This window comes from Crocodylus siamensis, chromosome 1, assembly GCF_052110815.1.
Source record: "Crocodylus siamensis isolate JL-2025a chromosome 1, ASM5211081v1, whole genome shotgun sequence".
Taxonomy (NCBI): Eukaryota; Metazoa; Chordata; order Crocodylia; family Crocodylidae; genus Crocodylus; species Crocodylus siamensis.
In genome coordinates this window covers 149,485,036-149,557,124 of record NC_143395.1, presented here as the reverse complement: position 1 = coordinate 149,557,124, position 72,089 = coordinate 149,485,036, and positions in this window count along the sequence as shown.

The following is a 72,089-nucleotide window of genomic DNA, read 5'->3' as shown; positions in this document are numbered from 1 at the left end:
AGGATGCAACCCATTTTTTCAGATTCTGACCGGACCACCATCATCCATGACTTTGTAACTTCAAGGTTGGGTTACTATAATGTGCTTTACATAGGGCTGTCCTTGGAAATTATCCAGAAACTGCAGAGAATGCCTTCTGATGGGGTGGTCTGGTTCTTCACCATCTGTACTAGCTCACAGTAGCTTTTTGGGTGCAATTCAAGGTGCTAATTTAACCTATACAGCCCTAAATGGCTTGGAACCTATATATGGATGCCTTTCTCCCTATGCCCCATTATGAACCTTAAGGTCAGCCAAGAGCAGTCTCCTACCAGTATCATCAGTATGCCAAGTCCACTTGGTGAAAATTGTGGAGAGAAGTTCACAGCAGTATCTCTCCAGCTCTGGAACTAGCTAACTCTTGAGGCCTGCCAGAGGTCATGCCTGGACATCTTTTGGAAGCACTGCAAGACCTTTCTATTTGGGTGGGCAAGTAGCAACAAAAACTAGGCGTTGTTGTTTTGTACATCTTTGCTTTATTTTGTTATTTTATTTCCTTTGTTCTAGTTGCCCCTTTAAGTTTCTGTTTATCTTTCTATAAGTCTCTCTGAATTTCTTGGGAATGGTGGCATATAAATCACCTAAATCTATCTATCTATCTATCTATCTATCTATCTATCTATCTATCTATCTATCTATCTATCTATCTATCTATCTATCAAACAAATACATTTGTGCCTCTTTCCTCTCTCACGTCTTCATGCAAATATACCAACGTGCCATCTCCTTAGATGCCCATTCTCCAAAAAAATTCCAAATTTTTTGTAGCAGGACAAAAGATATAAACAGAAAAATCTTAGACAAAAATGCTTCAAAAATTTCAAAGTGGAAATATCAAAGCATTGAATTTTTTGTTGATGTTAATTTGCATCTGGCTAAGAGACTGTGGTGCCTGTTGAGCATTGTAGCTCCCCATGTTTCTGTTTTCAACTGTGTTTACTTTCTCAACTGGAAGATGACAGGACTGGTATGATGCACTGTTGAAGCTCAGCACTGAGGAGTGTATCATGGAAAGCAGTTCTGATGAGGAGGCAAGCACAGAGGAGAATAAGAAATGAGGGACCTGGAACTTACAACTCCAATGGAGCATTGTAGAGGCTCAGGTAGATGCAGAAAGTAATGTCAACCAGGAATGAAAGGTCCTGTTTAAATTTTCCAAATGGAATATTCCAGGAAAAAAATGGCCTTTTTGTTTCAGAAAATATTCATTTCAAATAAGTCCTGTTTTCCAGCACAGTTTATTTGTAAGCTGAGCAGTAAGCAAAGATCAGATGCGCTGGGATAAACACCTCAGGTGTGGGACTGCCTTGAAACTGCTTTCTCTGTGCTAGTGACTTAGGTTAACTGGTTGGCGCTAGAGTGTTTGCTTAGTGCCTGGTGTGTGTGTTTTGGCCTTTCTGCCCCCCCCTAATGTGTGTTTGACTCCCCCATCCCCTTTAATTTCTCTCTCTTTTTTCTTTGCTTTGCTTTTCTTTCCTTCTCTGGAGTAACTGAGTGACAGGGATTACTCTAGGTAGGGCTGGTTTAGGTAAATGAGGAGTGGAACTAGGCTAGGCAGACTTCATAGATTTAGATTTCATAGGTTTTCAGGGTCAGAAGGGATCTCAGCAGATCATCAAGTCTGACCCCCTGCCTTGGTCAGGAAAGAGTCCTTATAAAAAGGCAGCCCCCTTTAAACCATGCATCAATGAACAAAGGGAAGCAAACAGAGGGAATTTGCTCACGGAGGGAGTCAGGAAGCAGGCGACTCTCTGATATGTATGTGCAAGCATGTGCAAGAGCTCTAGTGTGGGTGTTTGGTGTGCAGGCTCTTGTGATGTGTCTTTTTTCTCTCCTCTCCTATCCCCGTCTTTTATTTCTGTTTACAGCATAAATATTCTCCAGGGAGCAGAGGAGATATAAATGGAGTCTAGATCAGCTGATGTGACATGTGTGGGATATTCCATGTTTGTGTTTCTCCCAGAGGGTCAGAAGAACTTTATCTGCACCAAGTGTAAGTTGGTGTCTGCCTGGGAAGAGACAATTCAAAGAATGGAAGCATGGGTATCCACACCGCATTGCATCAGGGACCCAGAAGATTACTTGGACAAGAGTTATGACAAGCTGGTACGGGAGGGACCAAAAGGCAATGAGGAGAAATGGCAGCATGTGACTACTCAAAGAAAAAGGCATCCCAAAATTGAAGAGCAGTGGAGTGAAGGAAGAAATTGCTTTCAACACTCTGCAGTGGAACTACTGAGAGAAAGGCATGAGGCAAAGGTTTCAGCAGCCAAGAGAGCAGGAAGTGCAAGGCTCCAAGAAGAGGGACTCCAGGACAACTGTACCAAGAAGGAAGAGGAGTGTGGTGGTAGTTGGTAACGCCTTTCTGTGGGGGACAAATGTTGTCCAGATGTGGGGGCCATGGAGGTGTGCTGCCTGCCTGGAGTCTGAATTCAGGATGTCACAGAGAGACTACCAAACCTCATTCATCTTTTGGATCATTACCTCATCCGTCTTGTCCATGTAGGCATCAACAATACTGCCAGGAAGGACATTGAGCAGATCAGAGGTGACTATGGGGCTCTTGGCAGGAGGATTAAGGAGCTTGGAGCACAAGTCATGTTCTCATCAATTCATCCCATGGAAGGCAAGAGTCCAGGCAGAAATCATTGTATCCTGAAAATGGATGTGTAGCTGAGATGGTGGTGCTGATGTTGAAGACTTTAACTTCTTTTGACAATGGGTGGATGTTCTTAGTGGGGGGATTGCTATCAAGAGATGGGATCCATCTAATGAGAACTGGGAAGAGCATCTTTGGGCATTGTCTGGCTAACCTAGTAAGAAAACTTTTAAACTAGGTTCTATGGGGATGGAGGTCAAACCCCTCCAGCAACAGAGCACACAGTTTAGAGAGGAAGGAACTCGAAGGAGCAACTCTACTCTGGTAAAGGCCCAGAGAGCTAAAGAATTGCTGTAAGTGGCTCAAAAGGGAAGTGAGCAGGTCAAAATGCTAAATGCACCCGATGCATGTATACAAATGTGAGAAGTACAGGAAATAGGCAAGAAGACCTGCAAGCTGCAGCCTGTGAAATGAACGAGGATCTGATTGGCATCACAGAGACCTTATGGCATAGCTCTTATGACTGGAAAGTCAACATTTAAGGTTATACTCTGTTTTGGAAGGAAAGGATTAGGAGAAAAGGTGGTGGTGCCTTGTATGTCAAAATACATACACCTGTTCTCTGGTTCAGGAGGAACAAGACAACAAAGCAAAATGCATTTTGGTGAAGAGTAAAGGTGATAGATGCAGCACCAATATGATGGTCGAGATTTATATAGGCCACCTAATCAGGAAAAGGAGGTGAATGAGGCACTCATAAAGCAGGTTACACATTGATTTAAAAGCTAGGGGATGGCACTAATGGGAAACTTCAGATTTATGGACATCTGCTGGAGAAACAATGCAGCCAGACATAAAATGTCAAGCCAGTTCCTAACCCTTGTGGAGGACAACTTTTTGTTCCAGAAAGTGGAGGATACAACTAGGGGATCATCTACCTTGAATCTTGTGCTGACCAACCGAAAATAACTGGTGGAGGATGCGAGGGTGATGGGTAACTTGGGAGGAAGTGATATAATCATGATACAATAGAATTCCAGATCCTGAGATAGGAAAAGCACAAAGTCAACAAAGTTAGGATTCAAGAAGTGAAATTTCATCTGACTCAAGGAGTTAAAGACATTGTTTCATGGAAGGATAGAATGAAGGATAAAGGTACCCAGGAGAGCTGAGAGCTGCTAAAGGGCACAGTATTTGAAGCCCAACAAGAAACTGTCCCAACACAGTGGAAACAAAAGAAGAATGGCAAGAAACAAGTGTGGCTGCATAAGGAGCTGCTAAAATGCCTCAAATGCGAAAAAGAAAAGCATACAGGAAATGGAAGAATGAGCAGTCACCAAGGAAATAACAAGAGCCTTCAAGAACAAAATCAGGAAGGCAAAGATAAACAACAAGCTGCACCTGGCAAAGGAGGTAAAAGAAAATATGAAGAGGTTCTATAGGAATGTTGACCAGAAAAAGACCAAGGAAGCTGTGGGTCCTCTGCTAATAAACCAGGGGGAATTCCTAATTAAAGATTCAAATAAAAAAAAAATCCACCGTTAAGTCACTCACCTAATAGGGGTTATCTGGGTAAGGAAGGAGGCAAGCCAAGGGAGGAGATAATAAAAGAAATGGTCAGAGAGCTTTTGTTTGGTCTGAATGAATTCAGTCATTGGGGCTGGATGAATTTCGTCTCAAGGTCCTGCAAGAACTGGCAGAGGAGCCCTTGGAGCCCTTTGCAATTATCTACATGGAATTGTGGGAGACCAGTCAAGTACCAGAGGACTAGAGAACCAGAGGACCAATGTAGTGCCTAAAGTTGGACTAGAGCTAAAAGACTGAAATTCAATTTAGACAAATGTAAGGTTTAGACAATGCTATACCTTATGAGAAATAATTAAAACACAAATACAAAATGCGGGACACCCGGCTGGATGGCAGCTCTATGGAAAAGGACTTGGGAGTCTTGGTAGATCACAAACTCAGTGTTAGTCTGCAGTGTGATGCAGCCGGAAAAAAGGCCAATGTGGTTTTGGGATGCATCAGTAGAAGCACTGGGTACAAGACATGGGACGTAATAGTGTCTCTACTCTCAACACTGGATAAGCCTCATATGGAGTTCTGTGAGGATTCCAGGCTCTACATTTTAAAAAGGATGTGGAGAAGTTAGAGAGGGTCCAAAGGTGGGCAAGAAAGATGATAAAGCCTTGGAAAGCAGATCGTATGAGGCATATTCAACTTGAGGAAAAGGCACTGAAGAGTGGAAATGATAGCAGTCTTCAAGTACTTGAAGGGCTCCCATAAAGAGGATGAAAAACACCTTGTTCTCTTTTGCTGCAGAGGAGGATGCAGATCAATGGCTTGAAGCTGCAAGAAAGTAAGTTTAGACTGGTTATCTGGAAAAACTTCTTCACTGTTAGAATAGTGAGGTAGTGGAATAGACTGCCTAGGGAAGTAGTGGATTATCACTAACACTGGAGGTGTTCAAGAAGAGGATGGACAGCCACTAGTAGCTGATGATGTAGGGATGGCATTAGGCTATGGTATTTTCCATTTTTCTTGGCTTTGCTGGCTGCCCTTGCTTTCCCTGCCTCCCCATCCTGCTTTCTACCATGTGTCAGGGTGTTTTTAAGCCTCCTTCACAGGCTTTGGGTGTTGGCTATAGCCAAGGCTGGGGGCTTTGCCTTGGGTATGCCAGAGTTCCTGCTGGGACCAAAGATAAAGGTTCCTGGCTAGAGGTCTTGCCCCTTCATATAGGCTCAGACTGATCATCATGTTTGAGGTCAGGAAGGAATTTTACCTGATAGTTAGATTGGTACTGACTGTGGGTTTTTGCCTTCCTCTGCAATGGGGTATATGGCTTTCCAGCTGGAATCTCTTGGGCTTATGTTAACAATATTTCATAGAAGCAGGACACTGGCTTCCATGCTTCCCTTGCTTTACCTGTAGCAAGTTAGGGTGTTAGGTCTGTGTTGTGTCAGGTTTGATGGTAGTCTTATGTAGAGTTAGATTATGGAGCGTTAAAGGATGGTTTAGGTAGGTGTGATCCTACCTCAGGCAGGGGTTTGGCGTAGATTACCCATGGACATCCATTCCAGCCCTACTTCTGGAAGATTATATAATTTCAATGAATTCTATTTATGCCTTGTACAGTGAGCGGTTATTTCAAATCCAACTCTTTTATTTCTGTTTAAGGCAAAACTAAGCATTGAAAAGATTTAAAGGGCAGACCTCTTATGCCAATGTAAATCACGCCTGAATCCACTGAAAGTATGGAGCTAGCCTGCCTTCCCTGAGAGTGACACTTAGTTCTGGAGACAGAGCTAGCATTCAGCAAATTATTATGTGTATTCTAGTGGTACCTAGGGAACCCAGGTGGTAGCAATCCTCCATTTTTGCTAAGAATACATATATCCTGTAGAAATATATAGAGATGCAATCCCTGTCCTGACAGGCAATAGACACTAAAGATATTTCTATACAGGGCAAGACAGGACCTTGCAGAAATATGTTGTGCTAGCATTGGAAATGAAAGCAGTACAGTCACATGAACATGTCACTCTGGTGGGCTAATCTGCTCTGCTGAACAGCAGGGCTTGTAGAAGTGGTATACATATTTCTGAAAGGCAATACCACATTCTATATAGAAATACCCTAAGAACTGAATTTGCCAGATTAGCAGTAAAGATGGGACTAGTAAGCAAGGGCATGTTTACAAGTGCTTCGGGAAGCAGCACCGGGTACTTTAATTAGTGAGCCACACTAATTAATATTGCCCATGCATCAGAAATATTAGCAACCCTGCGCTGAACAAATGGTGGCAGGGTGCTTTGAACTGAAGCTCATTGAATGTGGTTTATTTCAAAGTGCCCACCACCATTTTTTCAGTGCAGGGGCACACAAGGATGCTACTACACATGATGTGGAAGGCTGCCAGAGCACATCAGTTTCTGTACTCCAGCAGACTCAATTAATCAAGTGCTCTCCAATGCACTAGATTTACAGCACATTGGAGCAGGATCCCTGCACATCTGTAGGAGTCCCAAGACTTATGCCAATACACTTTCTACAAGACCTCCCAGCAGCTGCTGATATCCTATGCCTTGACTACCTGAGGGGGGCTTCTAAGGAGGATGGAGCTAGACTGTTCTCAGTGATAGCAGATGATAGATTCATAGATTCATAGATTCATAGATTCATAGATGCTAGGGTCGGAAGGGACCTCAATAGATCATCGAGTCCGACCCCCTGCATAAGCAGGAAAGAGTGCTGGGCCTACATTACCCCAGCTAGATACACATCCAACCTTCTCTTGAATACCCCCAGGGTAGGGGAGAGCACCACCTCCCTTGGGAGCCCGTTCCAGAGCTTGGCCACTCGAACTGTGAAGAAGTTCCTCCTAATATCTAATCTAAATCTGCTCTCCTCCAGCTTGTGGCCATTATTTCTTGTAACCCCCGGGGGCGCCTTGGTGAATAAATACTCACCAATTCCCTTCTGTGCCCCCCTGACGAACTTATAGGCAGCCACCAGGTCGCCTCTCAACCTTCTCTTGCGGAGGCTGAAAAGGTCCAGTTTCTCTAATCTCTCCTCATAGGGCTTGGCCTGCAGGCCCTTAACCATACGAGTGGCCCTTCTCTGGACCCTCTCCAGGTTATCCGCATCTTTCTTGAAGTGCGGCGCCCAGAATTGCACGCAGTACTCCAGCTGCGGTCTGACCAGCGCCCGATAGAGGGGAAGTATCACCTCCTTGGACTTATTTGTCATGCATCTGCTGATGCACGATAAAGTGCCATTGGCTTTTCTGATGGTTTCATCACACTGCCGACTCATGTTCATCTTGGAGTCTACTAGGACTCCAAGATCCCTTTCCACTTCCGTGCCACCCAGCAGGTCATTTCCTAGGCTGTAGGTGTGCTGGACATTTTTCCTCCCTAGATGCACCACTTTGCATTTCTCCTTGTTGAACTGCATTCTGTTGTTTTCTGCCCACTTGTCTAACCTGTCCAGGTCTGCTTGCAGCTGTTCCCTGCCCTCCGGCGTGTCCACTTCGCCCCATAGCTTAGTGTCATCTGCAAACTTGGACAGAGTACATTTCACCCCCTCGTCCAAGTCGCTGATGAAGACATTAAAGAGTATCGGTCCAAGCACCGAGCCCTGCGGGACCCCACTGCCCACACTCTTCCAGGTCGAAACCGACCCATCCACCACAACTCTCTGGGTGCGACCCTCCAGCCAATTCTCCACCCACCGGACTGTGCAGTCATCCAAGTCACAGCCCCTTAACTTATTCACCAGTATGGGGTGGGATACCGTGTCAAAGGCCTTCCTGAAGTCCAAGTATACGACATCCACCCCTCCTCCTGCGTCGAGGCGTTTTGTGACCTGGTCATAAAAAGAGACTAGATTGGTCAGGCACGATCTACCTGCCACGAACCCGTGCTGGTTTCCCCTCAGCATAATTTGTCCTGCCAGGCTCTCACAAATGTGAGCCTTGATGATTTTCTCAAAGATTTTGCCAAGGATGGAGGTGAGACTGACTGGCCTATAGTTACCCGGGTCCTCCTTCCTCCCCTTCTTGAAAATGGGAACCACATTGGCCCTTTTCCAGTCCTCCGGGACTTGACCCGTGCGCCACGAGCGTTCAAATATTCCCGCCAGTGGCTCTGCAATGATGTCGGCCAGTGCCTTCAGTACCCTCGGATGGAGCTCATCCGGGCCTGCCGACTTAAAGGCATCCAGTTCCTCCAAGTGACCCTGCACCACCTCAGGGTCCACGCATGGAAGTCTGGTGCCTTGCTGCTGCCTCCCTACACTCCCAGTGAGAGACTTGTCATGCCTCTCACTTAGGAACACTGAGGCGAAGAACTCGTTGAGGAGTTCAGCCTTGTCCCCTCTGTCCGTCACCAATTGTTTCTGCCCATTTAGCAGGGGTCCTATTCCTCCCTGGGCCTTCCTTTTACTCCCTATATATCTAAAAAACAATTTCTTATTGTCTTTTACTTGGGTTGCCATCCTCAGCTCCATGGTAGCTTTGGCCTGTCTAACTGCCTCCCTACAAGCACGAGCAGAAGAGGTATATTCCTCTTTGGTGATCTCTCCCTGTTTCCACTTTTTATGTGCTCCCCTTTTGGCCCTTAGTCTCCCCAGGATTTCTCTGGTCAGCCAGGGAAGCCTCCTGGCCCCTTTCCCTCTTTTACCTCGCACGGGGATCGTCTCGCTTTGTGCGAGAAGGATAGCTTCCTTAAGGCACAGCCACCCTTCTTGGGCTCCCATCGTTTCAAAACTACTACTCTGCAGTGCATCCTTCACTAATCGCCTGAGTTTGCTGAAATCAGCTTTCCTAAAGTCCAGCACGTTCACCCTACTGGTTACCTTACCCACTCGACGCCTTATGTTGAATTGTACTTTTAGGTGATCACTGTCCCCCAGATGGCTACCGATCTGTAGGTCCCCTACTATGTCATCCCCCGTTGCCAATACCAGATCCAGTAAGGCATTCCCCCTAGTGGGACCATGTACCTCCTGCGTCAGGTGGAGGTCCTGTACACAGGTTAGAAACCTGCGTGAGCGGTGGGACTTTGCTGTCTGTGTCTCCCAGCAGATGTCCGGGTAGTTTAGGTCCCCCATGACCACCGCCTCTTTAGCTTTTATGGTCTCTGAGAGTTGCCTCAGGAGCCCCAAATCTATTTCTTCCCCTTGATGTGGGGGTCTGTAGCAGACCCCTACCACCAAATCCTTTTCTCCTTGCCCCCCATGTAGCCTAACCCACAGTCCTTCTACTTCCTCATCCTTTGATTCTGTCTTGATGAGGGTTGATGTATATTGCTCCTTAACATAGAGCGCAACCCCTCCCCCCCTTTTCCCCACTCTGTCCTTTCTGTACAATCTATAGCCCTCAATATGTACCGCCCAGTCGTGGGATGGATCCCACCAGGTTTCCGTCAGCCCCACTAAGTCATAGTCGTTTAGTGCAACCAGGAGCGCTAGTTCATCCTGCTTGTTCCCCATGCTCCTAGCATTAGTATATAGGCACTTGAGCCCTGTGACTGGTGCTTTTGCTACCCCCTCGCTCCAAGTCCTAAAGGGCTTTTTGTCCCTAACCTTCCCGTTCCTTACCTGTGCCGTATTACTGTCCACCCCCTGCCTTTCACGTTCCCAAAGCTCTCTTTCTTCAGGCTGGGCTGTCCTTGTGGGTGCCACCTGGTTTGGTGGTCCACAGCCTCCCCCACCCTCATCTTCCCCTCCCCCCGACGAGCCTAGTTTAAAGCCCGCCGGAGGAGATCCAAGAGATAGAACAAGGAGCAATGGTCTCAAGTTGCAGCAAGGGAAGTTTAGGTTAGATATTAGGAAGAATTTTCTCAGTGAGAGGTTAGTAAAACACTGGAACAGGTTACCCAGAGAGGTGGTGAAAGCTCTATCCTTGCTGGTTAGACAAAGCTTTGGTTGGGATGAGCTAATTGGGTCTGGTGCTGCTTTGAGCAGGGGGTTGGACTACATGACCTCCTGAAATCTCTTCTAACCCTAACTTTCTATGATTATATGACTTCCTGGCAAACTTTATAGATACCCTGCAGTGTGGGAATGGCCTTCTAGAGGAAATGCAGAGGAAAAGGAACAAATGGATTATTTTCATTTTTTCTCTTCAAATCAAGAAACAGAACCATCCAAAATGAATATCCTAATTCCTAGCAGCTTCCTCACTCTGGAATGTGTTATTAAGGTATAATGGCCAGGATTGGAAAGTCAGTGCGTCACTGTAGTTGAAGGTACTGTAGCTGTCAGGAAGGTCATCTGGCAGATGGTTGTACTTTTGTTCTTCAGCTGCCTTTTGAGATTCACCAGCTGCCATAACATTTTCACGTAATTCATCTACAGGCCAATAAAAATCATAACCATTTTCATTTTCAGTAATTACATTGTCATCAGCTTCATTTTAGTGCCTTTTAACCTTTTTGAACCTTTTTCTTCTTGTAACAGATGGTCAATATGTTTCTTCATTATCTCCTCTGGTACTGCTACGAAGTACATAACTGGTTCCAGTACCTTTTTGACCATATATTTTTCTCCTGTTTCCTTCCTCTTCTATAATTTGCTTTCCACACCCTGTGGTCTAGGCATAAAATCCAATGAAAGGAAATGTCTCTTCCTTTCTAGCCACAACTCTAGATTTCTTTATCAAACTTCAATTTGATCTAAAACATAACAAATGTCTAAATGAAATTTATAATGGCTCAGGAGGAAGGACAAAACATGTTTTATAGCACTGTATAGCCACCCTTGATACACAGCTCTTAGTTTTGAACCTTCCTCTGCACCACTGAAATGAACAGGGTAATACGATGTTAAACCAATGTAATGGAATGGTGAATTAGTTGCAAGGTGCATTTAATATACTGAGATTCAACTATTGCTTCTGGTAGCAACTGGAAATCCTTCAAAGGAAAAAAAGTAGAACTATAGTGCTTCTGGACTGTATTTTGAGCATTTGCCACTCAGATCTATCAGTCCTTTGCAGGCATGCCATGGACAAATTATGCATTTGTTTTAAAACAGGCAACAATTCTCCCTGAAGCCCTTCCAAGCTCTAACACATGAGCACACTAATTCTTCCGTCACAGTCACAGACCTTGAAGACTGTCCTTTCTCCTCTTTACTGCCTGAATACTCTATAGAATATTCCTTTGGCTCTCATGTTCCATTTTTGAAATACCTGCTGAGATTTCAGGCATAAATGGTATTCCTACCTGTCTGTCTGTCAGTTCGTTTGCCTATATTTTAAATGATTAAAAAATGTTTGTTCAAAGCTGATTTAGAAAACTGGCAAGATGTAATTCTGTCATACATGTTGACAAAACCAAATCCTGGGATGAAGTTTAAAAAAATCTGAGGAAAATAAATGAATGTTTTCATTAATATTTTCAAACATCAGGGGTCAGGAGTTGTGATGCATCTCGAGAGACCCATTCTTAGCCTCACTTCCTTTTCTGGATGGTGGAGAATATGATTCCCTACATTTAAATACACAATCTGTTTATCATTAAATACATTCACAATCTCTCTTATTAATAGCAAACAATTCCTTTTCTGAGTTATGTGATGAATTTGAACTTCTAAAAACAGTTGAATAGCAATATATGCATTTGTATCAAGTATTTGAAAATCTATTTGTCCACAGTCTTTAGGTGTAGCAAATACTCCAGATATATATGCCTATTATGTGATATTGTATCTTCATAGAGCAATGGCACAAAATGGGAAAGAGAAGCAGATTTCAAGTGTGTATATATATATATATATATATATAGAGTATGACTAAGTATATATACACACTTGAAATCTCCTTCTCTTCTCCATTTTGTGCCATCACTCTATGAATATACAATGTCACATAGTAAACCTGATATAGGCTATTTACAACTGATGTGGAATGAAGACCTAGATATTCACATGACAGAATCCCAACGGAAATCAGCATTTCACAACACTGAAACATCAACAATTGATCTTAGATCCCATCTTATGCATCAGTTTTCATCTGAAGTTAAAGAATTAAATATGCTGATAGTAGGTACATGTTAGAAATGTGATACATTGCAGGCAACTTTTTATCATGTTTTGGTCATGCTTGATTATCATTTATTCATGGAAAGAAATTATAGCTAGGGTTTAACATGGTTCTAAACACAGCACTGATACCTTTGACAAATATCTGCATTCTTGGGTATAACCCTAAGTAATTCAAGCTGAATCCTTCCCAGGCTACATTCAAACAGTATTAGGGCATGCAGGTGTATATTACCATACAGAAAGAGTAGGGCATCTCCAAAGGTCAAATTTGGTATGATGGGATAGTATGATTAGAGGGTTGAATCTGTGGAAAGAATCAGGTTTAGAGGGTTTAATTGCTTTGAAAAGTTTAGTGTCATTTGGAAAGATTTCTTAGATTATGTTGGTAATTAATACTGTGTTTACTAAAATCTAAGATGCAGTTCCCCTGATCAGCAAGGGGGAAAAGGTCCTCACCTTAGATTCACATACAAAGTAGGAGGAAGGGGGTGGCTAGGTGGCTGCTGTGGTTCTGACTGGCCTTAAGCCTGGATCAGAGGCAGAGGCAGACTCACAGCAGCTGCTTGCCACCTCCCCCCCACTTACCCTTTGCAGCATCCTTCCTGGTCCCTTCCCCAACATTACTAGTAGACATTGCTCAGCTCCAGCTCAGGCTGTACTCCTTCCTGGACACAGAGCACATTGGAACGCCATCCCCTGCCTGGCCAATCAGCAGTGCCAATGCTGATGCATGGTTTTGTAGGGGCCATGCTTCACATGCTGTGCTCTGGGATGGGATCAGAATCTGAGCAGGATCCGACAGTAAGAGGCAGGGGGCCAGGGGGAAGGGGAGAAGAGACAGAGACTATGGGGAAAAGAAGGGGCAGAGATTGTGAGGGGTGGGTGTGAGCAAGGGGCAGGTACTATGGGGAGCAGGGGGACAGATATAGGGGTGGCGGTGAAAAGGCAGAGACTGGAGAGCCGGGGGAAGGGGCAGGGGCTGTAGAGAGTGGGTGGGAGGAGGGAGCAGAGACTATGGGGACAGGGGGAAGGGGCAGAGATTGTGATGGGGAGGGGCAGAAACTGTGGAGAGCTCAGGGTGCAGGTGGCAGGGGGTCAGGAAGGCTGCAGGGGGAAGAAGTGGAAAGGACAGAGGACAAGGAGGCCCCCTGAACTTTGGTCCCCACCACCTGGCTACCTGACTCCCCCCACCACTGCTTTCCATGCTATACAGCAGAAAGGGGGAAAATTTAAGACAGCCCTCCAATAATTCAGATTCTATACCTAGAAAATGATAACAAAATTTATAAATTTTCCATATATAGAATCAAATTATAGGGGTTTATCTTAAATTCAGGGTAATCTCAGATTTGAGGAAATATGCTATTATTTGTTTCACACTTCTCCTTTCTTCTTCTCTTTCCTCCTCCTTCCTCCTCCTATTTTCTTTTTTTTTTCTGTTTCCGGCTTGTTACTTGTTGTGACAGATATATACATTGTTCGTAGGCCGTTTCTACATTTATATAGTTGATATATATTCTCATTTTATATTACATTGAAAAAATAACATCAAAAACCTTGAGCTGACAGGCCTGAGTATATGCACTTTCAAGCATATGCACTTTCAGGCAGGTTAACCTGATTACATCTCCTTGAAGAGTAGCAAAGAGCTGCATGCTTAGTATTGGCTTTGATTTGCAGCATTTTCTGTGTGACCTCTGACATGCAGAAAAGAGCACTTCAGAATACAAGGCCTGTCCTTCAGGAAATAATTTCACCCAATGACTTCTCACGCAGCTGATTACTTCCTTTCCAGGCTTGGAAGTTCCATTGGTGAGGACAGAGTCGCTTTTCCCAGCAAGACATCAGTGTTGCTCTCACAGTGTGTCAGCTGCAAAGTTTTTAGGATGGTGGAATATTTTTGAGAGTTTTACCATGCTTGAGAACAGTGCTGTTTTGCCTCAGTGACAATGACAGGCCCATTGGTGTGTTCATACAGAAGCACTACTAAACCATTCAGTTTCCTTCAGGCAAGTATTCAGCAGTTGGTGATGACAAGCCAAAAAAAAAAAATCCTTTCTCTGACTGCAACGTAAACATTCCACATTTCCCAGGCAGTTTCCTTTGCCTCCTGTTGCCCTGTGGGGTCAGGCCAATCTCAGGATCTCAATATTGCGCTGTTAGACAGGAGGGTGTAATACAATTGCACATATACAAACACACAAATCAATCAGGTGCATACACATGACACTACCAGCTCAGGCACATACACATTTAAACCAGCCTAGGCACATGCATACCTATTACCAATTCAAGCACATACACTATACACCCCAGAAGTTAGACACAGATCACTAATTCATATATCATGCACACAATGCCATATATACACACACATATACATACACACACACACACACTCACACTAGCAACTCAGATACACACATGTTCAAAATAACTAGTCTAGGTTCATGCACACCTATCACCAGTTTAAGCCCATACATGCTACACACACCAAATTTAGACAGAATCAGTTACCAGTTACCAACACCTGCACATCCAATACACATACGTGGATTACTAATTTATATACCACACACACACACACACACACAAATACACAATGATATCTATATATGTATATATATATGTATTCACTAATTTACACACATACCACCCACCTACACATACACACAGGTGAGTTCCTAAGTTGGGTGTTGTGATGTGTATGTATGTATGTGCTTGGTGTACTTGGGATACCTGGGGAAAGGTTAAGGTAAGAAAGTAGAAGTGTAGGGAGTTAAAGTTACCAGGACCAGGATTAGAACCGGTAGACTAGGGGGCCTGGGCTGAAGAACTGAGGCTCGGGGGTAACTTTAGGTTAATTGATCTTAATTGATTAAAAGACAATGCCCAAAGCCTGCAGAACAGGGAAGCATGCCGGCACAGAGTCTGGGACTGGAGCCAGAGCTACGGGGGAGCTGAAAAGGTAGGTAGGGAGAGGGAAAAATGGGACTAAGGGAAAGTGTGGGTGTTAAAGAGGGGCTCTGGATGTGGGGAGCCAGAGGATGGCTCCAGGGCAGCTAGAGAAGTTGCAGGGAGTGGCAGTAGGTGCTGGAAGCTGGAGAAAGGCTCCAGTTGCTGGAGAAAACTGCAGGACAGCCACAAGGAGCTGGGAAGCTGTGGGGGGGGGGGGATGGGGATGACTACAGAAGGTGCTGGGGAAGCCTGAAAACAGAGAAACAGGACAGCAGAAAATCACAGGAAAAGCAGCAGGGTGGCAGGGCAGCAGGAAAGCAGAGAAAGGCAGCAGAAAGTCACAGGGAAAAGGCAGTAGGAGCAGGGGAGGCTGAGAGGTGGCAGAAAAGGGGAGATGGAATTGGGAGGAGATCGGGGAAACTAGCAGAGAGGGTGGGGACTGGAGCTGAGAGAGAGAGAATGAGGCTGGAATTTAAGATAAGGAAGGGACTGGGATTTAGTAAAACATGACCCAACTCGGGGTTGCAAATGACAGTGGTTTTATTGAACAGGGGAGATGGTGACACAATGTCTTCTTGGTTCCCTTGCACCCACCCACCACACACACACATGGCAGCAGGGGTTAGAGAGGCTTGGTGCAGGGGCTGAAGTCCACTGAAGTCCAGGAGGAGAGAGAGAGACAGAGAGAGAGAGAGTCCAAATTGTAGGAGGAGGTGTGCAGGTAATATCTACCTATCCAGGCTGGAAAGGGGTCCTTGTCCAGTAGATGTTGTCCAGAGGGGGGTTGTGGCAGGGCCTCTGGGTGGATAGGTGGTGTGGCATGGTGCTGGTCCAGATGGAGAGGGTCCCACTGGGTCTGTCTTCACTGCCCCTTTTTATAGGGGCAGACCTTGTGTGACCCTAGTGACAGGAGGCATGCCCAGGCAAGGGTCAGCCCCTGGCATACTGAGCATGTGTGCTCCATGCAGGGATGTGCAGTTTTGGGTGTCTGTAATGGTGAGAGTTGCTGGTTCTGCAGGGTCTTTTGTCTTTCAAATGCTGGTTCTTGTCTCTGTTCCTGGGTGAGGTCCATGGTTCCTGGATGAATCAATGCAAGGTGATGGCCCAGTCTCATTACAGGCCATTCAGTAGAGGCCTGCTACCATTGTATTTCAATCATTCCCAATCACAGAGGTCATTCATCACCAGGAACCAATTTACATGGGAGGGATATGTGACTCATACAGTTGCACCTACACACAGGGGATGCCTGAGCAGAGGACACAAGATGGAGACTTGACATATAAAATGGAAACTTGACATGACTTTGGTTCACTTACAAACACAGGCCTAAACCATACAATATCCATATGAAACAATAAAAATCAATACAAAAATGATAATAATACAATATACAACAGTAAAAATCAATACAAACCTAATAATAATACAATATAAAACAGTGGATATCCAAAACCAAAAACTTGCTACCAAAATAAAAATGTTTAAAGCTTATCCTACATCTTAGCTTACTTATACTTATCTATAGGGAATAGAGAGGGAGAGAAAAAGTCAGAAATGTTTGGGGAAGGGGAGCGAATGCAATAAAAAAAAAAAAAAAAGAAAAACTGGGGGTTTTGCTACAAGTGTCACATGTATCCAGACTCCAGATTCTAGTGTCACATGTATCAGTGTCCCTGGGTTGAAAAATGGTGGTGGGGGCGCTTTAACTAAAGCTTATTCAAGGAGCTTTAGGTAAAGTGTCCCTGCTGCCATTTTTCAGCACAGGGAGGCTAATACACATGACACTCTGGGTGCTTTAATTAGAGTGGCTTACTGATCTGCTCTAGTTAAAGCACCCCTTTCCCCCTCACCATACCTGAGCACTTGTATAAATGACCAAGGTAGATGTTGTTACACCTAAAACCCATGCAAGGGCCACTTGTATATCTTAGAGGTGGAATAAGATCAGGACTAGGTGTTTTGTGGTTTCCACTGTAAAGTTACTTTACAGCCTAACATTTTACATTGTTATTTATCCCATTTCTGCTTTGTACTATTTTAAATTCTCTATCTGTGATATTTGTACATTTTAGTATTTTAGCCTGATAGAGCTGAGATAAGCTCTCTATATTAACATTTTTCCTTTCTTCTTATAAGTCTGTCACCCCATTTCCTACTCTAATCTTCTGAATTACCATTAACTATCTGGTATTAAATTACACAGATAGGACAGAATTTTTTTAGGTGCAACCCTAACTGGATTGTAAAGCTGGGGCCATTACTCCCTGATCTTTATCTAAAGCTTAATGTGGCATTGAATTTTTTGTCCATTGGCATATTCAATTGCAAATTCATATCTTATTTAGAACCTAACCAGTGCAGAGAGTGGAAATCTTGTCATTGATTCTAACAGACAATGGAGCAAACCCCTACTTCCCACTATCATTCCTTGATTTCTTTCTGGAAAAATACTACAGTACTTTCCAGAGTTCCTTCTCTTTCTGAATAGCTGTTTTGGCTTAATTTTGTTCCTACTTCCTGATTCATTAGCTTGCATTTTTTTCCTAAGTTAAATTTTGTTTTCTTATCTGTCAGTTTCTCTTGAAGTATCTTCTGTCACTTCACACAGTTCCTAGAAATTTAGAATAGTGTTTGCAAGCACTCCCAATCTACAAACTTTATTAATATGTAGTCTTTCGGATGTTAATGAAAGAAAAATATTCAATATATCCATAGCTTTCATTTAGATGCATTAAAGAAAGGATTCTCTGATAGCCAGTGTTTAAGGGTGAAAAATATCTCTAAAAATCTGTAAAATTGCCAGGCTAAAGTGAGAAAAGTAAACAAAAACTTCCTAAAAGGGGGTTTATAATAGTAATTATCTTAATGAAGAATGAGCACATGCAGATAAGATGAAAAGAACAATAGCATTAGCAAAGAGGGCTGAATAAAATACATTTAAAAAAATCTTTTCTGTTTCCCCCCAAGTGCCAAATAATTTGAAATAATCTTGGCATCCTGACTTGTCTGATCTGTGATCTGATCAGGTAGCATCTGATGAAATAAGCCGCTCCTTACAAAAGTTTAGGCATCTCTGACTTAGTTAGGCTGTAATGTGAAAGTCTGCCATGTCTTCTGCCTGACTTCAGACTAACATGGTTATCTACCTCTCTCTGACTTCTCTGATCATTTTTGGGATTTCCATAGGGGTTCTGTACTGAGGATGAGTATGATCCAATCTTCCTGTCAAAATGCATTGTTCCATGGCTATAGCCTCTAGACTTCATAGCATTATTTGCCCCTGAGGTTCATAATTATAATGGAATAAATCTAGGCCCCTAACCTTCACCAATGCAAAAACCAATCCCACCTGTGGAGCCGGACAGAAAGAACTATGGTAAAGACACACTGCACTATGTACAGGAGAGGAAAATCACCTTTTGGTTTTCAGAAAGTGCAAGCCTTCTTTTCATGTGTAGATTGGAATTACTCTGATTCTGTTGCTCTCAAGTCTTTCATTGCCATTATATACTCCACAGGATTTAGTTCTCTTTTTTAAGAGACATTTTCCAAATATGCTTTTGACATCATATAAGAAAGACAGTGACCTGTGGGGCATTTTATAAAAATACAATTGATACCTAACATTTTCTGTCAGATCCTGGTCATGGATCTTATCTTTGTCTGAATTTCCCTTCATGCAGGCATACAGCAAAAGGTAAATGTTTTTATTATCTTCATGGAAAGAGAGTATACAGAATACACAGCAGAAGTATATGTAGTCTTGCTTTTGTCATTTAGTTATTTATATTACAAAATATCCTTGTGGATTTACATATGGTTGAGACCACATTAGCCTTAAAATAAGCTTTTATGGTGATAACATTTCATAAGATGCATTATTATAAGAGCTGTCACACACTGAGGCTGATTCTGCTTTTGGTTACAACAATTTAAGGGTCTTAGATAAAATCCGTCAAAGTCAGTGCAGACTTTTCCATTGACTTAAATGGGCTTTGGCACAGATTCTATAACAGTAGTAGTGAAGCAAATAGAATCACACCATTTTAAAGCAGCAGTGTAAAAGACAGCACAAAGTCTGCTCCTATTTATACTTACAGTTCTTGTTTTGTCCACATTTCATATGTGAAATGAAAGATTTCATTTCTTTATTCCTGGGATAAGACCCCTGACATAAACTGGCTCAAAATTTCAGTGGTGACATACTACAGCTGAATATAAAGCAGATGCACACGCATAAAAGAACAACTGTGCACTTAAAGAGTAAAACAAACAAGACTAGGGTTAAATTTCTTGTAAGATGGAAGAGGACAGGGAAGGTAATGTGAGTATAGATTCATCAAAGTCATAGGTATGGATTGAAATGGTTCCAAACAATCTGGGCAAGACCAGTTCTTTCATAAAAGGCACAGACGGGAGTGACAATTTCTGCTTGATCTGGCCTGAGAAAGAAGCCTACAGCTGTGACCATACAGAAGGGCACAGCTGCAGACTACTTAAAAAATCAGGCAAAATTCTGAACCCTCATTGCACAAGGGTTTGGATGAAGATATTTCAAAACATAGTATCTTTTTGTGTCTGCACTGCATCCCAACTTGTCACTGTTTTTAGAGTGGAAAGAGGAAAAAGGAGCAGAGGGAATTCAGTCTGGGTTTTTTTCAGGCCCCACTGGAGGTTGGGGGGCTCCAATTCACCCCCCCCCCCGCACCCTCTCCAGTCCTGTCTGAGAACCCCACGAATGAGCTCCTTCTGCTCCCTTTCCTCTCTTCCATACTGAAAACAGAGACAGGCTGGGAGGGAGGAGGAGCTGTTGCTAGGGGAAACTGGCTGCAGGCTCACAGCCAGCACCTAGATTTCCCTCCCCTCTGGAACCAGCAGTGAACTTCTGTTTGATCCGGGAGATAATTGTAACTCAGAACACTTCCTGCAAAACATTCTGAGTTACAGCAGGGAGCTGCACTTCTGTCTGCACCCATAGGTCCCAACCTTAGAACAGTGGTTCTCAAACTTTTTAGACTTTTGTGAATTGAGTAACACCCATTAAGAAAAACGTGTTTATTTATTACAGTGCTTAACTCCTTGCAGATGGGGTTCAGCAGTGGGGACAGAGCAGTAGCCAGGCAGGGAGGAGCATGACCCTGTACTTATCTCCTCACACATGCTTATCTCCTTGTAGGACCCTTCTCACAGCATTCTAGGGTACTCTGGCACCATGGTTGAAAATCATTGGCCTAGAATTTAGGTGCCTTACTTCAGGAGGATGCACCTAACTGACACGAATCTCTACATAGTCACTGGATAGTCTTGGGGCCTTGTAACGCCTTATGCTGTAAAATGAACACATGTTAATTGGCTTAGTGTTTTTTCATAGATTTATTTATTTTTTTCATAGACATTAGGGCTGGAAGGGACCTCGGGAGATCATCGAGTCCAGCCCCCTGCCCAAAGGGCAGGAAGTCAGCTGGGGTCATAGGATCCCAGCAAGATAAGCATCCAATTTACTCTTGAAGGTGTTCAGTGTAGGTGCTTTAACCACCTCCGATGGCAGGCTGTTCCAGACCTTGGGGGCTCGGACAGTAAAGAAATTCTTCCTTATGTCCAGCCTGAAACGGTCTTGCAGGAGTTTGTGACCGTTCGACCTCGTCATCCCATGGGGCGCTCTGGTGAACAGATGTTCCCCCAGATCCTGGTGGTCACCCTGATAAACTTGTAGGTGGCCATCAGATCACCCCTGAGCCTGCGCTTTTCCAGGCTAAAGAGTCCCATGGCGCTCAGCCTGTCATCGTAAGATCTGTTTTCCTGACCTCTGATCATGCGCGTGGCTGTCCTCTGGACTCTCTCAAGCTTCTCCACATCCTTTTTGAATTGTGGAGCCCAAAACTGGATGCAGTACTCCAACTGCGGCCTCACTAAGGCCGAGTACAAGGGGAGAATGACGTCCTGGGATTTGCTCGAGAAGCATCTATGGATGCACGCCAGCATTTTGGTCGCTTTACTAGCTGCAGCATCGCATTGGAGGCTCATGTTCATCTTGTGGTCAATGATGACCCCCAAGTCTTTTTCTTCTGTAGTGCTAACCAAAGTAGCACTGCCAAGCCTATAAGGGTGCCGCAGGTTTTTCCTCCCAAGGTGGAGAACCTTGCATTTTTCGGTGTTAAACACCATCAGGTTCTCGTCTGCCCATTTGCTGAGCTTGTCCAGGTCAGCCTGGATCACACGCCTGCCCTCTGGCGTGGATGCTTTGCCCGAAAGTTTGGTGTCATTGGCGAACTTGGCCAGTCCACTCCTAACTCCAATGTCCACATCGTTAATGAAGATGTTGAACAGTATGGGTCCCAGGACAGAGCCTTGAGGGACCCCACTGGTCACAGGGCACCACGATGAGTGACTGCCATCAATCACAACCCTCTGGGTCTGACCACGAAGCCAATTTCCCAGCCAGCGGATCATGGTGGAGCCAAAGCCACAACTGGGCAGTTTGGCCAAGAGGTGATCATGGGATACCAGATCAAAAGCTTTTTTGAAGTCAAGATATATGACATCAATCTCTTCTCCCTTGTCCAGGTGATAGGTCACCTGGTCATAGAAGGAAATGAGATTGGTCAAACAAGACCTACCCACAACAAACCCATGCTGGCTATCCCTTAGAATGTTAGCCTGGGCCAGTCCCTCAAGGATGGCCTCCTTAATAAACTTTTCTAAGATCTTCCCCTGGATAGAAGTCAGGCTAATGGGCCTGTAGTTAGCCGGATCCACTCTCCTCCCTTTCTTGAAGATCGGCACCACATTGGCCTTCTTCCAGTCTTCGGGCACTACACCAGAGCGCCAGGAGTTTTCAAAGATCCGTGCCAGGGGCTGGGCTATGACGCTCGCCAGCTGCTTGAGTACCCTGGGGTGCAGGTTGTCAGGGCCAGCTGACTTGAAGGTATCCAGCTTCTCAAGGTGTTCCTTCACGAGGTCAGCATTGATGGAGGGTAGGGGATCCCCCTCACCCAGATTTCCCTGTCCCATAGCAGGCATGGGCATCCCGTGTGACTGATGAAAGACTGACGCAAAGTACCTATTTAATAGGTTGGCTTTTTCCTGGGCGTCAGTTGTCAGTTGCCCCATCTGGTTTAGCAGGGGTCCAACATTGCCCTTGCTTTTCCTCCAGCTCCCCACATATCTGAAAAAGGACTTTTTGTTGTCCTTGATGCCTGAAGCTAGTTGGAGTTCAGTTGCAGCCTTGGCTTTCCTGGTTTGCTCCCTGCAGGACCGGACCAGTGCGGAGTAATCCTCCTTGGAGGTGAATCCCATCCTCCATCCTTTGTAGGCTTTCCTTTTTAGCCACAGTAGGTCCGCTAGGTCTCTGGAGAGCCAGGGGGGCTGCTGTGCCTTCTTGCTGCCTTTCCTCCGTGTTGGAATAGATTTAGCTTGTGCACTGAGGATTGCTTCCTTGAGAAGCAACCACTCTTCTTGAACTCCCAACTCCCTGGGGTCATGGTCCCTGAGGGCCTGACTGACTAGCCTCTTGAGCTTGTCAAAGTCGGCTTTTCTGAAGTCAAGGACTTCTGTGTTGCTGACTGACTTGCCAGCTTTATGGCAGATGGTGAAGGTGATCAGCTCGTGGTCGCTGTCACCCAGCTTCCCATCAATCACTAGGTCGCCGATTAGGTCGTCCCCCGTAGCCAGTACCAGGTCAAGCAGCGCTTTGCCTCTCGTTGGCCCATAGACTTTTTGAGTCAGGTAGAGGTCATCCACGCACGAGAGAAAGCTTTGCGACCGCTCGGATTTTGCTGAGTGATCTTCCCACGAGATGTCCGGGTAATTGAAGTCACCCATGACAACCAAGGTCCTGGAGCAAGCGGCCTCAGTCAGTTCGTGGGCGAACTCCTGGTCAAGCTCAGGACTTTGAGTGGGAGGTCTGTGGTAGACTCCCACCGTTGTGTCCCCTGTGCCGAATTCCCCACGAATTTTTACCCAGAGGGTCTCTAACTGTCCATGCCAGTCACCAACATCAGCTTGCAGGGACATGTAGCTTTCCTTCACATAGAGAGCTACACCCCTGCCCCTTTTGTCAACACGATCCCTCCTGTACAGGGTATAGCCCTCTATCCCCGTGGTCCAGTCATGGGTGGAGTCCCACCAGGTCTCCGTTATCCCAATGACATCATATTTCTTTGCACTGAGCAGGAGGACGAGCTCATCCTGCTTGTTGCCCAGGCTCCTGGCATTAGTGTACAGGCAGGCAAGTGTGCCCTTGGGGGCTCTTGCCTTGCCCACAGATTGTGCCAGGGCTGGGGCAGGGGTGGGCTCCCTTAAGTGCCCCTTTAAGTGCCTTGGTCCGCTGGCTTTGCAAGGGCCGTTCAGCGGGCCAGCAGGGGCAGTAGTCCCCCCATCCCCCAGCGGGCTTAGTTTAAAGCCCGGTGGAGCAGGTCAGCCAGCCTGGCTGAGAAGAGCCTCCTCCCCAGGGGAGAGAGGTGGAGGCCATCTCTTCCCAGCAGCTCGCTGCCTCTCTCTCCAAAGAGCGGGCTGTGGTCATGGAAGCCAAAGCCTTTCCGATAACACCAGCGCCGCAGTCTTTGGTTCACCACATGGATCCTCCTCTCCCTCCTCAGCCCATAGCCCGAGACTGGGAGGATCGACGAAAACACCACCTGAGCTCCCAGACCCCTAAGCCCCGCTCCCAACTCCCTGTAGCGCCTCATGACCTGGCTGGGGGTGCTCCGAGCCGTGTCATTGGTGCCCACATGAATCAGGAGCATGGGGTAGTGGTCTGTAGGCCGGAGGAGCTGCAGGATCCTCTCCGCAATGTCTCGGATGCGGGCCCCTGGGAAGCAGCAGACTTCCCGGGCTAAGGGGTCGGGGCGGCAGATTGCCCCCTCAGTGCCCCGCAGGATGGAGTCTCCCACAACAAACACCTTACGCTTTGTCTTGGGGAGAGCGGGGCCAGTAGCTGCAATCGAGCCTGGGTTGCCTGCGGGAGCTGGCAACTGCGTGGGCTCTGCTGGGGCTGCAAGACGTGCGAACCTGTTGCTAAGCTCCGGCGGGGCAGGGGCCTTGGTGCGGCGGGCCTTGGGGCCCTTGACCACCTTGGTGCATGCCCCTGACTGGGCAGAGTGGGAGGTCCCAGAGTCCTCCTTAGTTGCGGAGGGAGACGGAGCTCTCCCCTGCAGCTCCCAGGGAAGAAGGGCCTGGCAGTAGGAGTCTATCTCCTGCTCGCAGTCCCCGATGGCACGCAGTCTCTGGACTGTGGCCTGGAGCTTCTCCAGCTGGCGCGCCAGAGACCCCAGTAGGGAGCAGACCCCGCAAGGGGAGGTGGCCATGCTCCCGGGCCCCAGAGCCTGAAAAAGGGACAGGCAGCCCCCGCAGCCAAGAGCCAGGGGCTCCGTCTGCGTGGAGCCCGGAACCATGGGCTCCGTCTGGGTGGCCATCTCTGAGGCGCCCAATGGGGGTGCCGCAGAGCCCGAGGGGACCCTCAGGGTGAGGTGCGTGCCCATCCATGTCATGCCTCTGGTAGGCTGGCTATGGCTGGGGCTGACTACTCTGGGGTGGTCGCAGGCAGGGTCTCGTGCCCTCCATGCCCTCCCCTGCGCGAACTCCACGCTAACTCAAGCACCTGTTTACGCAGCCTGTTCCCGCAGCTCTGGTCGCGGGGCTCCCTGGGGGGCTGGGCCAAGTAGGGGCCTGGGCAGGGGCTTGACCCGGCCCAGCACCAGGCAGCGGCCTCCTCCCAGCAAGCGAGGAGTTAACCCCTTCCCACCACGTTGTTCAGCTAAGTGGAGCAGTGACAACTTAAGGTAAAAAAAAATCTCTGGCTGCCCTTCTCCTGTACAGTTGTGACTTGCCACTAGAGTTGTGGTGAGTGGGGGCAGGACTAGGAGTTTGGTGCAAGACTAGCTCACTGTTCCTGCTGGGTAGTGTGAGTGCTGCAGCCCTGGAACACCTAGCAGCCCTGGTGCTTCCTGCCACTGTCCAGACCAGCTCACTGCTTGAGCTTTAAGGGGCTTTTTTCTTTTTTTCTCCAGAGATCACCCCCCTGTGCTGCTGCTGCTGCTGGGAACGATGAGCCAGTCAGGGTGGTGGTGGGAGGCACCATGGCTGCTAGACACCCTGGGGCTGCAGTGCTTGCTTTGCCTGATATTCCTGGGGCACTAGACATTATGCCTAACCCTGCTACACCCCAGCATCCCCTCTTGCTCTGACTGAAGAGGAGCCACTGCATCCTGGAATGCTAGGGGATTTCAACTTGGATGGAATAGCTGTAGGGAGTGGCTATACCTTAACGGAACAGGAGCAAAATTAGGCAGATTAGAGATAATCCTGCCCTGGAGTGCTGTTACCTTAAACCAAATGTTTGCATGCTATAAGTATATCAGGGGCATCTATCAGGGCTTGGGGAGAGCATGTATTCACCAAGACCCACTAGAGGAGGACAAGAAATAATGGGCACAAGCTGATTGAAAATCACTTCAGGCTAGACATAAGGGAAAACTTCTTTACAAGCCAAGTGCTGAGGGTTTGGAACAGGCTCCCCCCAGAGGTGGTACAGTCATCTACCCTGGAGATCTTCAAAAAACATCTTGACACGCATCTTGCTGGGGTCATTTGATCCAAGCAGTCATTCCTGCCCACATGCAGAGGGGCTGGACCCAGTGATCTGTAAGGCCCATTCTAGCCCCTAACAACTATGAAACTGTGAAACCATGAAACAATGAAACAAATAAAGAGTGTTTTACACCACTTAAAGGTGTTAATATGCAGCCAATCCAGGAGTTAAGATAGGGGTGGGCAAAATACAGCCCACAGGCTGGATCCAGCCTGTCAGGCCATTCTATTCAGCTCTCAGGGCCCCTAAAATTTTTAGAAAATTAATTATTATTTGCCCCTGGCTGTCTGTCAAAGATGGGGGAGCTGGTGGCAGGACCCAGTGGCTGAGCAGCAAGGCCTGCCTGGCTACACCCTGCCCTTAGACCTTCCCCCAGCCCCAACCCCCAAACAGGAGTTTCTGCAGCTTCTGGACACAATCCCAGGGCTGTTCCCGTCCTTTCATCCAATCTTATTTGCTTTCCACTTGGATGGAGGGAAGGGGAGAAACACCTGTGATCCACCCAGCAGCCGGGAACTGCATGGTGCTGGCTGGCCTAGGCTGGAGCCAGAGCAGGGAGTGATGGCTGGGGGGTGGGGATGTGGGAAGCAATGGTAGCATGGGGATCAGTGGAGGCCAGGGTGGTGGCTGGGGAGTGGTGGAAGCATTGTCAGGCGGGCATGTGAAAAGGGAAGCAGGGTAGTGATGAAGGAGTGCTGGTGGTGGGTGGGAGTGTGGAGCCTGTGCCTTTGGGCCAGCATGGACCCAGGGTGAGGCAGCAGGAGTTCAGAGCCTGGGTGAGGGGTTTGGCTGGCTGCATTGTATGAAGCTCACATGCAGTCAGCAAGAGCTGCATGCAATGGACCTGGTGGCCTGGCCCTGTCTCTCTCGCTCACTCCCACCCCACTCACCATAACCCCACACCCTCCCACAGCCCAGACCCCAACCACATACCCCACTCCCCTCCACACCCACCTACAATACGCACTGTTTTGAGCTATTATGCAATCACCTCTAGATACACTTCGCAAACATAAATCAGGACAAAAATATTTAAAAATATAATTAAAAAAATTAAAGTAGATTTTTTTTGGTATATGATTTGTGGTTTTTTTTTTCCAGTTTCAAGATTGCAGCAGAAAGAAGTACTTCTGGGCCAAGGGGAGGGACTTCTAGTGGCAAAGTTCAGGGTGTGTTGATTTGAATGTGAATCGATTTGAATGTGTGTACACTCCAATTCTAAGAGATTTGGCCATAGACTAAACAGGCAACTGACAGCTGTCTCCAGCTGGTAAATATGTTGAGGCTGGAGAAGGGAAATGGAAGGGGCATGAGGGGTGGAAGAACTGGGGCTGGGGGTGGGGCTGGGACAAGATGCCCAACTGGGGGGGGTTACTCAGGGGCGATGTGGGTGTGGCAGCACTGGGAGTAGGGGCTCTGCCCTGCTGCTGCTTGCCCAGCTGGGGGGGCGGGGTGCAGGATGCGGGTGCAGCTCATCCCAGGTGGAAGGGGGTAAGTGGCAGCAGGGCATAGTCCCTGCTCTCAGTGCTGCTGCACCTGCATCCCATGCTCTTCCATGCTAGCTGACAAGTGGCTGCAGGGCAGAGTCCTTGCTGCCAGCGCTGATGTGGGCACAGTAATGCTGGGAGCAGGGGCTATGCCCTGCTGCCACCTGGAGCGAGTCGTGCTTGTATTGTGCCCCCTCCCATCTGTGCTGGCTGGGCTGGGTGGGGGATGGGGTCAGGCAGAGCATACCTGGGGCTTTCTCCCATGGCTATCCCCACCAGTCAGAGGCAGACACAGCCAGAAGAGCCGTGGAAGAAGCCACCATGGGTGCCCTGCCTGGCTCAGTCTCCTGGTACTTAAAAAAAAGCCCTGCACTCACTGGATCTGGCAGTGGCAATCAGGGCCTCTGGGGGCTTGGGGTAGAGCCCCCACATTCAGCCCCTGCTCCCTGATTGCTCTCCCCCCCCGCCTGGTTCTAGCAGTCCGGGAATAAAAAAAAAAAGAAGCCCCATAATCCCCAGCACTAGCGGGGCTGTAGGGGCTCACACAGCCTCTGCTCCCCGATCTCCCTCCCTGCCCAGCCCACCCCAATGCCCCCTGCCCCGACCTGGTCCCAGCATCCTGGCACTTCAAAAAAAAAAAAAAAGCCCCACACTCAGGGCTCATGGCAAAGCCTGCCTGTGCTGTGTGGGGCAGTGTGGGGCAGCAGAGATCACACCACCCCTTGGCACCCGCACAGCAGCTGTCACATCCCATGGGTGCAGTGTGGCTTGGTAGGGCACCATGTGCTGTCTGGGAGTTAAGGTGGGCCATGGTTGCTCTCCAGCAGAGTCATCACCAGAACCAGTCAGAAATCTGGTTATGGGTTTTGTAAGTGCTGCACTGGAGGTGGGGGGATGGAGGGACACTCCAGGCATCTAGGAGGGGATGTTGGAGGAGTGGAAGCAGAACACCTGTGGCACTGACATTGGAAATGGTGTCCCTGGGGTCACATGTTTGGCTGCAGTTAACAGTATTGAGGACTGGGGGAGGGTGGGGGGGGGGCATTGATACCCACAGCCAGGCTCCTTCAAGGTGGAGTGCTCAAGGTTGGATTCCAGACCCTGGGTCACATCAGGTTGTCAGCTGTTGGAGCTGTCTGGCACAACAGCATCTGTGTTCTCGACCATGACCGTGGGTGACAGGTGCCTCCTGAGTCATTGATACTTCCAGGACAGTACTGGCACTTCCGGGTGAGCCCCCACTCCCCAGCTTTCACCTGCCCTCCCTGCCTGGGAATGCTGGCTTACAGTGCTCTCAGGAGGTGCATGTGCACCCCGTGCACCCCCTACACATTGCCACTGAACATGGCCAAGAAAAGGTCAAGGGAGATGAAGTTTAGCAACAGGTGCACCTCTGCCCCTTGTTCTTCTGATTTCCTGGGGACCAGCACTATCAAGGCAGAACCCTTGGGGACTGCCAGCAGTATACCTCATGCCCTGAAACCCCTGAGGAACTGCTTCTGGGTACTCACTTGTTCTGTTGCCTTGAGGCCCTCCTGTGCCGCCTCCTACAGAGGGGGAAGGGTTTCTGTTGGAGACTCCTTCTCCACGACCCCCAGTGGTGCCCTTTGTATGTGGGATATGGCCTTGTCGGTGGCAAAGAAGTGGAATTGCTCTTCATAGAAGGGCATGGTTTGCCTGCTGCTCCTGGACTCCTTGTTGGCATCCCACATGTTTGTACTACAACTTTAAGCACTTTGTCTTTGTCCAGCATGGCACCCAGTCCCTGTCATGGCTATGCCTTTGCATGTATTGGGCAATCTGTTTGAATACCTCACTGTTGTAGCTCCTGGTGCAGAGCTGGTTCTGGGTGTCCTGCTCACCCTAGATGGTCATAGAATCATAGAATCATAGAAGTGGGGTCAGAAGGGACCTTGTAGATCTTCAAGTCCTATCCCCCGCCTGGGCGGGAGAAAAGACTGGACTCACATGAGTCCAGCCAGGTAGTCATCAAGCCTCTTCTTAAAGATCCCCAGGGTAGGAGCCAGCACCACTTCCCTAGGAAGTTGGTTCCAGCTCCTAGCCGCCCTAACTGTGAAGTAGTTCTTGCGGATGTCTAATCTAAATCTACTCTCTAATAATTTGTGTCATAGTTTCATAGTTTCATAGTAGCTAGAGTCGGAAGGGACCTAGGTAGATCATCTAGTCCGACCCCCTGCCTTGGCAGGAAAGAGCACTGGGGTCAGATGACCCCGGCAAGGTGCTCATCTAACTTCCTTTTAAAAATCCCCAGGCTAGGAGCCTGCACCACTTCCCCTGGAAGCTGGTTCCAGGCCCTAGCCGCCCTGACTGTGAAGTAGCGCCTTCTAATATCTAATCTAAACTTACCCTCCGCCAGCTTGTGACCGTTATTCCTGGTCACTCCTGGCAGCGCATGGGGGAACAGGGACTCCCCCAATACCTGCTGATCCCCTCTGACCAGTTTGTAGCAGGCCACAAGGTCCCCCCTTAACCTTCTCTTGTGGAGGCTAAACAGGTTCAGGTCCCGTAGCCTCTCCTCATAAGGCCTGCCCTGCTGACCCTTGATCATACGAGTGGCCCTCCTCTGAACTCTTTCCATATCGTCCACGTCCCTCTTGAAGTGTGGCGCCCAGAACTGGACGCAGTACTCCAGCTGCGGCCTGACCAGTGCCGCATAGAGGGGGAGGATCACCTCCCTGGACCTGCTCGAGATGCATCTGTGGATGCATGACAGGGTACGGTTGGCCTTCTTGACTGCCTCCCCACACTGCCGGCCCATGTTCATCGTGGAGTCAATGACGACTCCAAGATCCTTTTCCGTCTCCGTGCTGGCAAGAGGGGAGTTCCCCAACCTGTAAGTGTGGTGCCGGTTCTTCCTCCCCATGTGCAACACCTTGCACTTATCAGTGTTAAACCCCATCCTATTCTCATCCGCCCACCGTTGCAACCTGTCAAGGTCAGCTTGTAGCCTATTGCACCCTTCTAGTGCACCCACATCCCCCCACATCTTAGTGTCATCAGCAAACTTGAACAGGGTGCTTTCTACCCCCTCATCCAAGTCACTGATGAAGATGTTGAACAGTGCGGGCCCGAGGACCGAGCCCTGCGGAACCCCACTGCCCACGTCCTTCCAGGTCGAGAAGAACCCATCCACTACCACCCTCTGGGTGCGGCCCTCCAACCAGTTGGCGACCCATTTGACCGTGTGGGCATCGACACCACAGTCTCCCAGCTTTTTGATGAGGACAGGGTGAGAGACAGTGTCGAAAGCCTTCCGGAAGTCCAGAAAGACTACATCCACAGCAACCCCTGCATCTAATGATTTGGTGACCTGATCGTAAAAGGCCACCAGGTTGGTCTGGCAAGACCTGCCACTGATGAACCCATGTTGGTTGCCCCTGAGCATGCATTCCCCCGCAAGGCCCTCCTGAATGTGTGCCAGGATAATTTTTTCAAAGAGCTTACCCGGGATTGAGGTAAGACTAACTGGCCTGTAATTTCCCGGGTCCTCTTTTTTTCCCTTTTTGAAGATAGGGACCACATTGGCCCTCTTCCAGTCCTCCGGCACCTCGCCAGAGCACCACGAGTGCTCATAGAGCCGCGCCAGGGGTCCCGCAATGACCTCGGCCAGTTCCTGTAGAACCCTAGGGTGAAGATCGTCCGGACCAGCGGACTTGAACACGTCCAGCCTCTCCAGAAGTACCCTAACTAACTCCTCGCTAACCCCTGGCCCAGGCGTGTCTCTCCCGGGGCCCGAGGGGGGCCCAGCAGGGAGGTGGCTGAACTGGTCCCTACTTAGGAAGACAGAGGCAAAGAAATCGTTAAATATGTTAGCTTTATCATCTGGCGTGATGACTAAGTTGCCCATCGTGTCTTGCAGGGGCCCCACATTACCCGGGACCCTCTTTTTACCCCCTATGTATTTGAAGAAGGACTTCTTATTGTCCTTAATCCGGGAAGCTAGTCCTATCTCCATCTCTGCCTTGGCCCTCCTGACTGCCCCCCTACATCCTCGGGCGACTGTAACATAGTCCTTCTTGGTGATGACCCCATCTCTCCATTGGGTATATGCCTCCCTTTTAGCAAGGAGACATTCCTGGATGCTCTTAGTGAGCCATGGGGGTTTATGTGCCCTCCTGCTCCCTTTGACCCTTGTTGGGATTACCTCCCTTTGGGCATGGAGGATCGTCTCCTTAAGGAGCAACCACTCCCCTTCGACATCTGATTCCCTTCCCCTCTGGGTCCTCAGCGCTTCCCCAACGATCCTCCTTAGCTTGTTGAAGTCAGCCCTCCTAAAGTCTAGGGCTGTTGCCTTGCTGCAGCCCTTTGCCACCTTACGCTGGATGGTGAATTCCAGCAAGCGATGATCACTGTCTCCCAGGTGGCCCATCACCTGCAGCCCCCTCACCAGGTCATCACCCGTGGCCAGCACCAGGTCCAACAAGGCATCTCCCCTGGTGGGACTGTGCACCTCCTGGGTTAGATGGAGGTCCTGCACTCTGGCTAAGAACCGACGTGAGCGATCAGACTTGGCTGACTGCTCCTCCCAACAGATGTCTGGGAAGTTCAGGTCCCCCATGATGACCACATCCTTAGCCCTCACTGCCTCTGTGAGCTGACCTAAGAATTCCTGGTCGAGCTCTTCTCCCTGGTTGGGAGGTCTATAGTAGACTCCCACCGTTAAGTCTCTCTCCCCTGGACTGCCTTTTACTCTAACCCAGAGCACCTCGGAGTGCCCCCCCTCTACCCCCTTGCTAATTAATGAGGAAGTATATTCCTCCTTGATGTAGAGTGCTACTCCTCCACCTTTCCTTCCTATCCTGTCCCTCCTGTATAGCCTATAGCCCTTGACACTCACCGCCCAGTCATGCGATGAGTCCCACCACGTTTCTGTGATCCCTACTATGTCAGGGCTGGTGACAGCTAGGAGGAGGGCGAGTTCCTCCTGCTTCTTCCCCATACTTCGAGCATTCGTGTAGAGGCATTTGAGGCCTCCAACGGTTGTGCCCACTGACCCCCTAGTCTCAGCAATGCCCTGTCCCCCATCACTTACCTGTTTCTCCCTTTTGACCATTGGTCTGGGCTCGCTGGCTGTTGCTGGGCCTGGTAGTTCATCATCTCCTCCGCCCTCATCTTCCCCCTCCCCCGACGAGCCTAGTTTAAAGCCCGCCGAAGGAGGTTCACCAACCTGGAAGAGAACACACGCTTACCTTTAGGGGAAAGGTGGAGCCCATCCCATCCCAGCATGTCTCTCATCACGATGTGCCGGTCATGGCTGAGGAAGCCAAAGCCCGCCTCGAAGCACCATTCCTGTAGCCTCCAGTTGGTCTCCGCTATGCACATCTCGTGACGTCTGCCTCGACCGCTCACTGGCAGGATGGAAGAGAAGACCGCCTGTGCGCCCATCTCCCTCAGCACGCCTCCCAGAGCATGGTAGTCCTCCATCAGGCGATCAGGGGCTCTCCTGGCCGCATCGTTAGTACCCACATGGACGAGGACCATGGGGTAATAATCGGTGGGCTGGATGATGGACTGGAGCATCCCCTTCACATCCTGAATCTTCGCTCCGGGCAGGCAGTAGACCTCACGTGCTGAGGGATCCTGGCGACAGATGGGGCCCTCCGTACCTCTCAGGATGGAGTCACCAATCACGATGACGCGACGCTTCCTCCTCTTAGGCCTCTTGACTCCCGCCGCCCGCACAGGACATTGTGTGCGCAAAGTCTCCTCCCTGGAATCTTCCACTGCTACCTCCTCCTCCAGGGCTGCCAGGGCCTCATATCTGTTCTCCAGATGGACAGGAGGAACTGGTGCCGCAACATGGTTAATAGCCCTGGCGCGGGAGACCGTCTGCCACTCAGCAGTGGAGGGCTCATCCCGGGCTGCCCTCTCCTCTGTCGTACCACCCTGCAGAGAAAGAAAATACCTATCAATTTCCTCCTCTGCCTCACGGATTCCCCTCAGCCTGCTAACCTCCTCCAGGAGCTCCTGCACCCGCTCCTCCAGGGTCCTAAGGCGGATACCTACAGGACAGGTGCAGGAGTCCCCAGTCCCTGCCCCCCCAGACCTTGCCGGGCAGTTCCCGCAGGCCAGGGGGTTGGAGGATGGCAGCCCCCCCGAGGGCTCCGTCTGGGTGGAGGCCTCGGACAAGCCCCGGGAAGGCCGCGCCCCCCCGGGCAGGGGCCCTGGCAGAACTCCGTGTCGACACCATCGCAGGAGTTGCTGCCCTTACTAGCAGAGCAGGGGTCAGCCTCTGGGCCCCGCCTGCTCGCCCGCCGGCGTGAACGCCGCCGCAAACGCCGGCGCGCTCTTACAGACCGCGCCTGTTTGCGCGCTCTGTTCGCGCGGCTTGGGAGCGCGGCTCCCTGCCGGCTCGGCTAAGAGGGACCCGGGGGGCTTCCCCTCTGGATCCGGCTCAGCTGCGCCGGCCCCTCAGTCCCTCAGCCCCACTTACCTTAGGGGGATCAGCTGCTGCTGCCCCCTCAGCTGCTCCGCTCGCCGCCGCCGCTGCTACTGCTGCACTCTCCTCCGCTCCGGGTCCAGAAAGGAGGCACACATGTGGGAAGGACACACGTGCGCCTGTGTCCCTCTTCTCCCCACTGCTCCTGACCTCCAAGTGCCGGAAGCTACGTCAAACCGCCGTTTATAAAGGAGGCGGTTTGAATTACCTGCCGCTGCCTTACCCACCAATCAGGCGCTCCGGTGTCACCGGAAGTGCCTGTCGATGATCCCGCCCCCTGAGCACCCCCACTGGGGGGATCTGGTGAGACTGGAGCCTGCTCCCCTAGGCTAGTCCTGGCGGGCACTCCCTGGCTTGGGGGACAACCCCCTAGCCCTCACCTGTTTGCGCGCTCTGTTCGCGCGGCTCGGGAGCGCGGCTCCCTACCGGCTCGGCTAAGAGGGACCCGGGGGGCTTCCCCTCCGGATCCGGCTCAGCTGCGCCGGCCCCTCAGTCCCTCAGCCCCACTTACCTTAGGGGGATCAGCTGCTGCTGCCCCCTCAGCTGCTCCGCTCACCGCCGCCGCTGCTACTGCTGCACTCTCCTCCGCTCCGGGTCCAGAAAGGAGGCACACGTGTGGGAAGGACACACGTGCGCCTGTGTCCCTCTTCTCCCCACTGCTTCTGACCTCCAATTGTCATGACTGTCCATTGTTCCTTGTCATGCCAGGGGGCTCTAGGGGAAACAGTGTCCCCCCTAGTGAGTTTATAGACTGTCACCAGGTCCCCCCTCAGTCTTCTCTTGTGAAGGCCGAACAGGTTTAGGTCCCGCAGTCTTTCATTGTAGGGTCTGCCCCATTGTCCCCAGATCATGCGGTTGGCCCTCCTCTGGACCCTTTCAATGTTGTCCACATCCCTCCTGAAATGGGCTGGACAGAACTGGACGCAGTACTCCAGCTGTGGCCTGACCAGCGTTGTGTAGAGGGGGAGGATCACCTCCCTGGCTCTACTTGAGATGCATCTGTGGATGCACGACAAGATCCAGTTAGCCCTGCCAACTGTGACCTTGCATTGTCAGCCCATGTTCATCTTGGAGTCAATAATGACTCCAAGATCCCTTTCTGCCTCCGTGCTGTCAAGAAGGGAGTTTCCCATTCTATAAGTGTGCCGCTGGTTTCTACTGCCTAAGTGCAGCACCCTGCACTTGTCAGTATTGAAACGCATCCTGTTTATGTCATCCTGTAACCTCTCCAGGTCTTGTTGCAGTCTTTCCCTCCCTACTAGCGTGCTCACCTCACCCCAAATTTTGGTATCATCAGTGAATTTAAACAGATTGCAATTCACCCCATCATCCAAATGACATCCCTCATCTCCCTGTGGCCCCAGTTGTGTGACTGAGGTTGGGTACTGGAGGAAGAATGGATGGGCTCATGCATGATTTGCAGCAGTGCCAATGAAGTGTCAGCACCTGAAGGTGGGTGAGGGTCCAGCTGTGAGGAGGTGGATGGATGGATGGAAAGAAAGGTAGGTGCATGTGGGTCTTCGTGCCAGTGCCTGGCTCTCCCTCTCACTTCAGCTGGGTGTGGCTACTGCTCCAGAGTGAGTGGGGATTATGCCCTCAAACTTTTCCAGGGGCTTCAGCTGGCAATGCCTCATGCCTTAGCTTTAAAACTTCCAGGGGTCTCTATCTGGCAACACTAGTGCAGTTAGCCACATCTTGCCTGCACCTAAAGTTTCCAGGGATTTCTGCCTGTTTGCTCTGACTGAGATGCTCAAGCTCCTTCTTCACCACTCCACCTCCAGGCTCTAGTGTTCCATGACCCTGAACCTCTAGGGCAAAAAAAAAATCTGGCATCACCCCAGGTGCACATGACCTGGGTACCTGCTCACAATGACCAAGTCATGGAGGTGATAGGGTCACCTCTGTGCCAGCCAAATCCTGAGGTTCTGACTCCCCACCCCTTCCAGAGGCAACTGCCTACACTAGCTCCTGCTTATGATGGGCTTTGGTCTATGCAGAGGCCCAGGTCATGGTATGCCTGGGTCTGGTTTTAGAGATGTGGGGTTTGTGGCATCTGTGGGGCTGGGCCTAGTTCCAGGACCCTGCAGGTCCCTAGCTGGGTGTATCAATAACAGGGCAGGGTCTATGGGGATGTACCAAATACAGGGGTACTCTTGGATTGTGTGTGTAGGTCATAGGGAACTTCATGATGGGCTATGGGGACAGTGCCTGAGGACTCTGATGCCTGGTCCTATAGCCTGTGCAAGGGACACAGTCACCATGCTTCCGCCCCACCCCCCCACCTGTCTGCCACCAACAACTGACTGAGGTAAAACTGGGGAGAAGGGCTGTGCTTTTTGGGTGCTGGGAGAGCCCAGGGGAAGGTCTGCTAAGCACTTGGCTGGACAGCTGAGTGTGGATTGAGTGCTAGTGCAGCACCCCACCAGGGAGGACTGGGGGGCATTCACCACAAAGCACACTAGAGTGCCAAGACAACAGCAATACAATTTGAATTTATAGTGTATCAGTACAGATGTTTGATAGATCAGTCTAACCTGAACTGGTCTTGATTTAGTACACCTTGGACACAATCTCTTCTAGGTCAGTTGAGCCAGTTTTAGACTGGTCTGTGTGTGGCAAATGTCTGTTCTGTTACAACTGTAGATTGATCTGTATTCACATAGAACAATCTAAATGTAAAATTAGTATGCACCCCCACTGTCTTTTCTGAGGAGGCAGGAGAATAAGTTGATGTTCAGTTTTTTCTTAATAGCTGAATAGTTAGAGCACTCACCCAGGTATTGTGAGCTCTGGTTTCTAGGCCTTACTCAGCCTGAAGGGATTCAGCCAGGAGAAGCCCTGATCACCTGATGATGGACTATCACGCTCTGGGGGGCATGCTGAAGGAGATAGGGGCACAGGTGGTATTCTCTTCTGTCCTACCAGTAGGCAGACATGGAAGATGACATGAGATCAACTTGTGGCTTTGGGAATGGTCTCTCAAGCCCTGATGTATGGGCTTCCTAGACACCAGCCCATACATCAGGATGAGAGACATGCTCAGGTGGTATGGGCTTCACATTTTCCCCAAAGGTAAGCATGCGTTCTCTTCTAGGTTCGTTGATCTCCTCTGGTGGGCTTTAAACTAGGCTCATCAGGGGAAGGGGAAGACGAGGGTGGAGGAAGCCTTGGATCACTAAACCAAGCATCACCCACAAGAACACCCAGCCTAGATTGACAACGAGCAGAACAAATACCCAGGTAAGCAACAGGGGCCCAGATAGTACTGAGATTAGGGGCCAGTGTATGCATCTTCAGGAGACCTCAAATGCCTCATAATGCTCATAGTATGGGGAACAAGCAGGAGGAACTTGCCCTCCTGCCTACTAACACCAACCCAGACATAGTGGGGCTCACCGAAACGTGGTGGGACCCAACACATGACTGAATATCAAGGGCTACAGGCTGTACAGGAGGGATAGGACAGGGAGGAGAGGTGGGGGTGTGGTGCTCTATGTGAAGGAGAAATACACATCCTGAACAAGTGGAACTGTGTCAGAGGAGGGGCACACTGAAGTTCTCTGGGTTAGAATACAGGGAAGTTGAGAGGAAAGGGACTTAATGGTGGGGGTCTACTACAGACCACCCAACCAAGGAGAAAAGCTAGACTAGGAATTCTTAAGTCAGCTCATGGACGTAGTTAGGTCAAAGGATGTGGTCATCATGGGTGACCTGACCTTTCCAGACATCTGCTGGGAAGAGCAGTCAGCCAGGTATGACTGCTCACATAGGTTCCTAGCCCAAATGCAGGACCTCCATCTAACCCAGGAGGTGCACAGCCCCACCAGGGGCAATGCCTTGTTGGACCTGGTACTGGCCACAGGCAACAACCTGGTGAGGGGTCTATGGCTGCTCAACCACCTGGGCGACAGCAATCATTGCCTGCTGAAATTCACCATCCAGTGCAATGTGGCAAAAGCCTGCAGCAAGGCAGCAGTCCTGGACTTCAGGAGGGTGGATTTCAATGAGGTAAGGAGAATTGTCAGGAAGGCACTGAGGTCCCGGGGGGGAGAGGAGTTGGGTGTCCAGGAAGAGTGGTTGTTCCTTAAGGAGACAATCCTCCAAGCCCAAAGGGAGGTAATCCCAACATGGATCAAAGGGGGCAAGAGGGCACAAAAGCTCCCATGACTCACCAAAAGCATAGGGGAAAGTCTCCTCTCTAAAAAGGCATACAGCCAATGGAAGGGAGGGGCTATCATCAGGGAGGACTATATATTGGTTGCTTGGGGCTATAGGGGGGCAGTCAAAAAGGCCACGGGGCAGATAGAACTGGGACTAGCTACTCAGATCAAGGACAACAAGAAGTCCTTTTTTAAATACTTAGGAGATAAAAAGAAGGTACCGGGTAATGTGGGGCCTCTGCAGGACACGCTAGGAAATCAGGTTGTTGCACCAGACAGCAAAGCTAACATATTTAACAACTTCTTTGCCTCATAGTTTCATAGTTTGTAGGGTCAGAAGGGACCTGAGCAGTTCATCAAGTCCGACCCCCTGCCTTGGCAGGGAAAAGTACGGGGGTCAAACAACCCCAGCAAGGTGTTCATCTAGCCTTGTCTTAAAGACCCCCAGGGTAGGAGCCAGTACCACTTCGCTTGGAAGTTGGTTCCAGATCCTAGCTGCCCTGACTGTGAAGTAGCATCTCTTGATGTCTAGTCTGATGACAGTGAAATAGTGCCTCCTGATGTCTAGTCTTCTGATGTCTAGCCTTCATTTTTCTGAGCAGAGACTGGGTCATCCCCCCCACTGGGACCCCCGTAGGTCCCAGGGGATGTGCACCCTGGCATAGGGTCAGTGAGGACCTAGTCAGGGAACTTCTGGAGGGACTAGACATATTTAAATTAGCAGGTACTGATGATCTCCACCCCAGAGTGCTGAGGGAATTAGCAGAGGTTATTGATGGCCCCTGACATGGCTTTACAAGTACTTATGGTGCACTGGCAAGGTGCCAGAGGATTGGAAAAGGGTCAACATAGTTCCCATTTTCAAAAAAGGGAGGAAGGAGGACCCAGGAAACTATAGGCCAGTTAGTCTTACCTTGGTCCTGGGTAAGCTTTTTGAGAGAGTTATCCTGGCGCATGTCCGTGAGGGGCCAGCAGGGGAGATTATGCTTAGGGGCAACTGACACAGGTTTATTAGAGGCAGGTCCTGTCAGACCAACCAGGTGGCCTTCTATGACCAGGTCACAAAACCCTTAGACACAGGGGTAGCAGCGGACGTAGTCTTTCTGGACTTTAGGAAGGCCTTCGACACTGTCTCTCCCCCGTTCTCATTAAAAAACTGGTGGACTGTGGTGTCAACACCTACATAGTCAAATGGGTCACTAACTGGCTGGAGGGCCACACCAGGATCTAGTGGCCTGTTACAAACTAGTCAGAGGAGACCAGCAGGCATTGGGGGAGTCCCTGTTCCCCCAAGCATGACCAGGAGTGACAAGAAATAACAGTCACAAGCTGGCAGAGGGTAGATTTAGGCTAGACATCAGGAGGCGCTACTTCACTGTCAGGGTGGCTAGAATCTGGAACCAACTTCCAAGAGAAGTGGTGCTGGCTCCTACCCTGTTGGTCTTTAAGAGGAGGTGGTGTCATTTGACCCCAGTACTCTTTCCTGCCACGGCATGCGGGTTGGACTTGATGATCTGTTCAGGTCCCTTCTGACCCTACCAACTATGAAACTATGATTCAAATGCACTGTAGGTTACAGAATCAGGATCCCTCCAATTTATTCTCCTTAAAGCTCCATGACCCTTGCAGTCAATTTACTCCATAGTAAACAGGTCTGCACTCCAGAACCCAGGTTCTGTAAATGACTGGATCTGTCCATCTGCAGCTGCATAATATCACTGCTTAAACATAGTAACACTGGTAAATTGCTTAATAGATGAGCCTGATATATTAGTTTATAATCTTTGAGCCAGTGTCAAAAATATTTTTCATTCTGACATCTGTGATAGTTATCATTTTTTCATTCAAGAAGCTGACTAAATATACAAATTAGATATTGAAGCATTTAGACCATTTTAAATGTTGCAGAATAACTGCAGACATAAAAAAATAGAGGCCTTGCTGAAGGCAGGCTGAAAGTTTGGCCCTTCATGTCTATTTGCATCTCTCTAATTATAAAATAAAACTTGTTTATTACAAAAAAACCCATTAAAGTATGTGTCCATTATAAAAAGAGAACACTTACGTGACTTACTAAGATTTAATGGCTATATCTTCATCATTTTCTGTCCTGTCAGGGAGTAAAGGACCATCTTTTTAAGCCACAGAGAAATAAGTAGAATGGGAGGTAGGGCAGGGAACAAGCAACTTTATAGTGATGATATGCTGAAGAGAGACTAATTAAACTTCTCCGTTTATTTCATTTTCAGAATTTCACAGTCTTCCTGGGATTGCATACTCTCAGTTACAGTGACATTTTCTTCTGTACTCATGCTGAGCAGAATTGTTTTCATTGTGTGACTAAATGCCAATTTTCTGGAAGCATAAATGGTGGTTTTGCCACTTACATGCAGATTATGATTCTATTTCCCTTGTACTATGAATATATAGGAGTGAACATGTAGAATGAGCATGTATAATAGGATATGCATTGGCCAGGCATGTATGTCCACCCTGTCTGGGTGTGTAAATGTATAAAAGTCAGAAAATGTAGTGAGCCAGTAACTCATGACTGAGTGGGAGGAAGAAGAGAGCCCTCGTGTTTATTAGCTTGAATAGCCAAGTTGTTAGGGCACTTACTCAGGGAGCAGTCCTCCTGGGTTCTAAACACCTATCACCTATGACATATTGAGACCTGTGTCTTTCTAACTTGGTACTTTTACCACGCCATTCTCCTGCCCTTCTTTTGAAGCTAGCCAAGAGGGGGAGATCTAGAACTAGAAGGAAATAAAGTCCCTGGAGGGTGGGAGACTTAATGAGATAGTGTAGCAAGGTTTGCAAACCAGAGGTGACCATGAAACCTCCTGGTGACCATGTTCCTCACCCTGCTCCAGCTTTAGGATTCCCTCCCCTTCTTATTTCCTGCCATGCCTTGATGTATTTGTTTGATAGAAAAGGGAGGCCACCTAAGGGTCCTAGAGTGAGTCCCAGGTCTTCTAGCAGCCAGTAGGTTCCTCCCAGACCCTGCTGGACTCAGTTCTACCTCTTTTGGTCATGTGGGTCCTCCTGACCTGCCCGTGCCTCCACCCACTGCCACCAAGGGCACCAGTAGCCTTAAGGGCTATTATGTGGCTCCAACCACATCTTATACCAAGCTCATGCCTCACAGATGTTACAGTCCAATTTCTCCCTTGTTGGGTCCTCTGCCCTCTCGGCCACTGCCTCTTTTATTTTGCTGGGCCCTTTCACTCCTATCCACTGTGCTGGACTGAGTTTCTGGGTTCCAGCCCTTCTCTTTCTTACTTGGACCCTGGGTCCACTGTCCTTGTCCCTGCCATGCTCCAGGCAATGAGCCTGCTTTGGGTCTGTTCATCTGGCCCTGGCCCTGTTTTCACCCTACTCAGGGCATTTTCTGACCAGACTGGGGCACTGAGCATACTTGGGCTCTGCCTATCTGGACCCCTGGCACTGCCTCCATCCACATCATGGGGCTGAACCACCTTTGGCTGTCTCTGACTGGGTCTTCTGGCTCTGCTTGGTTATCACTCAAGCTAGGCTACCCTTTGCCTCTTGGTTGCCACTTGCTTTTGGGCCAAAGCTCACTCCATATCCTGGGCCCCTAGCCCCTGGCAGGCTCAGGATACCCACATGCCCTCAGGCAGTATTAGGATCTCTTCCAACCCCTGATTTTCCTAAACCCAAACCATCAGATTAAACTGTAACAAAGAATTAAGCACACTAGTTATAACATAAACCCATGCCAAGTCCAAACAGCAACAGTACTGTGAGAGTAGCCATGCCTCCCTTTGCCCTGGGTTATTCCTCTCTGATAGCAGATCTTACTTGAATCTTTAGAGGAGTCCAGGATTTTGCAGACCCCTTTCCTATAGTCCATTGCCAGGAGCCCCTCACTCCGCAGCTTGCTGAGTAGTACAGTGGCAAGGAAGTTTGACACCCAGGTACAAAGCCCAAGAGTGTCAGCCTGCCCTCACCCTGTGCACAGATCTGGGGGGGGCACATGCCCCCCATGCTTGCCCAGGAATGCATGCTGCAGTGGGAGCCACCCTCCCCCCATCCCTGCTATAATTATAGTGTATCAGAGCAGGCTCAATTAATCAAGTTTATTGTAGCATGGTAATTACTGTGCTCCAGCAGACTCCAGTATTAAATAAGCTTTAGTTAAAGTGATCCTACCACCATTTTTAAGTGCAGGGATGCTGATACACAAGCTGTTCCAGGCACTTTTATTAAAGTGACTCTTGAAGGAGCTCTAATTAAAGCACACCCCCCGCTCCATTCTTGGAGCAGGTGTATAAATGCCAGAGGGTCTTTGCCTGGAACCTTGCATCTGTGTTGCACTGTTCTGTTTTATCCAGTGCCTCTTAAATGCAAAGGGCAGTGACTCAGCTTCACAAGAAGCACTAGATAATGCAAAAAATGTGGCATACTGGTCAGAGCACTGTACAGGACATTCAGAATGACACATATTCAAATACCTGTGGGTGAAGGGGAAGCTAAAGCTCAAGGTCTCTGACTTCTGGGCAAGTGCCCTAACAACTCAACTAGTGGAGCTAAAACATGTGAAAACATTTTCTCCTCCCACTGTTTTTTTCTGGACTTGCACTCAGGTGTATGTGTATATGCCTGGTTGTTATGTTGTTGACTGAGCATGGCCAGAGTTTGTGCTCACTCCCCCAATCAAAGTGAAGGGAGACATGCGAAAAATGTCTTTTGGTATGCAGCTAGAAAACTGCCATTTAAACATGCTAAGTATCCTCAACTGAGTTTGCCTTTGAGAACAGTCTTCAGACATGCGTAAGCTTTTATTAGTATTATTTGTTATCAATGTTTTTAGACTTAGAAAAGGATCACTTTCTTCTCAAGAACAATTTGCATGCTAAAATTGCAGTATCATAGTTCAACCATTATTGAGTAATATAATAATAATAATAATAAAGGTATATATCATGTCATGGTTGTATCGGCTGAAGTCCAAATTGATCTCTGTGGAAAGCCCTTCTTAAGAAACTTTGGCATACCATGTCCCGAGGTGTGGCACTTTTTCTTAAGAAGGAGATAGATATTTTTTCAACCTCTCATAAATTCATAATAGATTAAGGTATTCCCTTTAAAATGTACCTTTTAGCTGAGAAATGTAAGTTTAAAACATAAGGAAAGTTTTTAAAAACAATGAGGCTATCAAAATTGGGGAGCGGGTTTGAAATAATCTTAATTTTTATTTCATTGTAACATTTATATTTTAAATTATATTTATGAATAATTGTATTAATAAGTAATTTATGATTAACTAGCAAACTTGAGTGACTCAAGAATAAATTATAATTCTGTTTTAGGAGAAAGTCTTCTGAACTCAGTGGAATTACAGCAGTGTAAATGAGATCAGAATGGAGCCCATTGCATGAAAAGATCATGCTGAAGGAAATTTATTTTAAATTTACTTTGAAAGGTATTTCCTTCTGTTCAGTGTTTGAGATTTTATATTAGAATTCCTTGAATATAAAGTTTACAGTGTGTGTTATCTAATTTTTCTCCATTTTGTTATCTAACTGAGGACTTTTTGCCCTATGTACATCTTTCTAAAATGGCACGACAAATCATGTTTCAATACTTTGAAAAGAACATGTCAAAATAAGAGGTTGTATTCTGATAGATAACTATAATTAAAGGAGCCTTTCAGCTTTCTAATTGTGATTCATTTTCACTCAGTGCTTGCTATTTCATACCTTTGGTCTACAGCAGCTGCTCCTAAACTGTGATCCTTGGATCATTAGTAAACATATGGCACAGTATGATTAATTTAGTCAGAGACACTTGTAGCCAATGACATTTTGGCTGAAAAGGCAGTGGTTAAGCTTCTGATTTAAAACTATCTCCAGTAGCATGGTTGAAAAGAATGGCGGCAATTGAACTGTGTCACATGACGGTATGATACTTGGGCTGTAAAATCTCTTCTTCTTTCTGAAGAATTATCCTTTTTTTTTTGTTTAATCCCGTCCCCCCAAGCATTGTTCTTCATGGCAACAAAGATAACCTTGAAAATGTGAAGTAAATATAACTAATACAATATTGTCTTAATGAGTCTACAGACACCCTGAAACTGAAAACTCTGACAGTTGTGATTTGCCCCATTCCTTTCAATGGGCTGTTAAGTCTGAAACATAAAGATGACAATTTAAATGTCAGCACTGTTAATTATTTTACTGGTGATTATTTTAATAGAAAAATCCAGCTAATGTGCTCACTTCACAATCCTAAACTGCTTACTGTGCCTTCCCAGGTATCAAAAGCTCTGACAGCCTCCTACCTCGTTGGCCAAACCTCTAATCTTCCTCCTGACAGCTTCTAGAATGCAATTGTGTGCTGACAAAAAAATCTCTGACAAATCTAAAAGTGAAAAAGTGGGAACAGAGTAAAACATATTGAATTTAGTATCAAAAGAAACAATGTAGCTGTATTGTACTGAATGTGTTATTCATTTCTTCATTTAATTCATTAAAATGATCAATTCAGAATTTCCAGTCCAGCATGTCAGAGAACCCTGGCAAAGAACTTAGTCCTATCTTGCCAGGACTTCCTAGTAAGGCCTGTGTCAGAGGACCTTAACTCTAGAGAGGTTACTTTATTGTAACCGGCACACACTATTTTTCAACTAAACCATACCCAGCTACAATGCACTTTTTAAACCAGAAATTCACAGCTGAATTCATAGTTGTGCTTCCTGCTATGCATCCTGATTATAGAGTAAGTTGTACTAAATAAATTAGTATTTGAATACAGTTATCTGAATAATTACATGGGTAGCCTTATATATGGTCTTTCAAAGACTCATGGAGTTTAGAGACAGAAGAGGTGATTAGATGCTATGGCTTGGAAAGAGTAGTGAATTTTCCCAGGACTTTTAAGCGAACAGCATTGCACTGAGAGCTCACATTATGTTCCTTGTTTACTATAACTCTGCCTCTCCTGCCCCCCTCACTCCCCCTACATGCACATAAACAACCATCCTCTTCAGAGTCTCTGCTTTCTGGTCCATTGTCCCCCAGTTTGTAAGTATGGCTTTTAACATGCCCATGGAAGAGCATACATTTTGCATTTGGCTTTGTTAATATGCATTTTGAATGTGCTCAGCTTACCAAGCCATATAGATCCCTCTGTAGGACAGTCCTAATTTCATTATTATTTAACAATGAACCAAATCTTGTTTTATTCACAAATATTATCAACAGTGATTTTAAATTTACTTCAAAATGGTTGATGAAAGTGTTAAATCCAGTGGAGGGCAACAAAAAGGGTGAGGGGGCTGGGGGACATGACTTATAAGTTTGCTGATGACACTAAGTTTTGGGGAAGTGCAGCCACGCCTCAGGCTAGGCTGACGATCCAGGAGGATCTAGACAGATTAGTTAGCTGGGTGGACCAGAACTAGATGCTGTTCAACACTGAGAAGTGTGAAGTGCTCCATCTGGGGGGGAAATCTGCACCAAGCTTACTGGCTGGGTGGTGCTAGCACCATGTCCAAAAGGGACCTGGGGGTCATAATTGACCATAAAATGAATATGGCCACCAGTGTGATTCTACAGTTAGCAGAGCAAATGATACACTGGCATGCATCAACTCTCTGACTCTCAGCAGGGGTGGTGCAGACACCTACCCTGGAGATCTTCAGAAGGAGACTGGACACTCATCTTGCTGGAGTTATTTGACCCCAGCAGTCTTTCCTGCCCAGAGCAGAGGGGCTGGACCCAATGATCTCATGAGGTCCCTTCCAGCCCTAAATGTCTGTGAATTTGTGACTATAAGGAAAGACTGAGGAAAGTGGGTATATTCAGTCTAGAGAAGAGAAGAATGAGGGCAGATTTAATAGCAGCCTTAAAATACCTGAAGCGAGGTTTGAAAGCAGATGGAGCTATACTATTCTCAGTGATGGCAGATGACAGAACAAGGAGCAACAATCTCAAATTGCAGTAAGGGAAGTTCAGGTTAGATATTAGGAAGGATTTTCTCACTAGGAGGATAGTAAAACACTGGAATGGGTTACCCAGAGAGGTGGTAGAAGCTCCATCCTTGGATGTTTTCAAAACCTGGCTAGACAAAGCTTTGGATGGGATAATCTAGTTGGCACTGGTCCTGCTTTGATCAGAGGGTTGGACTACATTTCCTCCTGAGATCCCTTCCAACCCTAACTTTTTATGAAATAACATTGGTACACAATTGGTATACATAGGGGGTGCATCTACACATTCATTAATGTGCTTTTGCTACTGGGCATTAAATTTAGGACCTCTGGGCACCTATATATGTGTCAGATGTCTGTTCTGATGTGCTAATTAGCCATGTCCAATCTGATTGACTTCTATAATATGACTGGTTTGGTGGATGCAGGGAGAGTAGTGGATGTGATATAACTTCATTTTAGCAAGGCTTTTGATACACTCTCCGACAACTTTTTTGCAATCAATATAAGGAAGTATGGGTTGGATGAATGGACTGTAAGGTGGATAGAAAACTGGCTGGAGCTTAAGGCTCTAAGGGTATTCAATGGCTCAATGTCTAGCTGGCAGCCAGTATTAAGGGTAGTGCCCAGGGGTCAGTCCTGGGGTTGTTTTTATTCCATTTCTTCATCCACAACCTGGAAAATGGGATGGAATTCACCCACAGGAAGTTTTCAGATGACAAAAAGCTGGGGCTGCAGTGTGGGAGGAGGGGTAGAGCAGGGGAATAGTAAATACACTGAAGGGTAGGGCTTGTGTTCAGGGACCCCTCAACAAATTGGAGGATTGAACCAAAAAAAAAATGTCATAAAGTTCATAAGGACAAGTACAAAGTCCTGTACTTAGGGCGGAACAATACAATGTATTGGTACAGTCTGGGGAATGACTGGCTAAGCAACAGCTCTGTAAAAAAGGACCTAGGGGTTACAATAGACAATAAGCTGCAAAGAAGGTTAATGGCATATTGGGCTGCATAAGTATGAATGTTGCCAGCAGATTGAGATAAATAATTTCTCTCCTGGTGTGGACACATCTGGAGTACTGTGTCCAGTTTTGGGCCCCCCACTACAGGAAAGATGTGGACAAATTGAAGAGAGTCCAATGGAGGGAACATAAATGGTTAGGGAGCTGAGGCACATGACTTTTGAAGAGAGGCTGAGAGAACTGGGTTTATTTAGTTTGAGACGATAAAACGGAAAGGATTTAATAGCAGCCTTCAACTACCAGAAGGGTAGTTCCAAAGAGGATGCAGCTAGACTATTCTCAGTGGGGGCTGAAGACAGAACAAGGAATGATGGTCTCAAGTTTAGATTCATAGATTTATAGGCTGGAAGGGACCTTGCAAGATCATCAGGTCTATCCCCCTGCACTAAGCAGGAAAGACAACTGGGGTCAGGTGCCCTCAGTGAGGTTACCATCCAGTCTCCTCTGAAGATTTGCAGGGTAGGTAATTGCACTACCTCAGAGGGAGTTTATTCCAGTCTGGAAACCTTAACTGTGAAGAAGTTTTTCTCAGTGTTAAGCCTCATATGGTCTTCTAGAAGTTTGTGGTCATTACTCAAGGGTGCCTTAGTGAACAGTTGTTTGTGGAGCCCCTCAAGTATTCCCCTGATGTAGTGATAAGCTTCTATCAAGTCCCCTATCAGTCTTCTCTTTTTTAGGCTAAAGGAGACCCAAGTTCCTCAGCCTTTTCTTGTATGGCTTGCCTTGCAAGTCTCTAATCATACAGGTGGCTCTTCTCTGGACTCTATCAAGTTTTTCCACGTCCTTGTTGAAGTGCAGCACCCAGAACAGGGTGCAGTACTCCAGCTGTGGTTTCACCAATGCTGAGTAAATCAGAAGAATCACTTCCTTGGTTTTGCTTGAGATGCATCAGTTGATGCATGTCAGAATATTGTTTGCCCTGCTGGCTACAACATCGCACTGACCGCTCATGTTCATACTATGGTCTGTTATTACCTCTATATCCCTTTCAGTCATGGTGCTAGTCAGTTTGGTGCCACCAAGCCTGTAAATATATTGGGGATTGTTTGTCCCCAGATGGAGCACTTTACACTTCTCAATGCTGAACTTCATCTTGTTCTGATCCGCCCAACTTGCCGGCCGGTCTAGGTCTGCCTGTATTTGCAGAACTATTTTGAAGTGTGGCCACGCTCCCCCATAACCTGGTGTCATCCACGAACTTGGCCAGTGAGCTCTTCAGCCCTATATCCAAATCATTGATAAAGATGTTGAAAAGCACTGGACAAAGCATGGAGCCCCAAGGGACACCACTTGCGACTTCTCATCAGGACAACACAGATGCGTTCATTAGAACTCGCTGGGTCCTACCCCCAGCCCTCTTCCTACCCACCTAACTGTCTCACAGTTAAGTCCATAATCCTCCAGTTTTTCCATGAGAACATCAAGGGATACCCGATCAAAGGCCTTTTGGAAATCTGGGTATACATTGTTCACCTCCTCTCTCTTATCCCGGTGGTGAGTTACCTGGTCATAGAAGGAGATGTGATTGGTAAGATGAGACTTGCCTGCAATGAAGCCTTGCTGGCTGTCATTCAGAATCCTACCTCCTGCAAGAGTATTGCACATAGACTCCTTGATGAATTTTCCAGGGTTTTCTCTGGGATAGAAGTTAGGGTAATTGGCCTATGATTGCCTGGGTCCCCTCTCCTCCCTTTCTTCGAAGATGGGCATAACATTGGTTCTCTTTCAGTATTCAAGGACTTCCCCTAACTACCATAAGCTTTCGAAGAGTTTTGTCAGAGGTCCCATGATAACTTTGGCCAACTCCTTCAGCACTCTTGGATGAAGTTCATCTGGTCCTGATGACTTATAAATGTCTAAATTTTCTAATTGATCATGCACCAGCTCAATTCCAACGCTACAAAGGCAGTCATTTCCACCATGCACATTCTGAACCTTACCTACTATGATTTTCATAGATTTCATAGATTTGATAGACATTAGGGCTGGAAGGGACCTCGGGAGATCATCGAGTCCAGCCCCCTGCCCAAAGGGCAGGAAGTCAGCTGGGGTCATAGGATCCCAGCAAGATAAGCATCCAATTTACTCTTGAAGGTGTTCAATGTAGGCACTTGAACCACCTCCGCTGGCAGACTGTTCCAGACCTTGGGGGCTCGGACAGTAAAGAAATTCTTCCTTATGTCCAGCCTGAAGCGGTCTTGCAGGAGTTTGTGACCGTTCGACCTCGTCATCCCATGGGGCGCTCCGGTGAACAGATGTTCCCCCAGATTCTGGTGGTCACCCCTGATAAACTTATAGGTGGCCATCAGATCACCCCTGAGCCTGCGCTTTTCCAAGGCTAAAGAGTCCCATGGCTCTCAGCCTGTCATCGTAAGATCTGTTTTCCTGACCTCTGATCATGCGCGTGGCTGTCCTCTGGACTCTCTCAAGCTTCTCCACATCCTTTTTGAATTGTGGAGCCCAAAACTGGACGCAGTACTCCAGCTGCGGCCTCACTAAGGCCGAGTACAAGGGGAGAATGACGTCCCGGGATTTGCTCGAGAAGCATCTATGGATGCACGCCAGCATTTTGGTCGCTTTACCAGCTGCAGCATCGCATTGCAGGCTCATGTTCATCTTGTGGTCAATGATGACCCCCAAGTCTTTTTCTTCTGTAGTGCTAACCAATGTAGCACTGCCGAGCCTATAAGGGTGCTGCAGGTTTTTCCTCCCAAGGTGCAGAACCTTGCATTTTTCGGTGTTAAACACCATGAGGTTCTCATCTGCCCATTTGCTGAGCTTGTCCAGGTCAGCCTGGATCACCCGCCTATCTTCTGGCGTGGATGCTTTGCCCCAAAGTTTGGTGTCATCAGCGAACTTGGCCAGTCCACTCCTGACTCCAATGTCCACATCGTTAATGAAGATGTTGAACAGTATGGGTCCCAGGACAGAGCCTTGAGGGACCCCACTGGTCACGGGGCACCACGATGAGTGACTGCCATCAATCACAACCCTCTGGGTCTGACCACGAAGCCAATTTCCCAGCCAGCGGATCGTGGTGGAGCCAAAGCCACAACTGGGCAGTTTGGCCAAGAGGTGATCATGGGATACCAGCTCAAAAGCTTTTTTGAAGTCAAGATATATGACATCAATCTCTTCTCCCTTGTCCAGGTGATAGGTCACCTGGTCATAGAAGGAAATGAGATTGGTCAAACAAGACCTACCCACAACAAACCCATGCTGGCTGTCCCTTAGAATGTTAGCCTGGGCCAGTCCCTCAAGGATGGCCTCCTTAATAAACTTTTCTAAGATCTTCCCCTGGATAGAAGTCAGGCTAATGGGCCTGTAGTTAGCCAGATCCACTCTCCTCCCTTTCTTGAAGATTGGCACCACATTGGCCTTCTTCCAGTCTTCGGGCACTACACCAGAGCGCCAGGAGTTTTCAAAGATCCGTGCCAGGGGCTGGGCTATGACGCTCGCCAGCTCCTTGAGTACCCTGGGGTGCAGGTTGTCAGGGCCAGCTGACTTGAAGGTATCCAGCTTCTCAAGGTGTTCCTTCACGAGGTCGGCATTGATGGAGGGTAGGGGATCCCCCTCACCCAGATTTCCCTGTCCCATAGCAGGCATGGGCATCCCGTGTGACTGATGAAAGACTGACGCAAAGTACCTATTTAATAGGTTGGCTTTTTCCTGGGCGTCAGTTGTCAGTTGCCCCATCTGGTTTAGCAGGGGTCCAACATTGCCCTTGCTTTTCCTCCAGCTCCCCACATATCTGAAAAAGGACTTTTTGTTGTCCTTGATGCCTGAAGCTAGTTGGAGTTCAGTTGCAGCCTTGGCTTTCCTGGTTTGCTCCCTGCAGGACCGGACCAGCGCGGAGTAATCAGTCAGGTGAAATACAGAAGCAAAGTATTTATTCAGGAGTTCATTTTTTTCCTGAGAGTTGGTAACCAGCTGTCCTGAATTGTTAAGCAACCTATGCTTCCATTTGTTTTCCTCCTGTTCCTTACATACCTAAAGAAGGACTTCTTATTGTCCTTGATTTATGTTGCTAGTTTAAATTCAGTTGCTGTCTTAGCCTTTTTAATCTGCTCCCTACAAGTGCATGCCACTGTTGTATAGACCTCCTTGGGGGGAAGTTCCAAGTTTCCAATGTTTGTATGCATCTTTCTTCTTTTTCAAGAGGACCATGATATCACTATTAAGCCAAGAGGGATTACCAGCCCATGTGCTACCATTTCTCTGCATGGGAATGGACTTGTATTGTGCTTCAAGGATTGTGTCCTTGAGGAATGACCACTCTCCATGCACTCCTTTCAACTTCAATCCCTGGTCCCACAATGCTTCTCTTACTACTACCCTAAGCCTGTTGAAATTCATGTTTTTTGAAGTCCAAAACTTCAACCCTGCTAGCTGATTTGCTTTCCTTGTGACAGACAGTGAACATTACGGTTCCTGTTGTCCAGGCTACCCTCTATATTCAAGTCGCTCACCAGATAGTCTCCTTTGGCCAAAAGCAAGTCTAGGGGAGCATTACCTCTGGTTGGCCTGTGCACTTCTTGAGTTAGGTAGAGCTCTTTGATACAGGTCAGGAAGCAATGCGACTGGTCTGACTTAGCTGAGTGTTCCTCCCAAGAACACCCATGATGGATTGAAGTCACCGATGTGCAGGTGGCCTCTGCCAGCTCTTGAGAGAACTCCAGATTGAGCTTTCCCCCCTAGTTTTGTGGTCTGTTGTATACGCCTATAGTTAGGTCTCTCTCACCATTACCCCACTGTAGCTTGACCCAGAGGGTTTTGAGCTGCTCTTCTTTGGACCCAACGTCGGCTTCCAAGGAGGTGTACTGCCCCCTCACATAAAGAGCTACACCTGCACCTTTCTTCCCTACTTGGTCCCTTCTGTGCAGGGTATGACCCTCTATGGCTGTGTTTCAATCATGTGAGGAGTCCCACCTGGTCTCTGTAATCTCTATTAGAACATAATGCCCACTGTAGAAGAGCTAGCTCCTTCTGCTTGTTCCCCATGCTTCTGGCATTAGTGTACAGGCACTTGAGTCCTCCAACTGAGACCCTCAATTTCCTGTCACGTTTAGGGAGAACCATTCCCTTAGCTCTTGCAACAGTGACTCTCCTAGTGTCCCCAACTTCAGAGCTTTCTTGTGTGCCAGTCCTCGGACATGCTTCAGTCAGTGTTTCCTCATCCCCCAGCAATCTTAGTTTAACGCCCTATCTAGAAGATTGGTCATCCTAGCTGAGAACAGGGACTTTCCCCTCTGCATGAGGTGCATGTCATCCCCTCCCAGGAGTCCTCTGTCCCTGAAGTGTGCACTGTGGTGGAAGAAACTGAAGCCGTCAAGGTAGCACTCTTTAGAGTTGTCAGTTCACATCTTCGACACATCCTTCCTAGTGCCAATCAGACCCTCTGTGGGCAGAGTAGCAAATTTACTCAAGATTAGTTACTGTGCAGCTATGCACATATAGAATTGACCTGGGAGCAAGTTTGCTGAGTTCAGCCCTATCACTAGTAGCAGGGCTCTGGGCTGGGAGCCTTTCCTGCCTCAGGGTTGGGCTGTCTCTATGGCAGTCTTTGCCTCAGGCATTTAAAAGCCTTCAGGCACTCAGAGCCCTGCAGCGCATTAGCAGATAGCTTGAGACCACTCCAGGCCCTTGTGTCTGCCTAGGCAGGCTGCAGGCTATCAGCCCTGGCCTTCCTACACCCTGGTGCTACTGCCTGGCACCACACTGCTGCACAGTTGCCAGGTCCACACTGTTCAAGCCTACAGGCTGCTCCAGGGTGCTGCAGGATCCAGCCAGGTCTCCCAATCCCCAGGCTCAGGTGCAGGCAGCCAGGGAAAGCTCCATCTGCCCACAACCCACCCCTGCCCTGAGCTCAAAGGTGTTGTGGGGCATTGCCACTGCCTGCAACTGCCAGTCTCATGTTGGGCCCCTGTGCTGGGTGATTCAGGAAGCTGTCCAGGCCCAGCAGCATAGAGACAGCTGCACAGGATCCAAGAGAGCCAGCGCAGGATCCAGGATGGCATCCTCCTCATCCATGGCTGTGCCCACTCCTGTGTCTGCCACTCAGGGCCCCAAATGGTCCATGGAGGAGACTGGTGACCTTATGGCACTATGGAGTGTGGTGAAGGTGCAGCACCAGTTCTAGTGGGGTGGGCGTTTCAACACCTACATCTATGAAGGGCCCACCCGACATGTCCCACTATCTGAGAAGCTGCTTGCCATTGGGTACCCCACATCCAGCATGCAGGAAGGTGGGAGAAAGTGCCAAACTTTATTGAACAGCCTGTGCCCCCACAGCTAGGTGGGCATGGGCCTCTTATGCTATGGAATGCCTCAATGCCAGCGGCAATGTCCTCCTTGGCTGCAGAGGGCAGGAATGTATAGCACAGCCATAGGTAGCCCTCCAGAAGGTGGTGGAGGTTGCAGGGAAGCCCAGAATTGCCCCCCATACTGTCATAGCTTAGGGTGCCATACAAGGTGCACAGGTGCAGCAGCAGGGCGTAGTGGGTTGGGCACCCCTTGGTCCATGAAAACAGCTCCTCATGCACCACCGGGGACATGCTTAACAGAGGCGTGCTTGGGACATAGCAGTGGCATGGGGCAGGGGCTAGCTCTGGGGCACCTTCCCAGAGGATACCCCAGTTGGGTGCGTGGGGGCATGAGCAGCTCCTCATCTTGGTCATCTGGGAGCTCAACATCCTCCAAGCCCAGGTGCTATGGGCTGAGCAGGAGGATTGCGGGTGGAGTGGGGTCTGGTGCTGCCCCACCCCCTGGTCTATCCCACCCTTAGAACAGGATGGGGGAGGCAGGCTGCCTGTGGCCATCACCCAGCAGCCTGATGGCCCTAGGGGAGCAAGCAGGGATGGGGAGTTTGACTGGTGGCTGCCTGGGCCCAGGTATGTCACACTGACTTATCATGGTCCCTGGCCACCTGTGCATGCCTGACCCCTGATCTGTGGCCAGGTGGAACATGGCTCATGGTACAGCCACCCACTGCCCAGCATCAGGCCCCAGTGTGGGCATGGGAGGAGGTCCAGCGATGCCTCTATCAGAGAGGAGCCCCTGGCCCAGCCCTGGGACCAGTGCCACCCAGCCCCCCTGCCTGGGCCCAGCCCTGCTGCTTGCCCTGGCTCCACTTGGGCATGGAGCCAAAGCTGCTTGCAGGAGGTCTGGTACTGCTGGCCCTAGACAGATTGCTGGAGGGGGATCCTCCTGCTCTGGGGGACCAGTGGCCACTGTCACCTCTGGGCGAGCTACCCTCCCACCGCAATTACCATGGCATAAGCACTGGGGGAGGGAGGGGGGCGGGAAGCAGCCAGAGCCCTGGTTGCTGGTTGCCTGTCCCTGGACTCTGCCCTTAGTCACCTCCACCCCATGGCCCCCCACCCTAGGATGGCACACAGGTCACTGGGGGTGGGCAGGGAGGGGTGGGAGGTCTGTGGGCAGCAGTGCAGGTAAGCCAGAGTGGGGAGTGCTGGAGGACGTGGTCAGCCAGCAGCTCTTGCACCCAGTGTCCTGGCCCCCAGTGCAGGGTTTGCAGGTTTCCTGGGACCTCAACTATGGGAGTGCCACTGTCCCTGCCACCACAGGTGGTGCTTCCACTGCTAGGCATCCTCCTTATGCTGTGCCACTTCCACCCAGGCCTCACAGAAGAGACCCCCCCAGGCCTCACAGATGTCGTGCAGCATGTAGGCTGTGATGATGATCTGGGGGAGGTTGTCCTTGGCGAACTCAAGGCAGGCAGAAAGGATGCACCAGTGTCCTTTGAAGTGATCAAAGGTGCCTTCCACCAGGGTGCAGGTCTGGCCCAGGCAGCAGTTGAAATTGGCATGGTGGGGCTTCAGGTGGCCAGTGTAGGGCTGCATACGCCACAGCAGAAGCAGATAGGTGGGGTTCCCGATAAGGAGGGGCAGGACCATGATTGCTCTCAGCTGCAGATCTGGCACCCCGGCATGAAGCACCCACTCTTCTCCACCAGGCTAGTTGAACAGAGTTCTAAAAGATGTGGGTGTCATGGTGTGCCTGCCCAGTTGGCACTCGTGTGTGAAGGCACCTCAGTGGTCCATGATAGCCTGAAGCACCAAAAAGTGAAAGCCCCTCCAGATGTCATAGGGGCAGTCTCTATGGGGTGGGCAGGTGACAGGGATGTGGGTCCTGTTCAGGACCCCAATTCACCAGGGAATCTCAGGGCACAGAACCCTGCCTTCACCACCAGGGGGTCATGCATTTGTAGCACAGTGTGTTCCATCATGTCTAGGAGGGCGCACACACCTCCAGGATGGTCTCCCCAGTGGTGGCCTTGCCCATGCTGAACAGGTAGCCAATGTACCACAGGCTGGAGGGTGTAGCCAGCCTGAGCAGGATGAGGGCTAGTTGGCTGTCTGTTGGAAGGTGCAGCCAGATGCCAGTGTGCTGCTGCTCCAGGTGTGGTGAAGCTGTTCCAGGAGGTCCTGGAAGGTGGCCTGGGTCATGGAGAAGGCCTCCAGACACTGGTTTTTGTCTCAGGTGTGCTGGATGATGTGCTGCCACCAGTCCTGGCTGGCCCAGTGAGCCCAGAGAGGTGGTGGGGCCTGGAGCCCCAGGAAGGCAACAGTGGTCCCAGAAATGGCATCCTGGAGCCTGTTGTCAGTATCTCTTCTGGTGTCTGGCTAGGCAGATGGAGTGGAGATGGCAGGTGCATGGCTACAGCCCTCTGACAGCGCATGGTAGGTGGGCAGGTGGTCACTGCATGTGGGGGAGCTGGGGGTGGGGGCCCAGATAGCCATGGGCCAGGTGGCAGTCAGTGCAGAAGGTGAGCAGGGCCAGTGCTGTGGCCAGCAGGAGCATGGGGCACAAGTCATCATTGCCTGGGGCAGGGGTTGTAGTAACCATAGTGCAGGGAGGCACAGGTGGTGAGGAGAGTGCTGCTGCGTGCTGTTCCTGTGCTAAGCAAGCATGCTGCTCCTGGCCAGGGAAGTGGCTGGCCAGAGAACAGTGTGAGTGGGGCTGCCTTTTGAAGATGGTTACTGGCTGCTAGCAGCTGCAGCCAGAGCCTGGAGCTCCCCCTGCTGGTGCCAGGGGCCCATTGCAGGACCTCAGATAGCAGGAACAGATTGGCAGGAAATCTGCTGCCACCTCCCTGCATGTGTAGATGTGTACCTGGCACTATTTACTCATGAGTAAACTACTCATGAGTAAACTGGTGCCACAGTGAATGCTCATGTAGACATGCCCAGTAAAGCTTCTTGTGTAGCTGCAACCAATGAGCACTTGGTTTATAATGAAAATGAGAAAGTACTACAAACTCACTAGATTTGTAAGAATGGATCTTTCATTGTTTATTCTACATAATCACTACAGAAGCATAGATACATCCGAATTGCTACATTATGCAGTTATGCATGGGTTTGTTCTAATAGTTAAAGCACTAAAGGCAGCAAGGTTAAATTTGCATATGTTTGTAGAGAGTGAATTTTCTGCCACAGCCACCATTTCTCTTCAGTAAGATTATGTTCTGAAACAGAGATTTAACCTTGTTGCCTATGGCATTTAAACCATTAGAGCAAATACAAGAGTAACAGCGCAATGCAGCAATTTAGATATATGTATATTTCAGTTACGTTATGTGTAATAGACAGTGAACACTACATTCTCACAAACTGAGTGATTAAAAATATTTATATGCATTCATACAACTGTTCAAAGATTCTGTTCCACTTCTTTATTGACAGTATGGATAGACTAATAAATACCTATGAATCTTTAAAAACATAGTAGAATCAATGGAATTGAATTTGATATTATGGAGCTATTTTCTGGAACTTGCACTGCTTCTTATCCTGAGATACCTGTGACTAACTTAACAGGATGATGTTTGGTGTTGTTTACAAAAGCATCTATATGACCATACACACACACACACACACACACACACACACACACACACACACACACACACACACATTTTGGAATCCATCTATCTACGTACCTGCAGTGGTTTGCTGGTCTGAGAGAGCTATTTTCCCATTCCCAGTATTTCCAATTTAAAGTAGAGGGGTTATTTATCAAATCAGTGTAATCTTTCAAGGTAAAAGAAATATTTTAAGTGCAACCACTTATTTTTACACCAGACTCCATCACTTCCAGTTCCTCACAAGTACAGGTGACCCTACCATTCATGGGGCATATGTTCCCGTGTTCCCCATGAATGGTGAAATCCATGAATAGGGCACTATGTTCATAAACGCAGTCTGCATTCATGAATGCAGTGCCCCTGGTGGCTGAGAGGGCACGGCTCCAGTGGTGGCGGTGGGAGCCTGGCTGCAGTGGCAGGAGCCCAGTAGCAGCAAGCGCACAGCTTCCGAGGAGCTCTGGTAAGTGTTTAAAATGTATTTAAAATGAGGGTTCGGCATTTGCAAATATTTGAAACCATGAATGCTGAACCCGTGAATACTGAGGGTTTCCTGTACTTGCAAATGACACAATTACTATGTCTTTCCATTTTCTGAGCAACTGAAGCATAGAAACACAGAAGGGATATGAGCCAAATACTGCAATGCCTATTTTTTAGGTGTCTTTACATCATGCAATTCAAAACTCTGAGTTAAGTTTCCAAGGGGCCTTTACAGTGCATGGAAAGAGGCGGGGGCCTAAGAATGAATTGATAAAAGCCAGCACACAGCCACGAGGTACTTAAATAGGCCAAAAGGAAGTGCTGAGAAAAGGAGTGAAATTTAGGTCCTACTCTTCCAAGTGAATTAGGTTCCTGTCTGAAGTGTGTTGGTATGAGTTTGGTTTCTAGGCAGCTTGAACTCTCTCTGTCTAACAATGTAGTGGTGCTTTATTCCCCCATAAAACATTATAGCCTAGTAAAGAAAATGCTCATCTGTGTTGTGGGGGGTTCAAAGCCCTCCTTTTTCAGTTGGAACCTGATTTCCCATTACCCAAGAGTATGCCTTGATGACCATATCTTCACTTACAATATGCACCTTTGCCCCAAAAATTAACTCCCGAAAAATCAGCTGAAGAAGTCAGTTGACTTTATGGCTCTTTGTTCCTCACTCCAGAGGTGTTAATAACCATGTTTCCCTTATAATGGTCTTGATGTTTCTCTAATCAATCTAACATTTCTTGGACAATGTTGCTGTCTGCTAGCAGCTCCTGGTCTGTCTTCTCCTATTTCACAGTCTTCTTTAGCAATTTTCAGAATCATAGATCTACCCATGGAGATTACTCCAGCAGTACCGAGGCTTTCAGGAAGGGTGGGTGGGATGAATATTATGCTCTTTCCTTGTTCTATGCAGCCATGACTTGGAAACATCTGGGGTTTTTTTTATTTTGCCTTTCAAAAAATAAGGTACATATTATATTTAGGGGTGTATTGTATGTGAGAAAATATACAATTTCAAAAATATACAATTTTTTTGGGATCCATTTGAGAGTATAAATTTGGCTATAATATAGTGGCTAAGGTGCTCACTGGGGAAGGGGAGGGTGGGGCATGTTTTCCTTCCCTAATCCAATGGATACTTATTTATTCAAAATAGAAAAGCTCCAGCTGGAGAAATGGAAAGGTACTTTTCTCTCAGCTCAGAAATCCCTACAGCATCATGGTCAAGGTTGTCTCTTTGGAATTAGAAACTCTGAGTTCAAGGCTCGTCACTCCAAAGAAGAATATGAAGGTAGATTTCTTGTGTCCTAATTCAGTACTTTAATTACTGAGCTATTGTGAAGGATAGAAGCACCACTAGCATTTGCTCTTCTGGGTGTCTCTCGTACAGGGTTTGAATTCCACTGGTTATGCTTTACAAGTGAGATGGGCAGGAGAATTCCTATTCTATGAACTTAGTGGAATTTAAGCACCTATCTGATCGCCTTTATCAGGGCTAAAGTGGTTGTATGCATTCTCAGCAGGAGTAATTCAGGCACCTGTGGGGCATATGGCTTACATACACTACCTCCATGCCATTTTTGGGCCTGCCGCTGTGAAGCACTTGTTCATTCATTCCAACTCAGTGCACAAGAAGGTCACGTGCCAGTGGGATTAGAATTAGATATTTATTTCTGAAAGGCAACTGAGGCAAATGGCATCTGGGATGGATTGAAATATTTTTGACTTGGTAGTATACTTTTGCAGTATTAATGTTCTCATAAATTGACGTCGTTTTCAGAAATCCCTGCACTTGGTTTGTCAATACTGAGCATCCACAGACTTGTACTTATTTTTTAATATTATACCATATTTATTTATGAAAAAACCCCCTATGTTTTCAACTATTTTTGAAAAAAATACATTGGATACTATTATCTGCAAGTTACAGAAGAAAATGTCATTTTAGCTTTTTCTCAAGGTAGTAAAAGTTGGTTCAAATGCAAGCATCTATAGGGTCTAGAACAAATAAGGCTATTGAACCACATCCAAAGCTTTTTTCTGCTATATAAAGTGAGGATCTGTCAGGTAATGAGCTACCTAATCCATATATATCAGATGACAAAGCCTTCTGGTATTATCACTCCCTTCATACACCCAATAAATTCCATCAAAATGGGGGAGATCAATAAAGATGACATTTATGACCTCCACACAAAGCTAAATTGATTGGGCTGTTTGTGGGGAACTCCACAGCTGGAGCTAGCAGGAATGGAATCCAGCTATCAATCCATTATTAAGCTACAGGACTAGAATAGCAGTTTGCAATCATTCAGAATAAGAGAGTAATTACCAGGAATCTTTTATAAAATGTAATGGAGCCAGGATCTATGTAAAACTGAATGGAGCCTCAGCCAGCACCAAGTGGTCTCAACAACCTAAACACAGTAATAGTACTTATGGTTATTTAATTGCATTGGCCTCTGTACCTGCCTGCATACCAATTTGTGTCTAGGAAGGAACCTTCATTCATGTTACACTGAATATGGAAAATGTTTTACCAATGTATATCTATTCTAATATTATTTGAATACTGAGAGTTAACACTGCAAAGTGTCTCAGGAGAAGATGTGTGCAGTAAGCATCCCTATTGCCACTAATTAGGGCTTCTCTTAATTTATTATGCATGTGGTTTATGTATACACCAAAATTCATGTTTGTTTTTTTAATATTTACTCTTGTGGCTCTAGATACTTTTGCTATCCATACAGGTGCAATACTTCTCTGAATGCTACTAAGTACTTGCCCTCAGTGGTATACAGTAGCAATCATTTCCATATGCTAATTGCACATTATTTTAAAATGTAGGCAGGGTCGAGAGCTTATGCATAGCTGAGTTGCCAAAAGGAAGCAATATGCAGAGCCTTGTTAGGCTCTTTATATCTGCATGCATTTCATCCTAAATGAATACCATATTTTCTTGAACACATACGCTCCTAAATAAAACACCTGCCTTGTTTTTGGACGGCAGAATGTAGAAAAACAGATTTTTCCAGAGTCATGGCTGGCTGTGTGACAGAGAGTTAATTCTTCCTAGAAACAGAGAGTGTCCAGTAAATGTGGCATCCCAGGAGACAGTCTGGGATGGCACAGGATCTTTCTGGTATGGTAGGACAGCCAAAAGGATAGACCTCAGACTCATGCAAGGCTTGTAAATAGTTCTTAATATGGTAAATTCCTATAAATTAAAAATTGTTGTGCCACACCACAAGTCTCATCATAATACTACAGACAGCATGCAGCAGCCCACTTATGCTGAGACAGCTCAAAGTATGGAGGCTTTGAGAGGGTATTGTGGACTCTGGCCCTACTTTTTACAGCCCCAGGGGGAAGGAGTAGTGATCTTGAATGCCACAAGTCACAGTGTCTGCTTGTCTCTATTTCAGTGAAGTAGAAGCAATCATTGTTTTACTTCAACACATTCCTTTACTTAAATGACAAAAAATCAGTTGCTTTATTAAGACATTCACACCAATTTTTGAGGGCTGGTTTGTGGGGGAAATTGCATTTGGTATGTGAGTAAATATGGCGCTCTTTTGAGCACAGTATGTTGATATCCTTTTGTCATTGTGTGTAGGTGAAGCTAGCTGATAACAAACAGATTTCACTGGGGATTATAAAATTAACATAACATGGCATCTTGAAACGTTATACTTGACTTGTTTATTTGGCTTGACCAGTTTATTTGGCTCCTTTCTTTATACGCCTTCAACAATCTAAGTGGAAAAATAAATCTTTCTACCTCTGAAGTCCACAGAGATAAGATCCTCTTTTGGTGTTTACTGTTGCCTAGGGACAGGGTAGAGGCCTTTACTGCAATACACCAGAGGCAATCTCGTTTATTAAATTAACTTAATTTGTAATAATATATTCAAATACAGTTTATTAATTTAGGGCCAAAGCTCTGTGGCAGGGTCCTTAACTTCATGCTGATCTGTAGAGGTAGTACATTACTGGCACTGTATAAAGGAGTAATTAGAATAATAATAATAAATTAATGTCCCACTGTAAAAGAGTTCGTTTTTGCCTCAACTAATGCTGGCATTGTGGCTTGTTGTCATTGTTTTAAATGAGTCCATATCCCCCTCCATAGGACTGTACTAAGATTTTTGCAGATATTTATACTAATACAAGTTTTTCCCCCTCTGATTAATTTCATAAGGTCTCCCTGGCCAAAATTGTGCAAGACTTGCTGATTCCTTTCCATATTATTATTATTATTATTATTTTGTGGACTAACACTATCATTTTCGTGATGCAAACACACTTTCAGATGCAAATAGATCACCAAAATTCATTAAGGTCTTGATCTTGAGCCCTTGGGAAACAATATAGATAGTACATTTTGGAGACCAGCAGCCAGTCTTTTCAGTGAGCTAACAAATTCCATACAGACTATGCTCCCTTTTTCTTCTGTTTATTTCCATATGTAACAAGATTCCCCAAATCACTAGAGAACTGACCCTGACTCTGACCTGATGAATCAAGTAGCCTGTTTGCATTCAGGAGGATGAACCTTTCCATTTCTGGCAAAGAACCAGAGAAAGGTCTGAACAAAACTAAGCTAATCCAGAACAGAGCAGCTGCCCACTCTCTGTCTGTGCTGTTTTTTTCTGTTGATACCATTAATATTACCAGTGACAGTCAGACCTCTGCACATTACAAATATGAAGAGGATGATATTTATGAAAATGAATAAGCACACACTACCTCTAGGGTACACCTTGCAGGAAGCCTACTTTGACAGTGCATTCATAAGAGAGAAAGGAGACATTTGGCTATAGGCCTTGTGTATAGATGAGATACAAAATAATGGTTTTTTTGGGGGGGTGGGGTTGCACTAAGTGGCAATCTCTTATTATGACAAATACAAAAAGATAAACATGCAGGACCTAAATTAATAGGAATTTCTGGTGTATAGGTAAGAAAAAATTCTTGTAAGAGTAGTTTGGAGGTGCATCAGTGGCATGGACAATAAGGGTATATTTCCAGTATGTCTCTGATGTGTCCTAAGTGCACCCAGCCCACCACCATCCCAATGTGCACGTGCCAAACCCTGCAATGCAGCAGTGAAGCCAGTTAGGGGACAACTCCCTATGACTCTTGACACCTCTGTCTCCAGTATGTTTCAGAGTGTCCTCTAGACAACTTGAGCCAAATAACAGATGGAACTTAGTGTACCTGTGGGATTCTTGTTCTAGAGAGGTCACAGAAGGAAGAACAGGGGAAACATCTTTATCAAGAAAAACTAAAACTTCCTAATACTTTATGGGTAATGCTGAATAGCAAACAGCAACATGAGATAATGCAATTTGAGCAGCACCCTCAAATACGTATGATCTGATAGAATTTAGATCACACATACAGGGTGTATTTACATGTTGCCATATGCCAAAGTTGCTGTGGCACTGAAGTACTAAAACACAGCGCAGTGTGTGTGGTTACTGCACCATGCACATGGTGCATGGGAAAATTTCACTGCTATGTCACTGTAGCAGTGTGTTATATCTGGGAAGTGTGCCATTACAGGGATGTAGCTGGTGATCACATGTAGATACATGTGATTGCTACGTCACTGTAGCATGCCATACAGTGATGTAGTGCATTGGTACATTGCCATAGGGAGACATGTAGATGGGCCCTTAGACACTCAACACACAACAAGAACAATGGCTTTGGCTTCCATGACCACAGTCCACTCTTTGGTGAGAGAGGCAGCGAGCTGCTGGGAAGAGATGGCCTCCACCTCTCTCCCCTGGGGGGAAGGCTCTTCTCAGCCAGACTGGCTGACCTCCTCCACCTGCTCCCCTAAGCCCACTGGGGACGGGGGGACTACCACTACTGCTGGCCCACTGAGTAACCCTTGCAAAGGCAGCAGGCCAAGGCACTTAAGGGAGCCCACCCTTGCCCCAGCCCTGGTAAAATCTGTGGGCAAGTCAAGAGTCCCCAAGGGGACACTTGCCTGCGTGTACACAAATGCCAGGAGATGGGGAATAAGCAGGCGAAGCTCGTCCTCCTGCTTAATCCAAACAATTATGATGTCATAGGGATAATGGAGACCTGGTGGGACTCTAGCCATGACTGGACCACAGGTATAGATGGCTATACCCTGTACAGGAAGGATTGTGTAGATAAAAGGGGCGGGGGTGTAGCTCTCTATTTTTCTATTAAGGAAAGCTATGTGTCCCTGCAAGCTGATATTGTCAACCAGGGTGGATGACTAGAGACCCTCTGGCTTAAAATCTGTGGGGAACATGGCACCAGGGACACAATGGTGGCAGTCTACTACAGACCTCCCACCCAAAGTCAAGAGCTTGACCAAGAGTTCACCCTGGAACTGGCTGATGCCGCATGATCCAGGACGATGGTTGTCATGGGTGACTTCAATTACCTGGACATCTTGTGGGAAGATCACTCAGCAAAATCTGAGCAGTTGCAAAGCTTCCTCTTGTCTGTGGATGACCTCTACCTGACTCAAGAAGTCTACGGGCCAATGAGAGGTAAAGTGCTGCTCATCCTGGTTCTAGCTACTGGGGATGATCTAATCAGTGACCTAGTGATCGATGGGAAGCTGTGTGACAGCAACCACGAACTGATCACCTTCAACATCCACTGTAAAGCTGGCAAATCAGTCAGCAACACGGAAGTCCTTGACTTAAGGAAAGCCAACTTTGACAAGCTCAGAAGGCTTGTCAGTGAGGCCCTAAGGGACCATGACCCCAAGGAGAGGGGAGTTCAAGAAGAGTGGTTGCTCCTCAAGGGAGCGATCCTCAATGCACAAGCTAATTTGATTCCATCTTGGAGGTAAGGCAGCAAGAGGGCACAGCAACCGCCCGGCTCTCCAGGGATCTATCCGACCTCCTGAGGCTGAAAAGAAAGGCCTACAAAGGATGGAGGATGGGATTCACCTTCAAGGAGGATTATTCTGCACTGGTCCGGTCCTGCAGGGAGCAAACCAGGAAAGCCAAGGCTGCAACTGAACTCCAGCTAGCTTCGAGAATCAAGGACAATAAAAAGTCTTTTTTCAGATATGCAGGGAGCCGAAGGAAAAGCAAGGGCAACATTGGGCCCCTGCTGAACCAGATGGGACAGCTGACAACTGGTGCCCAGGAAAAAGCCAACCTATTCAATGGGTACATTGCATCAGTCTTTCATCAGTCCCATGGGACGCCCATGCCAGCTATGGGACAGGGAGGTCTGGGTGAGGGAGATCTCCTGCCCTCCATTAATGCTGACCTCGTGAAGGAACACCTTGAGAAGCTGGATACCTTCAAGTCAGCCAGCCCTGACAATCTACACCCCAGGGTACTCAAGGAGCTGACAAGCATCATAGCTCAGACCCTGGCATGGATTTTTGAGAACCCTGGTTCTCTGGTGTAGTGCCCGAAGACTGGAAGAAGGCCAGTGTGGTGCTGATCTTCAAGAAAGGGAGGAGAGTGGATCCGGCTAACTACAGGCCCATTAGCCTGACTTCTATCCCAGGGAAGGTCTTAGAAAAGTTTATTAAGGAGGCCATCTTTAATGGAATGGTCGACGCCAACTTCCCAAGGGATAGCCAGCATAGGTTTGTTGCAGGTAGGTCTTGCTTGACCAATCTCATTTCCTTCTATGAACAGGTGACCTATCACCTGGACAAGGGAGAAGAGATTGATGTCATATAACTTGACTTCAAAAAAGCCTTTGATCTGGTATCCCATGATCACCTCTTGGCAAAACTGGCCAATTGTGGCCTTGGCTCCACCATGATCTGCTGGCTGGGGAATTGGCTCCATGCTCGGACCCAGAGGGTGGTAATTGACAGAAGTCAATCAACATGGTGCCCTGTGACCAGTGGGGTCCCTCAAGGCTCTGTCCTTGGACCCATATTGTTCAACATCTTCATTAATGATGTGGACATTGGAGTCAGAAGCAGACTGGCCAAGTTTGCCGATGACACCAAACTTTGGGGCAAAGCATCCACACCAGAAGACAGGCGGATGATCCAGGCTGACCTGGACAGGCTCAGCAAATGGGTGGATGAGAACCTGATGGTGTTTAACACTGAAAAATGCAAGGTTCTCCACCTTGGGAGGAAAAACCTGCAGCATCCTTATAGGCTTGGCCATGCTATGCTGGCTAGGACTATGGAAGAAAGAGACTTGGGGGTTATCATTCACCACAAGATGAACATGAGCCTTCAAGGCGATGCTGTGGATAGTAAAGTGACCAAAACACTGGCTTGCATCCATAGATGCTTCTTAAGTAAATCCTGGGATGTCATTCTCCCCTTGTACTCGGCCTAGGTGAGGCCGCAGCTGGAGTACTGCATCCAGTTTTGGGCTCCACAATTCAAAAAGGATGTGGAGAAGCTTGAAAGAGTCCAGAGAAGAGCCACGCACATGATCAGAGGTCAGGAAAACAGTCCTTATGATGACAGGCTGAGTGCCATGTGGCTCTTTAGCCTGGAAAATTGCAGGCTCAGGGGTGATCGGATGGCTACCTATAAGTTTTCTAGGGGTGACCACCAGTATCTGGGGGAACATTTGTTCACCAGAGCACGCCAAGGGATGATGAGGTCAAACAGTTATAAACTACTGCAGGACCATTTCAGGCTGGACATAAGGAAGAATTCCTTTACTGTCCAAGCCCCCAAGTTCTGGAACAGTCTGCCATCGGAGGTGGTTCAAGCACGTACATTGAACACCTTCAAGAGCAAATTGGATGCTTATCTTGCTGGGATCCTATGACCCCAGTTGACTTCCTGCCCTTTGGGCGGGGGGCTGGTCTCAGTGATTCTCTGAGGTCCCTTCCAGCCCTAATGTCTATGAAATTATCAGGAGTAGCTTCAAAATAGGACAAAGTGGAGTAGGATAGATAAATTAAGTATGTGGAAGAACAAGACCATTCAAGAGGGATTATAGGAAAGTAGGGATTGGAAGAGAACTCATGGGATATTCTAATCCAGATCCCTCCTCAGGGCAGCATCATCCTTGGCTAAACCATCCCAGCCAAATATCTGGCTAAGCTGCTCTTGAAAATTTCCTGGGATGGAGAAACTGCAACTTTTCTAGCTATGTGGTTCCAATGCTTGACCACACTGATAACCAAAAAGTTCCTGCTAGTCTTCAATTTAAATTTCCTTTGCTACAGTTCATGGATATTGTTCCTAGTCCTGTTCTTTACAGCCATGGAGAAAAGGCCATTTCCATCTTTTTTGTAATCATCCTTCAGCTTCAAATGGAGTACTGGAGAAATGCGTGAATAATGACTGACCTGTGGTGTGATGGTTAAAGTGCTGTGCTAGCAAGCAAAAAGTCAACCTCCTTCTAACTGGGAGGAACTGTAATGTTCTAAGTGAGTGAATCAATGAACTATAAGGACAGGGTTACAAAGAACTTTTTCCCATCCTGGGTTTGAGTCTGGTAGTCATGGGTTTTGTCTTAGTCAATTTCTGAGTATTTAAGGTTACATAAACTAAAGAGAATGTTTGTTCTAGGCTTTGAGTAGTACACTGCTGTTACATGTTTACTTAATAGTTGTGGTTCAGCAAATTTTAGACAAATCAAGATTTGCAGTAAAAAATAAAGAGCTGTACTGTAGAAGACCTAAGGACAAATAGAAATAATAAATGGCAACTCTTTCAAGTCAAATTGTGAGAACAACTGTACCATGGAAAGGTATTTTCAGAACTGTAAAGATGATGAATGCAACCTGACTAATATGACTGATGAGCACCCAAAGGACATAGGAGGATGTCCTGAGTCTTCAAAAAAAAAGCTCAATTAGGCTCTGGAGTGGTGAGAGACGCGCGGGTGAAAGCCCACTGCACCCCCGCTCCCCCGAAGCCCCCCAGCCACCCCCTCAGCAGCCACAGAGCCCCCTGCCGACCCCCAGCAAAGCCGGAGGTAAGTGGGCTCATGGTGGGAAGGGGTTAACTCCTCGCTCCCTGGGAGGAGGCGGCTGCGTGGAGCCAGGCCAGGTCAAGTCCCCGCCCAGGCCCCCACTTGGCCCAGCCCCCGAGGGAGCCATGCGACCGGAGCCGTGTGAACAGGCACTTGAGTTAGCATGGAGTTCACGCAGGAGAGGGTGTGGGAGGGCACGAGACCCTGCCTGCGACCCCCCCAGAGTAGTCAGTCCCAGCCGTAGCCAGCCTACCAGAGGCATGACATGGATGGGCATGCACAGCACCCCGAGAGTCCCCTTGGGCTCTGCGGCCCCCCCCATTGGGCACCTCAGAGACGGCCACCCAGACGGAGCCCATGATTCCAGGCTCCACGCAGACGGAGCCCCTGGCTCTTGGCTGCGGGGGCTACCTGTCCCTTTTTCAGGCTCTGGGGCCCTGGAGCACGGCCACCTCCCTGTGTGGGGTCTGCTCCCTACTGGGGTCTCTGGCACGCCAGCTGGAGAAGCTCCAGGCCACAGTCCAGAGACTGTGTGCCATCAGGGACTGTGAGCAGGAGATAGACTCCTACTGCCAGGCCCTTCTCCTTCGGGAGCAGCAGGGTAGAGCACCGTCTCCCTCCAGGATGAAAGGAGGACTCTGGGACCTCCCGCTCTGCCCAGTCAGGGGCATGGACCAAGGTGGTCAAGGGCCCCAAGGACCCTAAGGCCCACCGCACCAAGTCCCCTCCCTCGCTGGAGTTTAGCAACAGGTTCGCACGTCTTGCAGCCCCAGCAGAGCCTGCTCAGTTGCCAGCTCCCGCAGGCAACCCAGGCTCAACCACAGCTACTGCCCCTGCTCTCCCCACGACAAAACAAAAGGTGTTTGTTGTGGGAGACTCCATCCTGTGGGGGACTGAGGGGGCAATCTGCTGCCCCGACCCCTTAGCCCGGGAAGTCTGCTGCTTCCCAGGGGCCCGCATCCGAGACATTGCAGAGAGGATCCCAGAGCTCCTCCGGCCCCCAGACAACTATCCCATGCTCCTTATTCATGTGGGCACCAATGACACAACTTGGAGCACCCCCAGCCAGGCCATGAGGCACTACAGGGATTTGTGAGTGAGGCTTAGGGGTCTGGGAGCTAAAGTGGTGTTTTCGTCGATCCTCCCAGTCTCGGGCTATGGGCTGAGGAGGGAGAGGAGGATCCACATAGTGAACCAAAGACTGCGGAGCTGGTGTTATCGGGAAGGCTTTGGCTTCCATGACCACAGTCTGCTCTTTGGTGAGAGAGGCAGCGAGCTGCTGGGAAGAGATGGCCTCCACCTCTCCCCCCTGGGGAGGAGGCTCTTCTCAGCCAGGCTGGCTGACCTGCTTCACCGGGCTTTAAACTAAGCCACTGCTGGCCTGCTGAGCAACCCTTGCAAAGCCAGCAGACCAAGGCACTTGAGGGAGTCCACCCCTGCCCCAGCCCTGGCACAATCTGTGGGCAAGGCAAGAGCCCCCAAGTGGACACTTGCCTGCCTGTACACTAATGCCAGGAGCCTGGGCAACAAGCAGGAGGAGCTCATCCTCCTCTCAGTGCAAAGAATTATGATGTCATAGGGATAACGGAGACCTGGTGGGACTCCACCCATGACTGGACCACGGGTATAGAGGTCTATACCCTGTACAGGAGGGATCGTGTTGACAAAAGGGGCAGGGGTGTAGCTCTCTATGTGAAGGAAAGCTACATGTCCCTGCAAACTGATGCTGGTGACCAGCATGGACAGCTAGAGACCCTCTGGGTAAAAATTCATGGGGAATATGGCACAGGGGACACAACGGTGGGAGTCTACTACAGACCTCCCACTCAAAGTCCTGAGCTTGACCAGGAGTTCGCCTGGGAACTGACTAAGGCCACTTGCTCCAGGACCTTGGTTGCCATGAGAGACTTCAATTACCCGGACATCTCGTGGGAAGATCACTCAGCAAAATCCGAGCGGTCACAAAGCTTTCTCTTGTGCGTGGATGACCTCTACCTGACTCAAGAAGTCTATGGGCCAATGAGAGGCAAAGCGCTGCTCGACCTGGTACTGGCTACGGGGAATGACTTAATCGGTGACCTAGTGATCGATGGGAAGCTGGGTGACAGTGACCATGAGCTGATCACCTTCACCATTCACCGTAAAGCTGGCAAATCAGTTAGCGACACAGAAGTCCTTGATTTCAGAAAAGCTGACTTTGACAAGCTCAAGAGGCTTGTGGGTCACGCCCTTAGGGACCGTGACCCCAGGGAGAGGGGAGTTCAAGAAGAGTGGTTGCTTCTCAAGGAAGTGATCCTCAATGCACAAGGTAAATCTATTCCAACACGGAGGAAAGGCAGCAAGAAGGCACAGCAGCCCTCCTGGCTCTCCAGGGACCTAGCAGACCTCCTGCAGCTAAAAAGGAAAGCCTACAAAGGATCGAGGATGGGATTCACCTCCAAGGAGGATTATTCTGCGCTGGTCCGGTCCTGCAGGGAGCAAACCAGGAAAGCCAAGGCTGCAACTGAACTCCAACTAGCTTCAAGCATCAAGGACAACAAAAAGTCCTTTTTCAGATATGTGGGGAACTGGAGGAAAAGCAAAGGCAACATTGGACCCCTGCTGAACCAGACGGGGCAACTGACAACTGACGCCCAGGAAAAAGCCAACCTATTAAATAGGTACTTTGCATCAGTCTTTCATCAATCCCATGGGACGCCCATGCCTGCTATGGGACAGGGAGATCCAGGTGATGGGGATCCCCTACCCTCCATCAATGCTGACCTCGTGAAGGAACACCTTGACAAGCTGGATACCTTCAAGTCAGCCAGGCCTGACAATCTGCACCCCAGGGTACCCAAGGAGCTGGTGAGCGTCATAGCCCAGCCCCTGGCACGGATCTTTGAAAACTCCTGGCGCTCTGGTGTAGTGCCCAAAGACTGGAAGAAGGCCAATGTGGTGCCGATCTTCAAGAAAGGGAGGAGAGTGGATCCGGCTAACTACAGGCCCATTAGCCTGACTTCTATCCTGGGGAAGATCTTAGAAAAGTTTATTAAGGAGGCCATCCTTGATGGACTGGCCCAGGCTACCATTCTAAGGGATAGCCAGCATGGGTTTGTTGCGGGTAGGTCTTGTTTGACCGATATCATTTCCTTCTATGACCAGGTGACCTATCACCTGGACAAGGGAGAAGAGATTGATGTCATATATCTTGATTTCAAAAAAGCTTTTGATCTGGTATCCCATGATCACATCTTGGCCAAACTGCCCAGTTGTGGCTTTGGCTCCACCACGATCCGCTGGCTGGGAAATTGGCTTCGTGGTCAGACCCAGAGGGTTGTGATTGATGGCAGTCACTCATCGTGGTGCCCTGTGACCAGTGGGGTCCCTCAAGGATCTGTCCTGGGACCCATACTGTTCAACATCTTCATTAACGATGTGGACATTGGAGTCAGAAGTGGACTGGCCAAGTTCGCTGATGACACCAAACTTTGGGGCAAAGCATCCATGCCAGAAGGTAGGCGGGTGATCCAGGCTGACCTGGACAAGCTCAGCAAATGGGCAGATGAGAACCTCATGGTGTTTAACACCGAAAAATGCAAGGTTCTGCACCTTGGGAGGAAAAACCTGCAGCACCCTTATAGGCTCGGCAGTGCTACGTTGGATAGCACTACAGAAGAAAGAGACTTGGGGGTTATCATTGACCACAATGAACATGAGCCTGCAATGCGATGCTGCGGCTAATAAAACGACCAAAACGCTGGCTTGCATCCATAGATGCTTCTCAAGCAAATCCTGGGACGTCATTCTCCCCTTGTACTTGGCCTTGGTGAGGCCGCAGCTGGAGTACTGTGTCCAGTTTTGGGCTCCACAATTCAAAAAGGATGTGGAGAAGCTTGAGAGAGTCCAGAGGAGAGCCACGCACATGATCAGAGGTCAGGAAAACAGATCTTATGATGATAGGCTGAGAGCCATGGGACTCTTTAGCCTGGAAAAGCGTAGGCTCAGGGGTGATCTGATGGCCACCTATAAGTTTATCGGGGTGACCACCAGGATCTGGGGGAACGTCTGTTCACCAGAGTGCCCCAAGGAATGACGAGGTTGAACGGTCATAAACTCCTGCAAGACCGTTTCAGGCTGGACATAAGGAAGAATTTCTTTACTGTCCAAGCCCCCAAGGTCTGGAACAGCCTGCCATCAGAGGTGGTTCAAGCACGTACATTGAACACCTTCAAGAGTAAATTGGATGCTTATCTTGCTGGGATCCTATGACCCCAGCTGACTTCCTGCCCTTTGGGCAGGGGACTGGACTCGATGATCTCCCGAGGTCCCTTCCAGCCCTGATGTCTATGAAATCTATGATCATTTTAGGATTCTCAGTTATAAAGATGACGGGCAAGAAAGTTATAATATTTAACTAGAAAAGCTTTAAACATTAACAGGAGACATGTTTCTGGAGACATTTTTTCAAAGGGCTAAGAAAGTCTTGCAGTGTTTTTACAGTTTAATTTAAAGGCACTTGAAAGTCATTTTACACACAAACAAATAGAAATAAACTATAGCATGTTGATTGCCCTTGATGAATTTAATGAGTCTCTAAACCAAACTGACAACTCCTTATCTCCAACCACAATATTTAGGTTTCTGATGTAAAGGTTGCTGAAAATGACAGAAACCTAAAGTTAGGGCACTCATATTGTAACAATTGGGCTTTTGCCTTGATAGTATTGTTCTTTGTTATGGTTTATGTACAGGAATAGAGGATGGGGTGGTTTATTTTATAAGAAGGTTTTCAGTGGACAAAGGACTAACCAAATTAAAAGCAAAGTTAAGATATGGTTCCTTGACTATTCTGATTGTTAGATAATGTTGAAAAGGAGCCTGATAAAATATGTGTTTTGATTTCTCCTTCTGCATTTTATATGTATTTGTTTCTTTTTTCCATTTGGTATTAATGAAAAAGTATACTTGATGCTGTGTGTTAGCATAAATCTTACCCCTCACCT